At 38.5% G+C, this 72089-nt stretch overlaps 2 protein-coding genes and 1 long non-coding RNA gene across 9 annotated transcripts in view; 2 read left to right on the top strand and 1 right to left on the bottom strand.

Annotated features, from left to right (window-relative positions):
* The window catches only part of zc3h12b (zinc finger CCCH-type containing 12B), a 23425-nt gene extending 5912 nt beyond the window's left edge, over positions 1-17513 (top strand). For 2 of the 5 annotated variants that reach the window (XM_061897035.1, XM_061897036.1), the window contains exons 3-7: positions 6315-6454; positions 6637-6871; positions 6945-7013; positions 7203-7309; positions 7393-15350. In XM_061897035.1, the coding sequence (XP_061753019.1) occupies positions 6315-6454; positions 6637-6871; positions 6945-7013; positions 7203-7309; positions 7393-8819 (1978 nt within the window). In that variant the 3' untranslated portion in view covers positions 8820-15350. Of the gene's footprint in view, positions 1-6314; positions 6455-6636; positions 6872-6944; positions 7014-7202; positions 7310-7392; positions 15351-17122 lie in introns of those variants that run through there. The other 3 variants (XM_061897038.1, XM_061897039.1, XM_061897037.1) reach the window with 3 other exon arrangements.
* A 2864-nt stretch (positions 17514-20377) lies between these two features.
* Positions 20378-29706, bottom strand: LOC133550904 (uncharacterized). The gene is made up of 3 exons (XR_009806399.1): positions 28117-29706; positions 25495-25579; positions 20378-22224 (listed from the first exon to the last, which is right to left on the bottom strand). It is a non-coding gene; the product is annotated as an uncharacterized LOC133550904 (long non-coding RNA).
* On the top strand, positions 28882-68882 carry msna (moesin a). Of its 3 annotated transcripts, none has more exons than XM_061897032.1 (13): positions 28882-29233; positions 50316-50399; positions 50517-50612; positions 50706-50980; positions 51059-51142; positions 55224-55370; positions 55449-55545; positions 55617-55780; positions 59283-59413; positions 59485-59645; positions 59727-59819; positions 63062-63292; positions 67324-68882. In XM_061897032.1, exons 1-13 carry the CDS (start codon positions 29222-29224, stop codon positions 67486-67488), a joined length of 1740 nt encoding a protein of 579 aa, XP_061753016.1. In that variant the 5' UTR covers positions 28882-29221; the 3' UTR covers positions 67489-68882. The 3 variants fall into 3 exon arrangements, with proteins under 3 accessions (XP_061753016.1, XP_061753017.1, XP_061753018.1); XM_061897033.1 differs by lacking the exon at positions 28882-29233 and adding an exon at positions 30467-30490; XM_061897034.1 differs by lacking the exons at positions 28882-29233; positions 50517-50612; positions 50706-50980 and having other exon boundaries at positions 50341-50399.
* The last annotated feature ends 3207 nt before the right edge of the window (positions 68883-72089 follow it).

Genomic DNA, 72089 nt, shown 5'->3' with positions numbered 1-72089 from the left:
TAAACTCATAAACTTTATTTTTTTTGCAAATAATAATTAACTTAGAATTTCATGGCTGCAACACGTGCAAAAGTAGTTGGGAAAGGACGTGTTCACCACTATGTTACATCACCTTTTCTTTTAACAACACAATAAACGTTTGGGAACTGAGGAAACTAATTGTTGAAGCTTTGAAAGTGGAATTTTTTACCATTCTTGTTCTATGTAGAGCTTCAGTCGTTCAACAGTCCGGGGTCTCCGCTGTCGTATTTTACGCTTCATAATGCGCCACACATTTTCGATGGGAGACAGGTCTGGACTGAAGGCGGGCCAGGAAGGACCCGCACTCTTTTTTTACAAAACCACGCTTTTGTAACACTTGTCTTGCTGAAATAAGCAGGGCCGTCCATGATAACGTTGCTTGGATGATAACGTATGTTGCTCCAAAACCTGTGTGTACCTTTCAGCATTAATAGTGCCTTCACAGATGTTTAAGTTACCCATGTATTGGGCACTAATCCACCCCCAAACCATCACAGATGCTGGCTTTTGAATTTTGCGTCTATAACAATCCGAATGGTTATTTTCCTCTTTGTTATGGAGGACACCATGTCCTCTGTTTCCAAATATAATATGAACTGTGGACTCGTCAGACCACAGAACACCTTTCCACTTTGCATCAGTCCATCTTAGGTGAGCTCGGGCCCGGCCAAGCCGGCGGCGTTTCAGGATATTGTTGATAAATGGTTTTGGATTTGCATGGTAGAGTTTTAACTTGCAGTTACAGATGTAGTGACAAACTTTAGTTACTGACAGTGGTTTTATGAAGTGTTTCTGAGCCCATGTGGTGATATCCTTTACACGCAGAGGGCGGTTTTCGATGCAGTACCGCCTGAAGGATCAAAAGTCCGTAATATCATCGCTTATGTGCAGTGATTTCTCCAGATTCTCTGAACTTTTTGATGATTCTACGGACCGTAGATAGTAAAATCCTTAAATTCCTTGCAATAGCTCGTTGAGAAATGTTGTTCTAAAACTGTTCGACAATGTGCTTACAAAGTGGTGACCCTCACCCCATCCTTGTTTGTGAATGACTTAGCATTTCATGGAAGCTGCTTTTATACCAAATCATGGCACCCAACTTTTCCCAATTAGCCTGCACACCCGTGGGATGTTCCATATAAGTGTTTGATGAGCATTCCTAAACTTTATCAGTATTTATTGCCCTCTTTCCCAACTTCTTTGTCACGTGTTGCTGGCATCAAATTCTAAAGTTAATGATTATTTGCACTAAAAAAATGTTTATCAGTTTGAACATCAAATGTGTTGTCTTTGTAGCATATGCAACTGAATATGGGTTGAAAATGATTTGCAAATCATTGTATTCCATTTATATTTACATCTAACACAATTTCCCGACTCATATGGAAACAGGGTTTGTATATATATATAAAATACTTGTGTGTGTATATATGTATGTATGTATGTCTGTGTGTGTGTATGTATGTATGTATGTCTGTGTGTGTGTGTGTGTGTGTATGTATGTATGTATGTATATATATATATATATATATATATATGTATGTGTGTGTGTATATATATATATGTGTATGTATGTAACGGTACGTGTATTTGAATTGAACCGTTTTGGTACGGGGGTTTCGGTCCGGTTCGGAGGTGTATCGAACGAGTTTTTAAGCTAAAGTCTTAACAAGCTGCTCTGCTTTCTGCCTCTATCTGAGCACCCAGCATTGTCCCGCCCACACAACAATCTGAATGGTTACATACACAGCCAATCAGCAGTGCGTACTCAGAGCGATGTAACAGCCAATCAGCAGTGCGTATTCAGAACGCATGTCAGTGCTTCAGCGTCGAGCAGATATGTGTTTAGCAGCGGACATTGTACTCTCCCCAAATTATAAAAAACACTTCCCAGTCACAACTACTACTAGCATCACTATGAGCCCGTTGACCTTCTAGAAACTTAAACTGCAGCTCAGCTCGCTCGCAGTTCTGGCTTGAGGTGAAAGCTAATTAGCTTTTAGCGTAACGTCAGCTAATTATGCTGTGCGAGTGTGTGTGTGCGTGTGCGTGCGTGTGTTAGGGGCAGTAAAGCCCTGTCTGTCTGTTATTTCACAAGAACTAACATGAAGTCCATGGTGTTCAGGGATGAATAGTCTCTCCTATTGCTACTGTACTATTTTTCAGCTATAGTTATATTAATCATTAGTAATGTAGCAACTTAGTTTTCAATGGCAGGGTCCCTGCTATCACATGTTGACAAAAATATAACATTTACATAATAAAAGTCAACTACAGGCTTCCCAAATGCTGTAATAAATTAAGCATGATGAGTTGACTTACAACTGTTTAATGTTGCATTTTTTATATGTAGAAGAAAGGTTTTGTAATTTTATTTAATCAAAGCAACAACTTGAGGCAGTTTAATGTGGATTAACGTGGGCAAAATTATTATAGTGTTCCCAATGTTAAAAGGATAAAGCCATTTTTTACAAATTTGGTAAATAAATAACCAAAAAATGTTTATTTTTTTGTTTTCTTACTGTACCGTAAATGGGTGTGGGAAAAAATCAATTCGAATACGAATCGCGATTCTCACGTTGTGCGATTCAGAATCTATTCTCTTTTTTTTTTTTTAATCGATTTTTTTCTTTTTTTAATCAATCCAACAAACTAATACACAGCAATACCATAACAATGGAATCCAATTCCAAAACCAAACCTGACCCAGCAACACTCAGAACTGCAATAAACAGAGCAATTGAGGAGACACAAACACGACACAGAACAAACCAAAAGTAGTGAAACAAAAATCAATATTATCAACAACAGTATCAATATTAGTTATAATTTCAGCATAGCAGTAATTAAAAATCCCTCATTGACATTATCATTCGACATTTATAAAAAATAAAAAAAAAAGAACATTAGTGTCACAGTGGCTTACACTTGCATCGCATCTCATAAGCTTGACAACACACTGTGTCCAATGTTTTCACAAAGATAAGATTATTCATATTTTTGGTTCGTTTAATAGTTAAAACAAATTTACATTTTTGCAATAAGTTGATAAAACATTGTTCTTTGCAATTATAAAAGCTTTTTAAAAAAATCTACTACTCTGCAAGCATGTCAGCAGACTGGGGTGGATCCTGCTGAAATCATATGTATTGAATCAATAGAGAATCGTTTTGAATCGGAAACATATCGTTTTTGAATCGAGAATCGCGTTGAATCAAAAAAATCGATATATAATCGAATCGCGACCCCAAGAATCGATATCGAATCGAATCGTGGGACACCCAAAGATTTGCAGCCCTAATATATATATATATATATATATTTATATATATATATATATATATATATATATATACATATATATATACATATACTGTATTTATTAGGGGTGTAACGGTACACAAACATTTCGGTTCGGTATGTAACTCGGTTTAGAGGTCACGGTTCGGTTCATTTTCGGTACAGTAAGAAAACAACAAAATATTAATTTTTGGATTATTTAATTACCAAATTTGTAAACAATGGCTTTATCCTTTTAACATTGGGAACACTATAATAATTCTGCCCACGTTAATCCACATTAAACTGCCTCAACGTGTTGCTAAGATTAAATAAAATTGACAAAACTTTTCTTCTACATATAAAAAGTGCAACATTAAACACTTTCAAGTCAACTCCTCATGCTTAATTTATTACAGCATTTGGGAAGGCTGTAGTTGATTGTTATTATGTAAATGTTATATTTGTATCAACATGTGATAGCAGGGACTCTGCCATTCAAAACTAGGCTGCTACATTACTAATGATTAATGTAACTACGACTGAAAAAAATAGCACAATAGCAACAGGAGAGACTATTCATCCCTGAACACCATGGAGTTCATGTAGGCTTTTTGATGCACTTATATTATTATATCAACTATCAAAGACAGAAACTCTTGATTTAACATAAAGTCCTTTTTTGCTGCTTCAACACACCTCAATCAACACTGTCCGTAACACACACACACACCGCAAAATGAGCTAACGTTACGCTAAAAGCTAATTAGCCTTCACCTTAAGCCGGGACTGCGAGTGAGCTGAGCTGCAGTTTGTTTCTAGCGATCAGCTCTGTTTACTCGGAGGGAACATTTTGAAAACAAAGTTTGTATAGTCGCTGCCATTTTTTCTCGAGCCAGCAACTTTAGTGTGCATGCGCAGGTGCTGCAATGTTTCAGTTTTCAGGAAGCAAGCAGTGTTGCCTAAAATGCTTTAATAAATGAAATGTAAACGGTATTACTAACCGTTTGGATTTTTATCACGGTTTATCATTATACTGTTTACCGTTACATTCCTAGTGTGTATATACGTGTGTGCGCCCCTGGGCATATATGTATATATGTGTGTATATACTGTATATAGTGTATTTATGTAAAAGTATGTGTGCGTATACATATAGTTGTGTGTACATGTATGTGTGTACAAACTTCGTTTCCATATGAGTTGGGAAATTGTGTTAGATTGAAATATAAACGGAATACAATGATTTGCAAATCCTTTTCAACCCTTATTCAGTTGAATATGCTACAAAGACAAGATATTTGATGTTCAAACTCCATACATCCATTTTTTACCGCTTATTCCCTTTGGGGTCGCTGGTGCCTATCTCAGCTACAATCGGGCGGAAGGCGGCGTACACCCTGGACAAGTCGCCAACTCATTGCAGGTCATGTTCAAACTCATAAACTTTATTTTTTTTTGCAAATATTAATCAACTTAGAATTTCATGGCTGCAACACGTGCCAAAGTAGTTGGGAAAGGGCATGTTCACCACTGTGTTACATCACATTTTCTTTTAACAACACTCAGAAGTTTGGGAACTGAGGAAACTAATTGTTGAAGCTTTGAAAGTGGAATTCTTTACCATTCTTGCTTGATGTACAGCTTAAGTTGGTCAATAGTCCGGGGTCTTGTTGTCGTATTTTAAGCTTCATAATGCGCCACACATTTTCGATGGGAGACATGTCTGGACTGCAGGCGGGCCAGGAAAGTACCCACACTCTTACTACGAAGCCACGCTGTTGTAACACGTGGCTTGGCATTGTTTTGCTGAAATAAGCAGGGGCGTCCATGATAACATTGCTTGGATGACAACATATGTTGCTCCAAAACCTGTATGGACCATTCAGCATTATTGGTGCCTTCACAGATGTGTAAGTTACCCATGCCTTGGGCACTAATAAACCCCCATACCATCACAGATGCTGGATTTTGAACTTTGCGCCTATAACAATCCGGGTGGTTATTTTCCTGTTTGTTCCGGAGGACACCACGTCCACAGTTTCCAAATATAATTTGAAATGTGTACTCGTCAGACCCCAGGACACTTTTCCATTTTGCATCAGTCCATTTTAGATGAGCTTGGGCCCAGCGAAGCTGGCGGCGTTCCTGGGTGTTGTTGATAAATGGCTTTCGCTTTGCATAGTAGAGTTTTAACTTGCACTTACAGATGTAACAACCAACTGTAGTTACTGACAGTGGTTTTATGAAGTGTTCCTGAGCCCATGTAGTAATTTCCTTTACACACTGATGTCGATTTTTGATGCAGTACCGCCTGAGGGATCAAAAGTCCGTAATATCATCGCTTATGTGCAGTGATTTCTCCAGATTTCCCAAACCTTTTGATGATTTTACGGACCGTAGATGGTAAAATCCCTAAATTCCTTGCAATAGCTCGTTGAGAAATGTTGTTCTAAAACTGTTCAACAATTTGCTTACAAATTGGTGACCCTCGCCCCATCCTTGTTTGTGAATTACTTAGCATTTCATGGAAGCTGCTTGTATACCCAATCATGGCACCCACCTGTTCCCAATTAGCCTGCACACCTGTGGGATGTTCCAAATAAGTGTTTGATGAGCATTCCTCAACTTTATCAGTATTTATTGTCACCTTTACCAACTTCTTTGTCACGTGTTGCTGGCATCAAATTCTAAAGTTAATGATTATTTGCAAAAAAAATGTTTATCAGTTTGAACATCAAATATGTTGTCCTTGTAGCATATTCAACTGAATATGGGTTGAAAATGATTTGCAAATCATTTTATTCCGTTTATATTTACATCTAACACAGTTTCCCAACTCATATGGAAACGGGGTTTGTATGTATGTATGTATGTTTGTGTGTCTATGTATATATATATATATATATATATATATATATATATATATATATATATATATATATATATATATATATATATATATATGTATGTTCTGATTAGTAGGTTTAAGTGGATGTTGTTGTGTTTTTCAGCCATGGAAACAAAGAGGTTTTCTCTTGCCGTGGTATCCAACTTGCTGTTGAATGGTTCCTAGAAAAGGGGCACAAAGACATCACTGTGTTTGTCCCAGCCTGGAGAAAGGAGCAGTCAAGACCTGATGCCCCTATTACAGGTAGTAAAGCACCTTTTTCAACATTTACCGGCAGTTTTTATATTACTTAATTGTAGAGCAGTAAAGATGAATCAATGTTGAACTGACTACTGAAAAGTACCCCAAATCACTGTTTGGATGCCTTCACAGTCAACTAAATAAGTCAATGGTAGATAAACATCATGACTTGTTTTCCTTTACAGATCAAGAAATTTTACGCAAGCTAGAAAAAGAGAAGATCCTGGTTTTTACCCCATCTCGAAGGGTCCAAGGCAGAAGAGTGGTCTGCTATGATGATCGCTTCATAGTGAAGCTGGCTTATGATTCTGATGGAATTATCGTGTCAAATGACAATTACAGAGACTTGCAGAATGAAAAACCAGAGTGGAAGAAGTTCATCGAGGAACGACTCCTTATGTATTCATTCGTCAATGACAAGTAAGAAGCTAAAGTGCTTTATTTGGACTCTTTAGTATTTTGCCAATACTAAATCATATGAATTTGGTGGCAGGAACTACCAGAAAACCTCTCAGTACAAACCCATACAGTTGAGCTACACAACAAATTACAGACTCAAAAGGTACCATTAAATAAAGATAAATCACATCTCTCTGGTTTGATGAAACGGAAGACTGCAGCTTTCACAAGTATTTATCCTCATAAAAATAGGGAAACTAGTTTAAAAGTGTACAATCCTGGCACGGTTGGTGTAAATAAAATCACATTTAATTATATAAAAAAAAAATGTTTTTTTTTTTTTTTTTTTTAGATTCATGCCACCTGATGATCCACTGGGAAGACATGGTCCAAGCTTAGAAAACTTCCTTCGCAAGCGTCCTGTTGTTCCAGAGCATAAAAAACAACCTTGCCCATATGGTGAGTTTATTAGAAGTTGTTTTAAAATATTTTGTGTTGCATATGTTTTATGTTGTTAAATTAACCTATTCTTCTTTAACAAGGCAAAAAGTGCACATATGGACACAAGTGTAAATACTATCATCCGGAGCGTGTCAATCAGCCACTACGGTCAGTCGCCGATGAACTGCGGGCTTTTGCTAAACTGTCTGCTGTGAAGACAATGAGCGAGGGGGCCTTAGTTAAATGCGGCATTGGTCCGGCAGTTGTGAGCAGAGACAACACATCTGAAGTCAAACGCGTGGCGCCCAAACGGCAGTCCGACCCAAGTATCCGCTCAGTGGCCTGTGAGCTTTCAGAAACACTGTCCGTTGTCAGGAAGTCTGAAACAAATTCAGTGCCTTCCCTTGTGACTGCTCTCAGCGTGCCGACCATGCAGCCTGTTAAGAGCCACGCAGCTGGGGCTTTGAACACGCGATCCGCCAGCAGCCCTGTGCCAGGTTCTTTGCAGTTCTCGCACAGTTCACTGGAGCACATGTCTAGTGTACAGTACCCGCCCATTTTGGTAACTAACAGCCATGGCGCTTCTGTTACATACAGCGAGCAGTTCCCGAAATATGACTCCGTCAGCGACCATGGCTATTATTCACTGCATAGCGATTTTTCAAACATGAGCATGAGCAGTATGCACAACGTTGACAGTTTCTGTAGCATAGAGCACGAGCACAGTGTGTGCCAGAGAACTCGCAGCCACTGTCCTGAATCCTGCCTCAGCCACTCCAACAGCGACTCGTTCTCCTCATATGGCGACCTGTATCCGAGCTCTGTGGACGGTAGCCTGGAGGAGAGCCTGAAGGCGCAGCAGCAGCCCCCTGCCCCAGGGAGAATGCAGACTTTCTCCCATGGGTTTCGGCACGAAGCGTTGTCTAGGGTTCAGAGTTATGGACCAGAGGAGCCCAAGCAGGGTCTACGTAAGCAGCCTGGAGCACACCTAGCACCACACATCCAGCATGTTACAGTGGGGGCCAGGTCAAGCTGCCCTGGAGACTACCCCCTCACTCAGAATGTCCTCCCGCCGTTCTCCTCACAGGCGACGCGATCCCTCGGCATGACTCGCATGGACAGCATATCCGATTCCAGGCTGTACGATAGCAACCCAATGAGACAGAGGCGACCGCCACTGTGTCGAGAGCAGCATGCGAGCTGGGACCCTTTGCCTTTTGGAAACGAGTCTTATGGATATCACTCTTACCCACTGAGCAACAACTTGATGCCGTGTTGCGAGCGGGTGATGGTCCGCAGCATGCCCGACAAAATGGAGCAAATCTGGAACTCGCCGTGGGAGCCCCTACCTGCAGCTGAACACCAAGAACGGTATGTCATCCCAGACCACCAGTATCAAACCTATCGAAACCTTTGTAACATCTTCCCTGCATATGTGGTCCATTCAGTAATGGAGAAAAACCCTCATTTGACAGACCCCCAGCAACTCGCAGCCGTCATTGTTACAAATCTGAGGTCTTGTCACTGAGGAATCTTCCTTTAAAAATTATTCAAATTGAAGGCGATTAAGGAGATAGAGTATTTTGATTGCAAAAACAGGCACTTGATAAATGTTGACAAAAGCGCAACATTTGCCCTCAGGAGTTGTTTTTTTTTTTTTTTTTAATTAAATCAGCTGCAAATTCTGACAGTCTTACATTAGTAAGATGATATCAGTAAAACACTTTTTTTTTTTAGTATAATTATAGGATGGCTACCTTTTTATAAGAAGTGTGGTGCACTTATGGGTTGTGTCATAGCACATCCATTATACTTGAGCAGGAACTATATTTCCATTCAACTTATTGATTTGGAGTTAAGGCAAAATGTGAAATATACAGAAATTCCCTGCAATGTTGTCTGGAATGTTTTAGTTCAGCTAACTAGTTGACTATCTGAATATACGCTATCCCAAACTAAACCACAGCATCTTTAAATCAAGAATGTCAGTTTTTTAAGTAAGCACAAAGGTCCCATTCAAGTCACGTGGATGTGCTATGAAAGGCATCTTAAATATGTCTGAAACTATCAATAACTTTCTTCAGCTTTTCCTCCACTGTAAATAACTCTTGTGACTTTTTTCTGTGCATTTATTTCTAAAAGACAAGAGGGAGGTACACGCATACCTCCAAGCATGTACTATGACATTTAATGGCCTTATATCTGAATGACCTCACACTTTAGTCGTCTCGGCGGGTTTCAATGAACGTACATTAAGTTGAAGCCTCCTACTTTTTAAATGTAAAGCACTAGCTCAGTATCTAAAGATATCTATTTTCTCAGTCTCAATTACAAAGTTACTATTTTGATAGAAGTTGACAGTGCACAAAGCAAGCCAAAAAAGAGATTTGTCTTGTATACAGGTGCACATGTTAATCTATGTACATAAAAGCCATTATGTCATTTATAAGCTGCTAAATAATGCCAAAAAAGGTCATTATTCTGACGTCACATTACATTTAGCTTCATGTAATTGGACTTGTTAATCATTTTCTATTTCCAATGGTATAGTGTATATTTGGTTGTACTGAATATTTTTAAGTAAAAATAGTATTATATATACATTAGTAGCTCCTCTGAACTCCTTCAAGTTGTCAGTGGTCTATTCTTTTTGTATTAAAGACCACTTTTACATGCACTTAAATGGACTGATTTTAACTTTTGTCAACACCTTGCAGGGGGCTGACTTTTATTTCTTGTGAGTTTGGGCTTGAAGACTTGAGTATTTCCAAACCCACTCAGTGCAAATACATAAAAGGCTGCAAAGCAGCTTCCTAATGCATGTACAATAAATTAGATGAACATGTGGCACTGAGATAGCGGTAAATCCGAATGAATGTGCATTACCTGTGCATGGAATCTGGGACACCATTTCACTAATGTGATGTGTCTGAATGCAAAGGCAACAATGTTTACCATCACAGTTTTGCACACATATTTCTATAATTCCACTATTTCAGCTAGGCCCGCTAGGTTGTTAAAATGTGTACCACATTGGCTGAGTTTCAATAATTGTAAAAAAAAAAATAATAATTTAAGTAAATGCCAGACAGAAAACAAACTTTTATGTTTGGTTTTCACTGTAAAGGTGAACAGCTTAAAGAAAGACGGACTGAACATATGTTGATGCAGCCGTGAGGCGGTTTGGCTGTGCCTTGCTGCACATTGCTCTCAGGATGCTTGAACTTTTTCTCTTCACCGGCCAAAAACCAGTGGTTACTGCTGGCAAGAGTCTATTCTAATAGTGATATATTTTGTGACAAACTTGTACATGTAAATACTGTTAAAGCGTCACAAGTGCATTGCAAAACTTTGTATTTTTGTGTTTGTCTGAATTAGGCACCTTGAGAAGTTAGTTAATGGGTTTGTTGAGGGGGCTTTACATGATGCAGAAATATTTCATACTGTGACACATATTAAGCTTGTTACTGACACTCAAGTGTCACAACATAAGAGCGTTTCTTGTAAAGCCTGCCCAACTAAAAGGTGATGTTCCTAGTGTATTTAAAGGGAAATACCACTCAATTAAATATATGACATAGGAGCAAATTTTTTGGAAAAAAAAACTTTAGAAGTTGCCAAAGTCTACAGATGCGTCTAATTTGGAAAGAAACATTATGTGGTGTTACTCTTTAACAATGCATTTGTGCAAGTGTGATTTTTTTTCTCAATGGCGGTGCTTTAAAAATATAGATTTCTCTATAATTTTAGGTAAAACCGCAGTGTATAAACATTCATAAAGAAAATAATGAATGTGTCAAGCCCAAATGAATTTTGGGTTTTGCTGATAAGTTTTTTTCATGAAAAGAACAAGGCCACTTTAGGCCAGATGTCTGTTCATGAGAAGGTGAAAACAAACCTGCCTAAATGTTTCTACATGTGAAACAATCAGATTGCAAGGCTGCTGTCACGGTTGTTTCTGGCATTTGGCTCAACGTTTGCGTGCCGTCATCTGATTTATTTTTTTCCCCTTGAGGTTAATACACTGATTTGGTTGCAGATTACAAAAAACAAGTAAACACGATGAGTGTTGCTGTAATTTAATTGCATTGATGATCTCAATTCATAACGTAGGTCAGCAAAAATTAACGATGACTTTATTAATGTACTCTTGTTTTGCAAGAGAAGGTCAGATTTGTGGCAGCTGAGGTTTCAACTAAATTACTCTCATTTCCCCCGTTAGTGAGGTCTTAATGAGAGTTGCATAGTTGCATTTTAATAACTAGTAAATTGAAATAATAGTATTTGTAAAGGACGCTCAAAAAAACGATTCACATCCAAATTGCGATTATTATGACATCATTTTCTAAAAGATTCATTTTTTTTAAAGAAAATTTTAATTTTTTAAGACGGGTTTTTGTAACCTAGATTGAAAAGACGTTTTATTTATTAAAACATGGTTAATATACCAATAATATATTGTAAGAATCAGTGTAAATTGAGAATCGTGTTGAATCGGGAATCGAATCGGCACCACAAAAATCTTAATTGAATCGTGAATTGTAATATTCCCATCCATAGCATTCAGATCATTGTTTCTATAAATGATGATGCTTTAGTACAACTTGTATTATTGTATTTCGTTTAACACGCGCTGTTTGTCACTACCAGGCTTGTGCAAAAATCTGAGTTGAAATGACAACGTCTCAGAAATTGTAAAAATAAATAATTACAATATGAATTGAAATTCCAATTGAGAATTGTGGTGTATTCCAGCATCTCTCTTTACAGTTTAATCCATACATGACTTTTTCACATATTTCTTAAAATATTTGTATTTACCTAATGTCAGTACACAATACACTTATTTTAGGTACAAAATAATGCATATTCCGGACTACAGAGCGCACTGCGATGTAAGTCGCACCCACTAAATTTTAGAAGAAAAAACATTTTTTTCTGTATGTATTAGCCGCACTGGACTATAAGCCGCAGATATGAGTTCTTTACAAAGAAATATTCTTTAAATTTTTATATACGTACCTTAATTGTTTCCAAACGGTGTCTGTAACACGGCAGTAAGACAGCTGATCAATCAAAACAAAAGTCATTGTCATGAACCCTCTAGCTGCAGAAGCAAGCTCTCCATTCAGCTAAACAGACTCAAAAACTCCAGAGTGACGTCTTGGTGAGTTTACTGAGGAATTTGTGAGACTGAAACAATACAAAAAAAAACTCCCATTGTAAGTCAATATTACTAACAGACACTTATACACCTATATTGGCTAATGCTAACAGCGTCATTGTATTACGATAGCACGTAAAACTACAGACATCACACATGGGACGGTTTATTACGTATAAACAGTTTAGTTGTACTGTAAATTTTACAAACATTGTTTGGAGTGATGAATGTAAAATCCATATGAGTAGAAACGCTATCGACAGCTGGAAGACTGAACGGCACACCTATTGGAAGAGAAAAAAACTAATTACCATAAATGGAAGGACATTGCAGCACCTGCAGTGAGCGAATTCATCCAAAACTTGGCGCCACAGTACAAACAATAAAACACCCCAGGGTTTCTGATTGGTATTTTGAATAAAAATATTTGTAGTATTGCTGTCAGCAAAGAAATATCTATTAATTAGCTACTCAGTTTTAAAAGCCACAGGTTTCAAAGTGTAGGAAAAACATAGGGCTTATAGTCAGGAATTTACGGTATGTCTTTCATCGACAATTAAAAACATTCTATAAGACATAATTGTGTGAAATTAACAGTTAGCATGTTAACTGCACATGTTGTAGGTACATAAAGTACAACTAAATTGTGGATATTGTTACTTTCAAATAATGGAAAATGTTGGAAAAATACTTCAAAACAGAGGATATTTGTGTTTCATCTGTGCAGTGATTCTCAAACTGTTCTATGTGGGCTCCATCTTGTGGTACGCCAAAGAATCACTAAATTAAATATTTAAACAGTGTTACTGTTCAAAATGTGTGTAATGTTACAGTGGCCAAAAAGATTAAATATACCTGTTAAAAAAAACCTCTGCCCTGTTTTTCATGAATATTCAGGCCTATTACGTTACTGTATTTTAATGTTGGTCATTATGGTGGTACTTGGAGGGCCAAGTGTTTTCAGAGTTGGTACTAGTGTTTGTAAAGTTATTTTTAGTATTTAGGCCAAAACCTTCTGTTAAATGTTACAGATTCTTCAATTTACTGTGAATACATTTCCCGAATCGCAATTAATTGAATTTCACTTCCTGTAATTGTTATTCAATATCCTGTGGGTTTGAACCAATTCAATTCCAATCCTTCAAATTTGGACCTTTGCAAAAGCCTGGTCCCTACACAACTCGTTTTTGTTTACAATCCCTTATGCTGATAAGGTCGTCTTTTTAGATGTTTAACAGAAAATGCTCATAAAACTCTACTTCAGTTTTACAGATGCTGTTCGGCAGGTGGTGTGTGTTGTCATCCACATGGTGGCATTAGTCATATTAAAAAAAAAATACAGCCACGAACAGATTGTATTTATTAAATGTGGACAAAGGAACACTGTTACAGCAGAGGGCACTATTTGAGGAACTCGTTTATCTAAGGAGAGTTTATTTTCTATTCAATACATTTGTACAATCATTATCAATGCAAATTCACATTTAATCTGCGTCTTAAACTCTTTTCACAAACATCTATAAATAGAAAAAATCAGATTTTATCAGGATGCGATTCAAACATTTTTAGAAATGTTGACATATGATAGTCATCTCACTCCCCAGGTCACTTTTTTCCCATTTTTAACTAAAGTCATCACTTTCGCAAAGAACAATCTAATGGAGGTTCAATAATAGTAATTGCCTGTAACCCCTCCCCCTTCTTTTGTATGTGCCGCAAACAACCAAGCCACAAATGTCTAGAATTGACTTTTGCTTGTTGATACAAATTGTATCTCTACCTTGAATGTAAACTAAATATCAAATGTATAATATGAATATAGTTTAATTTAAATAAAGGGGAAAAATAATGCCTAATTTGTGTGACACTGTGTGTCACTGGGCCCATTGGTATGTACTAACTCTTATTAGGTACAGTAGTTACTCGTGTGGCACTAAGCATCATGCCCTCACTGTACATAGCCATGTGTTTATCAATGTTGTAATTTGTGCATATATTTTGTTGAAAAATGTCTGCTATTTTAATGGAATATTTCAATATCTTGGAGGATGTTTTGCTTTGTATTAAATATTTGCATTTGGGGGCGGGGTGTTTTCTTTTTACACAGATTGCCACACCAAACTAATATAAACTTTGTAAACTAGGATTACTAAACACAATGCCAGTTTTCTATGAATCTGTTTGATGTTTAATGTTCTTTTAAGATCTATAGTTCTCTACAAACTGGAATTTATCGGAATGTTTGGCAGGTGGTCGAATGAGTAACTTGTGTTGACATGTATTGTTATTTCTACAACCACTGAACTATCGTATTGAAGTGTAAAATGATAATTTTGCTGTCAGTGGCCAGTTTAATGTGTGTAGGGTTTTGGCTGGCCATCAATGAAATTGCATTTGTGCTATTTTGAAAATGGTAAAACTGCTGTGGTATGTTAAAAATAGCATGTCAATAGATACGATCACGACCAAAGTTTTACGTTTATTTAAAAAATTATACACATGTACTTGTGACCAGTGGATCAAACACACATTGACACTTAAGTGTACCATGATGCCAGCATATGTCTATAATATACAGTATGTACCTGGATTAACAGAATCAGTGACTGAACATACAGTATTTAAAGTGTAATACTCAGGTTAAACCCCCACCTAAAATTCAGAATCAAATAACAGCATGTTGCACTGGTGACTTTTCTATGGTGGTGTGAGCGTAATAAAAAAGTGTAACACTGAAGCAAGCTGTTTGTGCTGTGCTAGTTTGCAGTATTGTATTCCACACCGCTTTTTGTAAACCAGCGTAGAATATTTGAGTCTGTGGGCTCAAACAAAATGTAAGTCTTAATGACAAAATGTGTTTCTCACCCTTAATAAAGGTATACAATGATGTTCAAACTGGTCTCTGTCCTCCTAATTGCACAAATCCTGCAGGAAGAATCCCAATAATTATTCTGCACATACACACTATATTGAGCAGTGGTACCCAAACTAAGGCCCCGCGGGGGCCAGATCCGTTTGAGATCTGGCCCGCGGGAAGTCCCAAATAAATAAATAAATAAAAAAAAAATATATATATATATATATATATATTTTTTTTTAATCTGTCCTTTCTAATACATTTTCTACCGCTTGTTACTCTCAAAGTCTCTTTGCCGCTCAGGCAAATCACATTGTGAAGTGAAGTGAATTATATTTATATAGCGCTTTTCTCTAGTGACTCAAAGCGCTTTACATAGTGAAACCCAATATCTAAGTTACATTTTAAACCAGTGTGGGTGGCACTGGGAGCAGGTGGGTAAAGTGTCTTGCCCAAGGACACAACGGCAGTGACTAGGATGGCAGAAGCGGGAATCGAACCTGCAACCCTCAAGTTACTGGCATGGCCACTCTACCAACCGAGCTATGCCGCCCCATGGTCTAAAAATGCATTTTCCAATCATTTACGTGATATCGTGTATATATACCGGCCAAATTATTTTAACCCAACGCAGCCCCCGGGTAAAAAAATTTTGGGGACCCCTGATATTGAGTATATACAGTACTGTGACAAAGGTCAAGACAGAAACATACTTAACTGTATTAAAATGTAAATTCTCCATCATACACAGTAGTACTGTGTTACTGGTTTAGTGGTATGCCAAAGAAACACGATTAGAGTACAGTGTTTTATTTTGATATATTCAGTGTTACTGTTCAAACTATGTGCAATGTTAACAGTAGCCAAAAATATTAAATATACTAAACGATATGCCTTTTTTAATGAATACTTACGCGTACTTCGCCACTGTATTATAATGTTGGTCATTATAATACAGTGATAATGACCACGTTTTTTTCTGAGCTGGTACTCTGATAAACGTTTGAGAACCACTGAGAGCAGAAGCCCATCCATCCATCCATTTCCTACCACTTGTCCCTTTTTGGGTCGCAGGGCCAACCATATAGACCAGTGGCTCTCAAATGGGGGTACGCGTACCCCTGGGGATACTTGAAGGTATGCCAAGGGGTACGGGAGACTTTTTAAAAATATTCTAAAAATAGCAACAATTCAAAAATCCTTTATAAATATATTTACTGAATAATACTTTAACAAAATGTGAATGTAAGTTCATAAACTGTGAAATGAAATTCAACAATGCAATATTCAGTGTTGACAGCTAGATTTTTTGTGGCCATGTTCCATACATATTGATGTTAAAGATTTATTTTTTTTGTGAAAAAATGTTTAGAATCCAGATGGATCTCTATTACAATCCCCAAAGAGGGCACTTTAAGTTCATGATTACTTCTATGTGTAGAAATATTTATTTATAATTGAATCACTTGTTTATTTTCCAACAAGTTTTTAGTTATTTTTGTATCTTTTTTTCCAAATAGCTCAAGAAAGACCACTACATATGAACAATATTTTGCATTGTTATACAATTTAATAAATCAGAAACTGATGACATAGGGCTGTATTTTACTTCTTTAGCTCTTTTTTTCAACCAAAAATGATTTGCTCTGATTAGGGTGTACTTGAATTAAAAACATGTTCACAGGGGGTACATCACTGAAAAAAGGTTGAGATCCACTGATATAGACAGACAACATTCACACTCACATTCACACACTAGGGCCAAGTTAGTGTTGCCAATCAAATTATCCCCAGGTGCATGTCTTTGTAGGTGGTAGGAAGCCGGAGTAACCGGAGGGGACCCACGCAGTCACGGGGAGGACATGCACACTCCACACAGAAAGATCCCGAGCCCGGGATTGAACCCAGGACTGCTCAGCAGAAGCCACACAAACAAATCAAGGTTCCAGTTGAGTAATACATGATTTTGTTTTGAGCGACCTCTGCTGGACAAAATTATGCTCTACAATCTACACAGTTTCCAACACTATAAGTGTTGGCTCTAGGTCAGTGGTTCTTAACCTGGGTTCGATCGAACCTTAGGGGTTCGGCAGAGGTCAAGACACACCTGACTCATCGTGTATATAAAAACTTTTCCCTACGGCAACAGCAGAAATCCCACTGATTTGCAGGTGTGTAATTTTTTGTGAGTTCATGCACTGTGTTGGTTGTGTTCTTTGAACAAGGTGAGTTCAGTTCATTTTGTGCACCAGTAAAAAAAAAAAACGTGTAACTTTGTCTTGAATTTTTTTTTTCCCGCTAAAAAAGGGTTTGGTGAATATGAAACTGGTGGGGGGCCCTGCGATGAGGTGGCGACTTGTCCAGGGTGTACCCCGCCTTCCGCCCGATTGTAGCTGAGATAGGCGCCAGCGCCCCCCCGCGACCCCAAACGGGAATAAGCGGTAGAAAATGGATGGATGGATGGAAACTGGTGGGGTTCGGTACCTCCAACAAGGTTAAGAACCACTGCCCTAGGTGTACTCTGCCTTCCGCTTGAATGCAGCTGAGATAGGCTCCAGCGACCCCAAAAGGGATAAGCGGTAGAAAGTGAATGGATAGATACTTTGTACAATGAAAAATAGATTGTGGCGCAATCTCTTCAATAAATCATAAACGACCTGACTTAATACTTGTAGACAAAAAAAGTACCCACTTTCTTTTGGCTTACTGTGGATGTTAAAGAACTCAAATGTGTGATTCTTCTTCAGTGCAATTCATGATGCCACAGGAGGTCATCATACCCCAGGCAGGGAGTGTAGCTGTGAGTCAACTCAAAGGTATTTGACTTACTTTTGAAGGCTAAAACTTCAAGGCTGATACAACCTTACCTTGGGCATTGTTTCAAACATCACTGAGTTTTAAGAGTTATTCATCTTTGATTTTTCAAATTGATCTGTAGTGCATGGGTTGTGACTGTTACGTTGGACTGGAGCCCATTCCAGCTGTCATTTGGCAATAGGTAGGACAGGGCCTGTCAATCACAGAGCTGACATTAAAACAGAAGTTGACAACTGTAAATGCTCCAATCAACGCCTTTATTCAATAACCGCAGTCTCCACTAGTGGGCAGTTACAAAAGCAAATGACCGCCAAGGTAGCGAATTATACTGAACAAAAATGTACGTAAACACATTTTTCATGAACTCATAAGATCTAGATCGGTAGGTTGTGCGTTCAAACCCCGGCCAAGTCATACCAAAGACTATAAAAATGGGACCCATTACCTCCTTGCTTGGCACTCAGCCTCAAGGGTTGAATTTGTGTGTTAAATCACCAAAAATGGTTCCCGGGCGTGGCCACCGCTGCTGCCCACTGCTCCCCTCACCTCCAAAGGGATGATCAAATCGAGAGAATAATTTCGCCACATTTACATCCAACACAATTTTCAAACTCATATGGAAACGGGGTTTGTACATCTCACCTCACAGTTGTGGCATATCGAGATGCTGATTAAACATGATTATTGCGCTGGTGCGCAATAAAAAGCCACTCTGAATTGTGCAGTTTTGCTTTAATGGGGATCTGGGGGTGTCAGAAAAGCAGTCAGTATCTGGTTTGACCATCATTTGCCTCACGCAAAGACTTGATCAGGTTGTTGATTGTGGCCTGAGGAATGTTGATCCACCACTCTTCAATGGCTGTGCGAAGTTGCTGGATACTGGCAGGAACTGGAACATGCTGTCGTATGCTCAATGGGTGACATGTCCGGTGAATATGTTGGTCATGTAAGAACTGGGATGTTTTCAGTTTCCACAAATTGTGTAAAGATCCTGGCAACATGGGGCCGTGAATTGTCATGCTGCAACATGAGGTGATGGTCTCGGTGAATGGCACAACAATGGGCCTCAGAATCTTATCAGTGTCTCTGTACATTCCAAATTCCATCAATAAAATGCACTTGCGTCCGTTGTCCATAACATACGCCTCCCCATACAATAACCCCACACCCACCATGCGCCACTCAATTCACAACATTGACATCAGCAAACCGCTCCCCCACATGACACCACACACGCTGTCTACAATCTGGCCTAAACAGTGAAAACCGGGATTCATCCATGAAGAGAACACCTCTCCAACGTGCCAGACCCCACCGAATGTTGAGTATTTGCCCACACAAGTCACTTACGACGACACACTGCAGTCAGGTCGAGACCATGATGAAGAGAATGCAGATGAGCTCCCCTGAGACATTTTCTCACAGTTTGTGCAGAAATTATTTGGTCATACAAACAAATTGTTGCAGCAAACAATCATGGAGATGCACCTGCTGGATGTGGCGGTCCTGGGCTGGTGTGTTTACATGTGGTCTGCAGTTGTGAGGCTGGTGGGATGTACTGCGAAATTCTCTGAAACACCTTTGGAGACGACTTATGGTAGAGAAATGAACATTCATGGGTAACATTCATGAAAACTGACCGTGCAATCTGTGGCACATTTCAGCGTGGCGTTTTAGTGTGGGCAGCCTTAGGCATAAGTGTGCAATAATTATTCTGTTTAATCAGCATCTGATATGCCACACGTTTGAGGTGGGATAGATTAATTTGGCAAAGAAGAAATGCTCACTAACATTGATTTATAAGATTAGTGAACAATATTTGAGAGGAATAGGCCTTTTGAGTATACCGATATATGGTAAAAGTTTTAGATCTTTGAGTTCAACTCATGAAAAATGGAAGCAAAAACAAAAGTGTTTGTTCAGTGTAATAAAAAATATCTAAAACTGTTGTGAATCTATGGAATATAAAAAAAGTCTTATACTAAAACAAACTACAAAATGCAATTTCGGAAGAAATTATGTCTAAATGCTTAAAAGGGGAACTGCAAAATTTTGGGAAATGTTGTCTATTATTCACAATTTGTATGTAAAACAGGCACACGTGTTTTCTTTTTTAATGCATTCCAACCCGTAAATGAATGTTGGCAAAAGTTTGGTAAAAATAGTCAATGAGCGTTGTACTATCCTGCCTTTACAGCACTCCAAAAAACATTCACCTCCATCATCGTTTTGTATACACACTGTAAAGTATACTGTATATGTAATGTAGTAAAAGGCACACTCATAATAACATGTAATATTTAATAAGATAGCTATAAAAATTTACGTGCTGTTTGTTGCTAGCATTTACCTAACTTTAGCGAGGAGCATTTTGAGTTTGGAACGGTTCAAATCGGTTGAGAAATGTGGAAATAAAAACACTTCATAGAGAATAAGCCTTACGGAAATGTGGGAATTCCAGGAAAACTGGGAATTTGTCGGGTATGCAAATATACATAGGCCAATTGTCTTTGGTAATTGGAATGTATTCAAACAGATAAAACAATCACACAATCACAGTTAATCTGTATAGCCCTTAATCACAAATTCCCCTAATCTGAGTTTGAGTTTATTTCGAACATGCAAGCATACAACATGATACATCACAATTTCCAGTTTCTGAACTTGCATCCGGGCAAAGAAAAACCCCAATAGCTCGAGATGGGAAGAAGAAGAAACTTTGGGAAGGAGCTGCAGACTTGGGGACCCACCTCTTGGGTGACCGAGTACCCCAGGAAGAATAGTCTCCACTGCAGTGTAGACTAATGGGTATCCTTAATAAACTAAACTAAACTAAACTAAACTAAACTACAATGGATGCCTCGTGGGTACACTAACTGAATTGTGACATTCATGATAATGTGAGAGTCCAGTCCATCAGGAAGCCAGCAGAGGGTCGTAAGGGTTTTTTTTTTTTTACCATGTAGACAAGTCAACAACGCAGGGACGTTACCTACTAATGCATAAAAGAGCCGTCCAATCTTGGAAAACAGAGAGCTTCTTAAACACTGCTACCTCTCCAGATATTATCATTGGTTCCCGTTTAACCTCTCCATTCAGAAGAGAGTATATCTAAAAGCTGGTTATATATAAATGAGTTTTAAGGTGGGACTTAAATGCTTCTACTGGGGTAGCATTTCTAACAGTTGCCAGAAGGGGATTCCAGAGTACTGGAGCCCAAAGAGAAAACGCTGTAGCGCACGCAGACTATTTTTGGGTTTTGATGGTGGAATGGTTCAAATCGGTTGAAGAATGTGTGAGAAGTAGTCAAAAGAAAATGTGGTAATTCCAGGTCAAAAGTGAATTTTTGGAACCCAAAAAATTGTCAGTTTGAATGTTCAGGACGAGTGGAATAATGTGTTGATGGTGTAATGGTATGAATCGGTGAGGAAATATCAAAGTTTGAAAAATTGCCCATTCATTTTCAATGGGAACATTTTCAGCATTCACAGATTTAACTTTTCACAATTCCTTGGGTATCTAATTTTTTTATGAATCTGTTTTCCCCCATGATTGTTAATTTGGGTACTAAGTCATTTTTTTCTTTGGTATAAACTATTCAATGATTTATTTTAGGATTTAGTTGCGACACCGACTCAACAGCACCTCTGCTCGTTGCAGCGAAGGAGTGCACTGCCGTTTGCCTGAAATGACTGAAGCCATTTGTTCAATAGGCTGAAAGTAACTGCTTCTTGTAGCTAAAAACTGTTGATGAATATTGAAGAAGAGATCAGAAAGTGCAGTGACTCAATCTGAGCTGCATGTTAACATGTGAGAACAAAGACATCATCGAGCACGCCGAGCTCTGAGGAAATGGTGTCATGAATCGTCCCTCTATATCCCCCCAAAAGAATGTCAAAAAGCCAGAAGTGCCGTGTCACACTATGAGGCAGACTTTGGAACATATTTTGACAGTTTTGCCCCTCTAAAGCTTTCTTGCCAGATTGTGGCCCAGATGAACATTTGCGATGTGGTGTCTGCTGGAGTACTTTCCGTCATTCCAGTAGCGTTGCTAACATGTGGGGAGAGGCGAATAACTCTTCTTTTTTCCATCTCCTGCAATAACATGAAAAAGTAACTACTTATTACTCAGTGTTATTTCAGTTTCATGTGGCTCTGCTCATGGGACACATCTTTAGACACGTGCAGCTGAGTCACATTCATGCAATGCAAATATAGCAGGAGGTGGCGACTTGTCCAGGGTGTACTCCGCCTTCTGCCTGATTGTAGCTGAGATAGGCACCAGCGCCCCCCGCGACCCCAAAGGGAATAAGCGGTAGTAAATGGATGGATGGATGGCAAATATAGCAGAAGAAGTTAATGTGTGTTGCGTCTGAGAACGATCTCATCCAAGCAGATCATATTGTCATCACATCTGTGAAATGCTTCTGAACAGTCAAGCTGGAATCGATTTAAAGTTGTGAAAATATACAGTATAGTGATGTATTTTGTAATATTTTGATTTGGTTAGAACAGGGTAGGCAAACTTTTTGACTCTCGCCTTGTGCTGTCCAAACGTTTCTAGAATCAAATCTTTTTTCTGTTAGTGTACATTTTTGGAATAAGAACATTACACAAATGTTATTCATAATATAACTCCAATATAATGACAATTATATTGATACTGTGCTTTTATACATTTTTGGTTTTTGAATTTGTATGTCTTCTATCTTAACGGTTGTAAAATTTTGATTGGGTTGGAGTTGATATATTTTATTTTGTTAGATTGATTAACACTTTGTGATTTTTGTAAAAAACATTTTTTAATACATGTTTGGCCAACACTTAGTGTTTAAGTCGTACGTCAGCAGCCAAGAGGAGCTTTTGTAACCAGTAACTGGTTTCATTTAGGGCTGTCAAATGATTAATTATTTAATCGCAATTAATCGCAGTTTGTTTATAGTTAACTCAATATTAAATGCGATTAATAGCACATAGATATATTTTAATCTTTAGTAAGTGTACCCTAGACATGACCTTTTACCTGTTAGCATGACTTGGCAATTAGTTTACTTTATTGAAATGTTTTTTTAAACGTAATACTTTTTTTTACACCGCTTAACACAAGATGACAATAATGAAATGAATAAATTACCAGCAGTGCGTTAGTGTCTTGCCAGATTTTGTAGGAATACAGAATGTGTATTCCTGCTAGAGAAACAATTGCATTAAGAAGAGAAGCTTTGCCATCTTTTGATACCAGTTTCACACATTAACAACACCAAATGTGGATTGTTACGAATGATTGTCAGAGATGTTTGGTGATATAATCTGTGATATTGCTACTGGGGCAACGTGGTGCAGATGGTAGTGTGTCCGTGCCAGCAGTTTTAGGGTTCCAGGTTTGATCCCAGCTACAGCTATCCTTATCACGGCTGTTGTGTCTTTGGGAAAGACACTGCATTCTGCTCCCGTCTTCATCACTGTCAGTGCGTGAATAGGTGTGTGAATAGGTGAAAGTGATGTATAATGTAAAGTGCTTTGGGTATCATTCCGGGTATAGGAAATCACTATATAAATACAGACCATTTACCTGAATAAATGCTTCTGATATTCTGTACATTACATGTTGTAAATTGTATATTTTAACCTGCTCTATTTATTAAATTTGTATTATTCTAAGCAGTCTGTTTTTACAGGATATCAGGGTTATAAAATAATATAAATTTTATGTGTATAGATATTTGTCAGAAAACATTTATTTAGGTAGAAATATCACAGATTACATGACAAAACATCTCTGACAAAGCATTATCTTAATGTAAGAGGATTTTTCATTTTCTTATGTTAGTTAGACCAAAATCTTAGCATATTTTGCAAGAAATTTGTGTATTGTACATGTTCATCACGACAGGACGTATGGACATCATCAAAGACAACGCTGTAAAAAAAATCTGTAGATCATATGGTAAAAAAATTGGTGGATCAGTCGCTGGAATGCTGAGACAAAAATAACAGTTGGTAGATAACAGTTTTTCAATTTCTAGTAATGCCCTGTGAAAACGACTGTAGAATTCACGGGAAAATGGCAACTCAGTCGCCAGAATTTTACTGTAAAAAAAGCTGTGGTACCGTTTTTCAATTTACAGTTTTAGGATTTCGTTGTACGAGTATAGTTGCGCTTAGCATCCAAAGGATTGTCTATGGTCACCAGTATCGAGAGCAGTGGTTCTCAACCTTTTTTCAGTGATGTACCCCCTGTGAACATTTTTTTAATTCAAATACCCCCTAATCAGAGCAAAGCATTTTTGGTTGAAAAAAAGAGATAAAGAAGTAAAATACAGCACTATGTCATCAGTTTCTTATTTATTAAATTGTATAGCAGTGCAAAATATTGCTCATTTGTAGTGGTCTTTCTTGAACTATTTGGGGAAAAAAAGATATAAAAATAACTAAAAACTTGTTGAAAAATAAACAAGTGATTCAATCATAAATAAAGATTTCTAAACATAGAAGTAATCATCCACTTAAAGTGCCCTCTTTGGGGATTGTAATAGAGATCCATCTGGATTCATGAACTTAATTCTGAATATTTCTTTACAAAAAAAGAAATCTTTAACATCAATATTTATGGAACATGTCCACAAAATATCTAGCTGTCAACACTGAATATTGCATTGTTGTATTTTTTTTCACAGTTTATGAACTTACATTCATATTTTGTTGAAGTATTATTCAATAAATATATTTATAAAGGATTTTTTAATTGTGGCTGTTTTTAGACTATTTTTTTAAAATCCCACTTACCCCCATTTGAGAACCACTGGTCTAGAGAATCGAATACAATGTCCCGACAACGACAGTATAGGGAAAAGAATCAACTTAAATAGTCTTGATTGCAAACAGAAAACAGGTGAGGGGAAATTTTTCGGGACAGAAGTGAAGCAGCCAGGGGAAAACACCAACAAAACCGGATGAGTTGCCAAATTAAAAGCACAGGACAGGAACTAACACAAAACAGAAGAACACTAACAAAACGCAACATTAAGGCACGGCCTGGTGTAACCAGACGTGACAGCCGCCTCAATATTTGAGAAGCTTTATATACATTATGAGTGTGAATGTTGTCTGTCTATCTGTGTTGGTCTTGCGACGAGGTGGCGACTTGTCCGGGATGTACCCCGCCTACCGCCTGAATGCAGCTGAGATAGGCTCCAGCGACCCCCCGCGACCCCGAAAGGGATAAGCGGCAGAAAATGGATGGATGTTCGCCGACACCTACCTGAAGGTTTGTGTATCATTCAAGCATTTATAAATATGCTAATACTTTAAGTACCCCTGGCTCTCACAGCCCCTCTGAATGAATATGAAATGTATTTAACTGACCTGTAATCAACTGGGACAAATCCAAGGTGTACAATTGCCTCTTGACCCGAAGTCAGCTGGAATAAGCTGGAGCTCACCCGTGATTCTAATGAGGACAAGCATATAGAAAATAGATTAATTAATGGATTTACTGGATAGATCCTCATCTAATAATAAGAATATATAGGAACTAGGGTTTCGAATCTTTGGGTGTCCCACGATTCGTTCAATATCGATTCTTGGGGTCGCGAATCGATAATATAGCGATTTTTTCGATTCAACGCAATTCTCGATTCAAAAACGGTATTTTTACGATTCAAAACGATTCTGTATTCATTCAATACATAGGATTTCAGCAGGATCCACCCCAGTCTGCTGACATGCTAGCAAAGTAGTAGATTTAAAAAAAAAGCTTTTATAATTGTAAAGTACAATGATTTATCAATTTGTGGACTTGGAGAAGGCATTCGACCGTGTCCCTCGGGAAGTCCTGTGGGGAGTGCTCAGAGAGTATGGGGTATCGGACTGTCTTATTGTGGCGGTCCGCTCCCTGTACGATCAGTGCCAGAGCTTGGTCCGCATTGCCGGCAGTAAGTCGAACACATTTCCAGTGAGGGTTGGACTCCGCCAAGGCTGTCCTTTGTCACCGATTCTGTTCATAACTTTTATGGACAGAATTTCTAGGCGCAGTCAAGGCATTGAGGGGTTCCGGTTTGGTAACCGCAGGATTAGGTCTCTGCTTTTTGCAGATGATGTGGTCCTGATGGCTTCATCTGACCGGGATCTTCAGCTCTCGCTGAATCGGTTCGCAGCCGAGTGTGAAGCGACCGGAATGAGAATCAGCACCTCCAAGTCCGAGTCCATGGTTCTCGCCCGGAAAAGGGTGGAGTGCCATCTCCGGGTTGGGGAGGAGACCCTGCCCCAGGTGGAGGAGTTCAAGTACCTAGGAGTCTTGTTCACGAGTGAGGGAAGAGTGGATCGTGAGATCAACAGGCGGATCGGTGCGGCGTCTTCAGTAATGCGGACGTTGTACCGGTCCGTTGTGGTGAAGAAGGAGCTGAGCCGGAAGGCAAAGCTCTCAATTTACCGGTCGATCTACGTTCCCATCCTCACCTATGGTCATGAGCTTTGGGTCATGACCGAAAGGATAAGATCACGGGTACAAGCGGCCGAAATGAGTTTCCTCCGCCGTGTGGCGGGACTCTCCCTTAGAGATAGGGTGAGAAGCTCTGCCATCCGGGAGGAACTCAAAGTAAAGCCGCTGCTCCTTCACATCGAGAGGAGCCAGATGAGGTGGTTCGGGCATCTGGTCAGGATGCCACCCGAACGCCTCCCTAGGGAGGTGTTTAGGGCACGTCCAACCGGTAGGAGGCCACGGGGAAGACCCAGGACACGTTGGGAAGACTATGTCTCCCGGCTGGCCTGGGAACGCCTCGGGATCCCCCGGGAAGAGCTAGACGAAGTGGCTGGGGAGAGGGAAGTCTGGGTTTCCCTGCTTAGGCTGTTGCCCCCGCGACCCGACCTCGGATAAGCGGAAGATGATGGATGGATGGATGGATTTATCAACTGATTGCAATAATGTAAATTTGTTTTAACTATTAAACAAACCAAAAATCTGACTTATTTTATCTTTGTGAAAACATTGGACATTGGCTTGTTGTCAAGCTTATGAGATGCGATGCAAGTGTAAGCCACTGTGACACTATTGTTCTTTTTTATTTTTTATAAATGTCTAATGATAATGTCAATGAGGGATTTTTAGTCATTGCTATGCTGAAATTATAACTAATATTGATACTGTTGTTGATAATATTCACTTTTGTTTCACTACTTTTGGTTTGTTCTGTGTCGTGTTTGTGTCTCTCAATTGCTCTGTGTATTGCAGTTCTGAGTGTTGCTGGGTCAGGTTTGGTTTTGGAATTGGATTGCATTGTTATGGTATTGCTGTGTATTGGTTTGTTGGATTGAATAAAAAAAATTAATCGATTTAAAAAAAAGAAAGGGAATCGTTTCTGAATCGCACAACGTGAGTATCGCAATTCGTATTCAAATCGATTTTTTCCCACACCCCTAATAGGATCACTTAAACTCCTGAGGGAACTCTCCTGAAGGAATCAATAAAGTACTACCTATCTTAAAGGCCTACTGAAACCCACTACTACCCACCGAGCAGTCTGATAGTTTATACATCAATGATGAAATATTAACATCGCAACACATGCCAATACGGCCTTTTTAGTTTACTAAATTACAATTAAAAATTTCCCGGGATTTCGTCTTCGAAACGTCGTGTAATGATGACGTGTACGCAAGACGTCACGGGGTTTTAGGAAGTATGAGCGCTGCGCGCACACACAGTTAAATGTCGTCTGCTTTAACGGCATAATTACACAGTATTTTGGAGATCTGTGTTGCTGAATCTTTTGCAATTTGTTTAATTGATATTGGAGAAGTCACAGTAGAAAGATGGAGTTGGGAAGCTTTAGCCTTTAGCCACACAAACACACGGTGATTCCTTGTTTAAAATTCCTGGAGGTGAAACTTTTCTATGGATCACAGCACGGTCAAGCAAACATGAATCACGACGGAATGTCAACCAGCAGGTTTCGGTGAGAAAATTATGGTTAAAAAGTCAGTTCTTACCGGAGAAAAGCTGAGCTTGTGCCGTCCATAGCTGCCGTCGACTCCCCTGAGACACTGCACGTCAAGACACCCTTCCGACTATCAGGTACTGTTAAACTCACTAATACACTAGCAACACAATAGAAAGATAAGGGATTTCCCAGAAATTAAACAAGTAAATGTGTCTAAAAACATCGGAATCTGTTCCAATGCAATCGCGTTTTTTTTTCCTCGTCCGTCGCTATCAATATCCTCAAACACAAATCTTTCATCCTTGCTCAAATTAATGGGGAAATTGTCGTTTTCTCAGTCCGAATGTGACTTTTTGTTGGAGGCTCCCATTAAAAACAATGTGAGTATGTGAAGACCCATCAAACAAGTGACGTCATCGTCTGCGACTTCCGGTAGAGGCAGGGCATTTCTCTTCGCACCGAAAGTTGCAAACTTTATCGTCGATGTTCTCTACTAAATCCTTTCAGCAAAAATATGGCAATATCGCGAAATGGTGACGTATGACACATAGAATGGACCTGCTATCCCCGTTTAAATAAGAAAATCTAATTTCAGTAGGCCTTAAAAAACAGTAGGACGCAACACTCCAAAACACCCACGAGTGCTAATTTATGAACCTAAGGTGGAATTTCTCTAAATATCGTGTTCAAAATGCACACGGCTTTGATCGGAGAGCTCTGGAAGGGAGTGGAAGTTCCTGGCCGGAGGATGTGTGGATTGTGTGCGGCCATGATGATGATGCGGAGGCAGCAGGCGGAGTCTGCGGGCTGCAAGCTTCTTTCTGTCTGGCTGCTGTCCTGTCATCGGCCTGGGTGTGGTTTAAGAGTCCGGGTACCGTTAGCAGGAAACCGAGCTTTTGAGCCCATTTTCACTTCGAAGGCGACACAAAAGACAAATATTTCTCACGGAAAGCGGGTTTTCCTTTCTTTCTTCCAGCTAACACAAATACGGTTGGATTCGTTTTAGACCGGAAGCCATTTGACTGGCGCCGTTGTTCTGATGGGAAAAAGTTTTCTGCTCTTTTCGCCTACTGCTCGTCTGTTTTATTAGCGTTTTTCTTGTGTTGTTTTTTTCCCCTACTTTTTGAACCCCAAGCGGACGACTAACAGCAACGATGCCGAAAACGGTAAGCCTCAGAAGCTATTTTTATGACGTAAAATCTGTCTTTGTTGTCCGTATTTTACTCGAATCCCACCGTGATTAGATTTTTTGAAACATCGCATTCAAACAACGCGGATAGTTGCGTCCATTTAGTTAAAATTGTAAATATTTTCAAACTAAAACGCGACGACCCAAGACTTTCCGTTAGGCGAATGCGCGTGCGCGCTCCCGCCTGTGTGCCTGTTAAAATGAGCGCCTTAAATCACGTCGTTCATTGAAGCCTTCAGGCTACTTTTTTTTTATCTCAAGCCTACGTTACTCGTCTCCCGACGGAGGGCATGGCAGGGGTTTTTGTCTTTGAGTGTCTTTGTCTGGGGAGGCGACCCCCACCATCCCAGGGTAGCCATGGAGCTTGTGCTTCCGGAAGCCTCCCCTACAGCCTGGCTGGCTTGTAGCTCGAAGCCGTGATTGGATATGTCATCAACTAGCTGTGTGAGCTCCAGGGGTTCCCGCCAAAAACATTTTCTTATCAGCTCGATATGAACTTTTAGCAACCTCTTAACTGGCATACATGCAAACAATGAAGAGAACCCCTCCTTTTCATTATTGGGGGGTGCACACGCATGCGCACACACTCACACACACCCTCTTTGTTTAATTCACATTGCATCATGTTGGTTCTAAGCATGTTTCACTTATAGTGAATGTGAGTTAAAAGCCTACTGAAACCCACTACTACCCACCACGCAGTCTGATAGTTTATATATCAATGATGAAATATTAACATTGCAACACATGCCAATAGGCCTTTTTACAATTTTAAATTTCGTGGGAGTATGATGACATGTACGCAAGATGTCACAGGTTTTAAGGAAATATGAGCGCTGCACACACACACAGCTAAAAGTCGTCTGCTTTAATGGCATAATTACACAGTATTTTGGAGATCTGTGTTGCTGAATCTTTTGCAATTTGTTCAATTGATATTGGACAAGTCACAGTAGAAAGATGGAGTTGGGAAGCTTTAGCTTTTAGCCACACAAACACACGGCGATTCCTTGTTTAAAATTCCTGGAGGTGAAACTTTTCTATGGATCACAGCACGGTCAAGCAAACATGAATCACGACGGAATGTCAACAAGCAGTTTTGGGTGAGAAAATTGTGGTAAAAAGTCGCTTCTTACCGGGGAAAAGCTGAGCTTGTGCCGTCCATAAAGCTGCCGTCGACTCCCTTGAGACATTGGCGTCAAGACACCCGTGGACGTACACCTCTGACTATCAGGTACTATTTAACTCACTAAAATACTAGCAACACAATAGAAAGATAAGGGATTTCCCAGAATTATCCTTGTAAATGTCTCTAAAACATCGGAATCCGTCCCAATGCAATCGCGTTTTTTTTTAACTTGTTTTTTTTAATCTTTTTTTTTTTCTAGTCCGTCGCTATCAATATCCTCAAACGCAAATCTTTCATCCTCGCTCAAATTAATGGGGAAATTTTCGTTTTCTCGGTCCGAGTAGCACTTGTTGTTGGAGGCTCCCATTAAAATCAATGTGAATATGTGAGGAGCCCCCACACGTGTGACGTCATCGTCTGCGACTTCTGGTAGAGGCAGGGCATTTCTCTTAATACCGAAAGTTGCAAACTTTATCGTGGATGTGCTCTACTAAATCCTTTCAGCAAAAATAGAATGATCAAGTATGACACATAGAATGGACCTGCTATCCCCGTTTAAATAAGAAAATCTAATTTCAGTAGGCCTTTAAACTGTTTCTGGTTGATACAAAACAAAGTGCACTCAATTGTGGTCTGTAGTTGTGTCGTTTACTGACACAGTTGGACAATATAAGAAATGTGACCCTAAGTCACACATGACGAGTGATGCTATTGGTACTTCATGCACTTCCATAAACCCTAATATTTACACCTGCTCAGTAGCCTAGTGGTTAAGAGTGTCCGCCCTGTGATTTGTAGGTCATGATTTCCAACCCCGGCCGAGTCATACCAAAGACTATAAAAATGTGACATATTACCTCCCTGCTTGGCACTCAGCATCAAGGGTTGGAATTGGGGGTTAAATCACCAAAAATGATTCCCGGGCGCGGCCAGTGCTGCTCACTGCTCCCCTCCCAGGGGGTAAGGGTGATGGGTCATATACAGAGGATGCATGTGTGACAACTTTTTAACTTTATTCTAAAACTGCTTTGATGAACGCAGAAATACAATACCATACGAGTGTGTGTTATTAGCTGATTTCCATAAACGTAAACCTACGCAAAGGTACAAGCGGTAGAAAATGGATGGATAAACCTACACATTCTTACAGCATAGAATGGTTGTAAACCATCTAATGGTGCGTTCCATTTACCTCGGAAGTTGGAAGTCAGAGCTGAGAATGTCAAAGCCGAGTTGTGAGCGTTGGAGTTGCAAGGTCGAAAGGAACTCAAAATGGCCACATCCACGAAGTTATTTTTGTGCTTGCCTGAATGTAAACATCCATCCATTGTCTACCGCTTGGACCTCTCAATGTTGCGGCGGCTGCTGGAGCCTATCCCAGCTGCACCTGGGAACATTTTTGCAATTTTCATATACGGTGGAAGAAGAGGAAACCCAGACGCTATTGCTAGCAACGTAGAACTTATAAAACACATGAAATAAATTTAGTTTACGCTACAGTAACGTTACCATATATAAACATTAAACAACACATCGTACATGGCTGATGTAGCGTGACAAAAAAAAATCAGAAGTGCTAAGAACGGATATTATGGAAGCGTATAACATTGTTTGCATCCAAGGCAGCCGTTTTTTAAACTAACTCAAGGGGCGTTCCAGTTAAAATTCCGACTAGGAACTCAGAAGATCCAAGTTCCCAGTACAAATGGAACACACCATAACAATGCTCCTTTATAATTTTCTTGCTTACAAATGCAATCACATTTTTTTTTTCTTTGTGGGAGGTCCAATAAGGCTAGTTGTCAGGGGTCTTTTTTTTTTTTTTTTTTTTGTTTTTTTTTACAAATGACTTAAAATAATTCACAAAGTCAACTGCACGCTCATTGCCTTGCATATAATGAAGCCATGTCAATTAATGAATGCGATCACTCCTACCACGAGGTGGTGATAGCCAATTCGTACTGATCAGTGAGGCTCGCTGTATGGCTGGTGAGATTGCATGCGCTTGTAAATCCATATCAGGGCTGCAAGAATGAATTGTTTAGAAAAAAACTTTTATTCATATTTTATTGTTTTGATTAATGGTTTATTGAGTGTATCTAATAAAAATTGATCAAATAGAGTATAGAGAGTCTAGAACTTTGACTACGCGAACAAAGTTTCTGCACGGCTGCTGCAGTTATGCGCACAGTGGAACCCTAAGTGTCTGGAGGCCGTGATCTATGTAGTGGTGGAAAGCAGTTTTTTTTTTTTTTTTTTTTTTTTTTTTTTTAAAGCACTCAGGTTACAAGTGCAATTTTAATGTTGATGATGTGCATTTATTAGAAAAAGTAATTAAACTTATGACAAGCACAAAACTTGTATTTCAACTATTTCCCTAAAATACGTATTGAGGCTTTAAAGTGTGTTTTATCAGATTACTTGAACAAACTAATTGATAGCTGCTGCTCAATTTTTTTATGATTTTTCCGTGCCGCCCCAACTAACACACAAATTAAAGGAAAAATTCAATCGTAGTATCATCTTTTAAAAAGTACACTGTGAGTCAGGATAATATTAGTTTCTAATACAGATAGCTGTTTTTTTCAAGTTTGGATTCTATAAGTGAGGATTTCCAATTAGGTATTATAAATGAATCTGTTATTTTATTGATGAAACATAAAACTACACAGGGGCATACAGGCTACTACCTACAAATAAAATAAATAATACTTTAAGGAGAATGTTAAACCATTATGAGATGTTGTATTTTATTTCATAAAGTCATAATACGAGAAATGCACAATTTATTGAGAACATTTTTAATATGAAGTTGTTCTAAGGCTAAATGTGCATCATAATTAAAAACGTCATATTTTGTTGTAATTCATGACAATTAAACATCAATAAAATAATTCACTTAACACAATGATTAGTATGAACATTTGAATGTAATTGTTTCTTGTAAGTTAAACAAAATGAAATTGACAAGCCGTAAAAAGGGAGACGGCTTTGTTGTCGCATTTGTTTCTGCGATAGGGGTAGGATGCTACATCAATTTATTAGATTATTTTGGTGTGCAAAGCGTGCCGAGTTTCCACACTGTGAACATGAAGTGGACAGGAAGTGTGCAGACTTTGTAAACAGATTCAGTGCAGCCTCTGGCTAGCAGTAGTCATGGCTAACCATAGTGCTAATAGGAAGCCAAAGCCTGGAAAGCCTCTTCCTTTGTTTAAGTGTTCTGTTTGGAAAAACTTGTTCTTCCTGGCAAAGGAGGTAAACACAAAAGTACAAGTGAATAGGACAGAAAGGAGAAATGCATGCGAGAAGTTAGCATTTTTTGATCAAAGTCAATAACACTGTTTGCACATAAGCCAACCAGTCCTTTTACTATACAGAAAATTATTTAAACTGGTCTTTAAAACTGAAGTATCTTCCAAACTGTTGTTATGGTGTGCCGTAAGAACACAGTTGTATGAACATTTACAGAATTTTGCTTAAAAAGTAAAATCTTGTTAAAGTAATAACTTCTTGTGTAGTCTAGAAAACAGCAAAATAAGGTGTGCCTTTAGACATATGAGATAACAATCAGTATATATCCATGCACTAAATTAGTCAGATTCCTCAAATAGTTCGGCTCTAATTAAGCATTATACAACCCATGGAAACAACTTACTCCGATTGTGTTTGGTTTTTGAAAAGTAAGACTAACACATCTGGATTATGTGTTACTTTCCTCAAGGAATCAATAAAGTACCGGTACTATCTATATACGCGATTGAAAACCAGATCTCTCGAGTGGGTGTGTGTAAGAGGGAACACTTGGCATGTGCCAGTCTCATTGCGCGAGATATAACCCGCAAGCAGATCCTGTTTTCAAGCAAAAAATAAGCAAAATTTGTAATAAAGAAGAGATTGATTATTTGCTCCACAAACTAAAAGAACACAACATTTGAGATTGCATAGATGGGAGAAAAAAAGAAACTTGAGATTTATTTAAGAAGGTAGCTTCGTAAAATGCCGTCTTAAGTCAGACTCCCGAACAAAATATGAATGAAATGAAAGAGAATGAAGCAGGTATATTAAAGGCAAATAATAGAGCGTACACAAACCTCTTCACGCTGCATTTGTGCACTCTAAATTGATGAACAATACCCCTTTATTCTACACAACTGGCATTATAGTCCAGAACTTTCATTTGGAACAGTATTGGTTGACTCTTTCCATCAATCCACAGAGCCTTATGAATGAACTCAAACTTTTTTGAAAGTTTTTTTTTTTCCATGATTGTCCGCCTGACAATTCCTTTGAAAAAAGTCTCCTGCCTTTATTTACTTCCGACCTGCATCCGCTCCGATACATTCTTGTTTGTAGTGTCATGTTCGTAATAAGATCATTTTTTGATGCTATCTTCTATTAAACATCAGGATAGCCATTAAAGATCATTTGTAATATGTGCCAATATTACAGCAGACATCGGGTACAACAAAGCTACGCTGTTGACTTAAAGGGAGCTGCAGATGCCTGGTGTGATGTCATAGGTCAACCAGAAAAGCAATAATTTTTTTTGCGCTAAAAGGGAATAAACGCCCCTCAGTGTACGAGAGGCACACGGCGTATGGCCAATTGCTCAGTAGCTAGTGTATACAAAAACAAACTATTTGAGAAATTAGACTAATTTAGAGCATGGAAACGTGTAATTTAGTGCATGGAAACGTAGTCTTTGACCTGTGTTGGTTCAAATGTTGAATTTGGCAAAGTAAATTCTATCATTATGTCCAGTATGTTCTACTTGTAAAATGCATGTTTTGAAGTAAAAGCGGAAAAAATTGTAAGGGTCTTCAGTGTGGGTGTTCACTAGATTCTTTTCAAATTCTGTATGTAGGTGACTGTCTTTGTGCCAACAGTCAACACCAAGTGCAGCTAGGATACTTTTAGCCTTCACAACATCGTCTGTTTGGTAAAGTATTCACAGGCTCAAAAAGAGCTTTTACAATCCGTTAACAAGCAATAAGCAACGACATTGTGCTATGCCGCTATATTGTTTGGTTCTTGTTGGAAAAGAGGAAACTCTAAAGGGACAATGAGTGGTCAAGAGGAAGGTCATTGGCCTTAATAATGACAGGAATAATTGAAGAACAATACTTAGGGCTAAAATGTTTTCCCTTTGCAGTGTAATGTGACTGTGTCCTTCTAAAAGATTGCTTATAAGTTTCTGGCAAAACTAAGCAAGCAAATCATATAAAAGAAAGAAGCTGGATAAACCTATTCAGCAACAAAGTTCCCTCTTTGCCCAGTGAAAGTTGTCTTGTGAATATGTGGCCACATCCTCAGTGGGATTGGCTCACAGTTTAACTTTATTGTTTAGTATATATTTGTTCTTTTAGTCAACCCTATCAACCTCCACAGCTATCAAAAGTGACAATTATTCCAAAAGTGGTGCGCATGGTGCTGCTGTCCTGCTGGCAAGTGCTCGAGTTTCTCAAGGAAGCCACGGTGTGACTCAAATGTTCTGCTCTTACATCAGTTCCTTTCTGGTAATTTCCTCGCCTGTAGCCTTATATGGACTTTCACATCATGGTCTAGCTGGTCTCCTCCCTGCTTCCCCCTGCCTACTCCTCACATGCAGTGCACCACTCCAGATTGCACTAAAGCAGTTTATCAGCCTTTAAAGTGCCATTTTATCACTGTGTGGCTATATTTTCGTTGAAACTGTCCCTCTGATTTGTTTTTATAACACTCCACAGAACGAAATAGGATCTTGAACCACAAACTATAGTTATGAAAAAATAGTTGTCTATTATACCATTTTTGCATTACTATCAAAAAGCTTGTTTACTTGGTATCAATGTTACAATTACGCACATCCACTATCGTATGCATTTTTTTTTTTTTTTTTAAAGCTGTAGCGTAACTTACCATTTGAGTCGCAAGACATTGGTGGTTTGCTTGTTAGAAGGACAAATATTGAATAAGTGTGGCTATGGTGATTCGGTGAATGGAAAGACGTGGAGGTATGCTAGCAGGGGATTTAAGGAGGCTGTAGTGCACATAGCACAGCAGATTAGCAGTTTGTCGCAGTAGACGTGCTGGAAAAAGTGATGGATTTATTTTTTTTACACATATTTCTGATATTTTTTGTCTTTGATTCTCTTTGGATTTCGCAAGACGTTTAAACTTTGGAATGTGAGTACCTTTATATTCATTTTTGACATTTGGGCGCGTCCAATTCTTCACTTTTAAGTTACAATCAAACTGAGGCTGTTTTAAAGATAAGAGCAAGTCTTGAGTTTTTGCCAAATGTTTGTACAGTGAATTATGCACTTGATCTATTGACTCTCCTCACACAAGTATTAGTGAACGTGCTTTCAGTAGTTGAATGAGACTAGGAGACGTGTTGGAGTACAAGCTCTGATGTAGGCTGCGAAAGTGTGACAAATTTTAACCTTCCAACAAAAACAGGACTTGTCTCTTGTCTGGCACTATGTAGTGTACGTCTGAGTATGTATGTGCGCATGTACTGTATGTTATTTAAAGAACAATGGTCATGGGAAAGACCCTTCCTGGCTTTGTAAGAAAGTTCATCCTCCCTTTCATCCCTCTCTCTTCCTGTCTGCCAGTTTGCACTCTTCAACTGAAGGGTTTCTTTAAACGTAATGCTCGGATGCATATAGCACTCAGCTGTAAACACATCTGGACGGCAGACACCCAACAGTACACAGCCACAGGGCGTTTTTGTTTTGGTAACTCCTTAACTTGCTAAATGTAGGTTCAACACAAACCTATTGAAATCATACAAACAATGTTGTGTATTGATCACATACCTTTTGTTACACATTAGGGTTTGTTAGTTTTAGGCCCACATAACAAAACACTTTATAGAGGGGTAGCACATTTACCACGAAGAAACCCATAATATTTTGTTAAGGATTTAGTTAAGGTTAAGTTGTGGAAAATATTTACTTTCACTTATGACTGTTTTGAGTTATGTCCCAGAATTACAAATTAGAGCTGGGTATGTCTATCGGTTCATTGATGATTATTAATGTCTTTGAGTAATATTGTCTTTAAGCAACTGAAGCAAAATAGACTACACTTTTAGGCTGTAACCAGGAAAGGTGCTGTTGATTCAATCCCACAAACTTCGACCAACAGTATTCTGCTCACTAACAATGTAAATTAAACAGGAGTTAAGGGAGTTAGATAGCAGTGTTTCTCATATATAGATAGAATGTCCCCTTACATTAATATCTTCTTTATTTCTTTGCTGTTAAAGTCACCCTGTTACCAGTCCCGCACTAGCATAATAAATTATATGTTGCCTTTGCGTTAGCCAGTATTATCAATTACGCATCATTTGATTTATCTGTACTGTTTCTGTAATTTTCTAAAAGCCTTAATCTGATTTTCATGACATTCTACTCATTGAATATTGTAAGGTAATTTAGTATGCATAGTGAACCAAGAAATGTAGTTATGTGTTATTTACATTCTTAAAGCACTTCAATAGATTTTAGCTTCCTGTATTTGATCTTAGTTTTCTTCTTTAGTTTCTCGGATGCTAGAGGTTTTGTTGAACTATTTTTTGCGTCACAGATTACTTTAGATTTTAATCTTCCGATATGCCTAGGGATTAGACCATGGCATGATTGCATTGCATTATTTTAAGTAAAATAAAATATGAGATTTCCACCACAATTGTTGAGGGTAGGGATGGGCAATATGGCGTAAAATCTATTTTGTGATATATATTGCAGCCTTCTATGATTACGAGTAATATCATGATTCATTATTTGGCATATGAATGATATGAGGATCGTTTCAAAACCGGTTACAAAGGCTCCTAATTTAGCTGCCGACATAAAATTCCAGTTGTATTATTTTCTCAAAACTATTATTAATCTGCTTGTTAATTTCTGTTGATCCATCTAAACTTCTCTTTAAATGTACTAAGCACTTATTCTTAGTAGGCCTGGGGGGTACATGGCCTATAAATAAAATCTCAAATTTTATATTCAAAAGTTCACATTAAATAAAAACATAGCAATAATTGGAATAAAGACGAGACTGTATATTTACTTCACAAATTAAAAGAACATAACATTTTGAAGTGCATCTATGGGAGAAAACCAAACAGATTTATTTAAAAAGGTAGTGAAGAAAGTCTACAATACCGGCTTCATTCAAACTCCCGACGAGTGAGACGTAAGATAATGAAGCAGGAATTTTACAAGGCAAAAAAGAAAGCGTACACGAACCTTTGCATGCTGCATTTGTGTACTTCAAATTGGTTAGCAATAACTCTAGATTCCACACAACTGGCAAGCTTGTACACAAGAAATTGCAAGTTATTTTGGGCAATCTCCATCTGAAGCAGTCACGAACAGTCTTCTTCTAACCTAAAACTCCTATCAATCCACAAAGCTTATTGAATAAACTTCGAGACATTCCAAAGTTTTCTTTCCATTCTCCGTTCAAAAATTCCTTCAAAACAACTCAAAGTCTCTCCTAACAGTCTTTGCTTCGGACCCGTTCCCTCCAATCCAATAACTCCGAGACCTTCTTGGTAGTAGTGTCATGTTCGTAGCGCAATCTAAGATAATTATTTGATGCAATCTGCTATTTTTAACATTAGCGTAGCCACTAGAGACGTAATATTTGTGCCAATATTACAGCGGACAACAAGCACAGCAAGAACTGGGCTTTAGTGGTAAAGATATCTTAATTTGGTGGGACGTCATAGGTTAACTGGAAAAGCAATACATTTATTCGCGCTGAAAGGAATCAAGCGCTCCCCAGTGTACGGAGGGACATGGTGTATGACCATTAGTCGCATAGGAAAGAGTGCATGGACACTGGGACATCACATTTTGTTGTGAAAATACAGAAAACCGAACTGTATTTGACAAATTAGACTAATTTAATGCATATAAATGTAGTGACTGCATACACTGGTAATGTTGTTGTTTTTCGACCAGATATAATCATTTTCAAAAAGCTAAATTAGGAGCTTTTTCTGCGAGGCATTACTTCTGTCTTGAATCAAATACTTCAGAAAACAAAAATTTAGAATTGCACATTGCATGCAAATAAATAATCAAATAAAAATAGTGCGGACAAATTAAAATAATGTTTCCGGTTGACCTATGGCGTCACCCTAGCCATTTGCAGAACCTTACAACTTGTTTTAACTGGTGTCCGCTGTAATATTGGCACCGATTGCAAATATTATGTCTCTAATGGCTATGTTACCGTTAAATAGCATACTACTTCAAAAAAGTATCTTAAATTGCGCTTCGAATGAAAGACCGAAAGTTTTTTCTAAGGAATTTTGCGACAAAAATCATGGAAACAAAACTTTCAAAATTTTCAAAGTTCATCCTAAAGGCTCTGTGGATCGATGGAAGGAGTTTTAAATCTGAAGGAAAAGACCGTTTGTGCCCCGACTGATATCCAGAGAAATGTAGCTATTGTTCTGGACTATTTTGCCAGTTGTGCGAAAATTTAATCAGTGGACTTGCAGTAATGCAAATAAAATAGGTTTGTGTACAGTTTATAATTTGCCTTTAATATACCTGCTTCATTCTGTTACATCTCATTCTTATTATGTTCGGGAGTCAGAATTCCGCAGAATTGTACATTCCCTTAGCTTCCTTCTTAAATACATCTTTGTTTCTTTTTTTGTACCATAAATACACTTCAAAATGTTGTGTTCTTTTAATTTGTGAAGCAAATAAACAGTGTCCTCTTCATTGCGATTATTGCTATGTATTTATTGAATGGTGTCTGCTTCAGGGGTGTTTCCCGCGCCTTGAGACGGGCCCATGCGCAATATTAATAAGTAAGGGTCCTTTCCTGCCGTACACCCCTTCTCGATAGATCTGGTTTCCAATCCCATAATCTATGTGTGTCAGTCCGACTTTTCAAAAACCGAACACGATTGGATTAAGGTGTTTCTAATGGCTATAGGAGGCTTATTTAGAGCTAAACTATTTGAGAATTTGGACTGATTTATTGCATGGACATATACTGAGTGATCACTCTGTGCATTTCTTTTCTCATCATACATGGTACCTTGTGTAAATGATTCCAATACAGTAAACTACTTTTTAGCTGGAGTTTGTTTTTTGCTATGTTCTTGTTCGCCTCGTAAAAAGTTGTATTTTCCCCACATGTCTCAATGCGTTGTTTTCAGATACTGGAATAAGTTTGTTGTGCTGCTGCCTTTTTTAAACAAACTTTGCGGCGTGCAGTCATTTGTTCCATACCTGTTGCCGCAAATCTTAACCACTGACAACACTTTTCTTTAGAACAAACACCTTGCTCTAGTTGGCGTTAGCATTAGCCAAGTTTTGCTAGGTGTGTGAATCTCCGCTAAGGAAATAAGGGAGAGGGCGGAAGCTAATGAGGGCAAAAAATAAACAGGAGCAAGAGGAGAAAAAAACATAGATTTTTAGTTTTTTAAAATCTTCTGCATTAAAAAGACTTGAATTTATCGATTAACTCGATTTATCGCCCAGGCGTAATTCTTAGTTTTAAATGATACCGCAAATTTGTTCATACTTGACATTTTAGGATCATTAAATAATGCCATTTTTTGATCACCACTGTAATCCCAACAAAACACAGGATAACAGCCCAACAATATTTCTTAATATTAAATTATTTCCTCATTCCTTTTTATTATATACAAAATGCATAATAAAGTCAACAGTACAAAATAACTAAACCAAAGCAGAAACTACAAGGGGCTCCTATTTTACGAGTTCATAAATGACAAAAGTGACAAAAAAAATGTATATATGATGATAAAGAATATCGGCTTAATTACTGTAATATCGACCATATACAGTATTAATAGTACTCTTGGTATTGTTGATGTCTGTATTGTCCCGCCTCCCCTGTTTACATTTAAGAGCTCCTGCTTAGTGCTTTTTTGTAACCTCCCATGATGCGTAGTGTAGCATGTTTAACTATTCCTTGTCCTCCAGCTGTAAAAAAACTGTTTTTTTGTCGCCTTAGAGGTGATGTTAACTTGCGAGCAAGTATGCTACATTGAGGATGCATTTGTGTGCTTGGCATTTGTAGGACACAGCTGGAACGTGTCATCTACATGCATTACTGCGATAGTATTGAAATCTCTATCTTTGGCTAAATGTATGGTATATCTTCGATTGCACGCAACACTAGTTGAGGGCAATGTTCCCTCTAATTTTTAATGTGTGTGAGCAAACGCAAAAACTTGAGCACTCAGTGGAGCACATGTGAGCAATGGCACACCAGCAGCCCACCTGTCTCAAACCTGACTAAATAACAGGTTACACTTCTTATTATTATAAATAAAATGACAGCAGTCATTTCCATGAGATTATTTTCTAAAACAAGTGTTTTGGCCTACTTACAAAGACAATAACAACAAATATTGTTTTTTATGAACTGTGTACTAGTATTGTATGTCTGGTGGGGGTCCTGCTTTGGAAATAATTTGTACCCCTTTCAGATATCGCATTTAGTTCCTATAAAACATTCATATGTTGCACAATGAGATGTAAGCATGGAATCATGTGCACATACATTCCTGTAACTTTGTTTGTAAAATATATATTTATTAGTTTTTCTTTAATATAATAACTTAATTTCATGATTAATATTTAAAAATGAAGATTATCAATCAATTACGGTAGAATAAGCACACATTTGATTGGTAGATAATTGTGGAATTACACATTTTGTGTGATGTTGGAGTTGTCCGACTTTTTGTGTGGCTGTAAACGCGTCACGGGCTAAGTGCCTTATGTGCATGTGTTGGCGCAAGTGAGCGAGCGACTGCTGTTGATATGACAAAGTTGGTTTTAAATCTGAAGGAAAAGACCGTTTGTGCCCCTACTCATATCCAGAGGAATGTAGCTATTGTTCTGGAATATTTTGCCAGTTGTGCAAAAAGTGAATCAGTGGGCTTGCAGAAATGCAAATAAAATAGGTTTGTGTACAGTTTATAATTTGCCTTTAACATACCTGCTTCATTCGGTTACATCTCATTCGTATTTTGTTCGGGAGTCAGAATTACGCCAGAATTGTACAATCCCTTATCTTCCTTCTTAAACAAATCTTTTTTTCTTGTTGGTTTTAATTTGATTTTTACGGCAAAAAATGACCAGTATTGCTAAATAGAAACTTTTTTTTTACCAATGTTTTGGTCATGTGTTTCTGGCCAACTATAAAGAATTTTGCTCAATAAAGTGATCGATGGAGTTCATGTCCTCCTTAAAACGTCTTGACAGACATTACAATAATTGAACAATGATGACAAAAACTGTTGTATGTGTTCTATCTGTTGTGGCCGCGTTTCATCAGTTACTTTGAAAATTGTTATGCGCTTATTTTTATTTTTTTAAATTTTGTGCGTGGCACAGATTTGCCGTGCACAGAGGACGCGTGTGCTATGTTGGACTTGTGAATGACGCAGATGACATAATTTACACACTAAATCAGGGGTGTCCAAACTACGGCCCGCCAAAGTCGTCAGTGCAGCCGGCAAGATATAAGTTTAACAAAAAGGTTGGCCCGCGGTGTATTTTTGCCAAAATTTTTACTCCTACGAATTACCTTGGTAGGCTATTGGAAACATTTTGCTGTCCTCGCGTGGAGGTCAATGGAAACATTAGCTAACGACCACAAGTTTTATTTTCAAGTGGAAAGAGCACAGCATCACCTCATATCAGAGGTGAGACCAAGTCATTGTTTTGCAAGTCACAAGTAAATCTCAAGTCTTTGTTCTCGAGTCTCAAGTCAAGTCCCAGGTCAAGACAGGCAAGTCGAAAGTCAAGACTGGAACGTCTCAAGTCAAGTCCAAAGTCCTGCATTTTGAGTTTCGAGTCATTTCAAGTCCTTTTAACCACAGATTAATATATTTACACAGATTGTGTATGCTTTTAAAACGCTGTATGTATTTATTCTAAAAAAAATAGTGCTGACATTGCACTTCCTAATAGCACTATTAACCAGTTATTTTCAACATTTAACTCATTCCTTTACATAATAAACACATTTGAAAAAACAAGTGCAACTGTACTTATTTGCACAAAGGTGTTAACATTGTATTTCCATGGCATATTGCATTGTAACTAGTTCCACAGCAGTTTCAATCCTGTTCTTACCTTATCTCATTGATCTCATCTCATACTGTATGTGTGTTGATGTGTGCGTACACATGAAAAACATAACAAATACATGAACATAACAATGAACAGAGTTGTACTTTTTAGATTTCACGGCCTCATGGAATATGTACACATATTCTTAATATAGTATACATTTTAACTGACCTTTATTTGACTATGTTTGTCTTTTTGTTGGTGGCTACATTACGCAGTGCTGCTGACCACTGTCTAACGTTACGTTACTGTGTGTGATACATTGACTAACGTAACATGTGTAGGTACCTCATGCAACCCTGCTTAAAAAAAAATCACTTGACAAAAAGTATGAATAAGGTAACAAACTGCAGTGGACGCAACAGATTGTCTATTTTGCAATGACGTTATAACCATAGACATCTTATAAGTAGATGCAGCATTGGCTGCTGTGACGCAAGCAATTTGGCCGCCATCTCGAAGTGGTGATGAGGAGCTGGCGAGCAGCCTAAACAGACAGTTGACAGGTAGAAAACAAAGATTCTGGGCTGGTGTTCAAACTCTCTGCTGCTGCAGCAACAGAGATACAGTTTATAGGTCCATAATATATATAGGTACCTAATGTATTCATACATTGTTTATGTAGGATTTACGCATGTATATACAGCATAACCTAATCATATTTTTTCTTCAACTTAAAAATAGCTGACTGTTTTTTTCCCCTTTTTGGGATTATTATTCCCAGTTTTGATCTTGGACATCTGGTCACTTATAGCATATAAAAATATTCTATTACTGTTAAGCAAACTATGAACACGCCAAAAAATGTGTCCTTTATCATAGTTCCACGTATGACAAAAAAGCACGTGAATATCATTGGTATTCAGGGAGGTAAAATGAATAAAATGCGCTGACAGTTCATTGCTCCTGCCAAATGAATTGCACTGAGCGGAGCGGATCACCACTCCAAGATGGGGGCCCCGCGTCTCGTCTTGTCAGCGGCAGTAGGCAGTAGCGCTCGATGCTGCGTACCCTTATAAGATGTCAATGGTTATAACGTTAGCAGTGAGTTTACAGCCTCACTTATTTAACTATACAGCAAATAAAAATTACGTTACTCAGCCAATAAACGTTAACTTACATTCAAAACTTACTCTTCTTTGTGCATCTTCAAATGTCGAGCGAAGTCGGAATTTGTTGCGTCTCTGTCTGTAATTTTCGAACCGCATGCTTTGCAAGTTTGCATATTGTAATTCGTTTTCTGTTGACCAAGTCGTAGTTTTAATACCCGAACAAAACTATTTTTGGCATAATTTTTCCTCACTGGCGTGTTGTTTGAGAGCTCTTTTTCGTTGGATTTACTGCAATTTGATTGGCTGAATGCTGTGTGACGAAAATAACGTGAATGTAATTTGAATGGCTGTTGTACTGACAGGTAGCGCACACACTCTCATCGCACACACGCTGACAGACACGGACAGATACAGAGCGCTCCTGAATAACTTTTTAATCATTGGGTTTTGGGGAAAGTAGCAAGTCATGTCAAGTCAAAAGGCTCAAGTCCAAGTCAAGTCACAAGTCATTGATGTTAAAGTCTAAGTCAAGTTGCAAGTCTTTTTACATTTTGTGAAGTCGAGTCTAAAGTCATACAATTTATGACTCGAGTCCAAGTCATGTGACTCGAGTCCACACATCTGCCTCATATAAACCAATGCAAACAACTTTTCCCACTCATTCTATAAATTAACTATAATTAAAAAATAAAGTCAACACACGGTTGCACATAACACACTTCCTGATGAACATTATAACATATGTATATATATATATATATATATATATATATATATATATATAAAATCAAAAATTACACATTTATAAATCCATTATCAATCAATCAATCAATGTTTACTTATATAGCCCTAAATCTCTAGTGTCTCAAAGGGCATTATAGTGCACACTTTCTCATGTTTGGCGCATTTTAGCTGATTGATATTTCTGATTGATCACAAAACAATAACAATGTCATCAGGGAAGTAAACAAAGTAATAGTCAAACTTTTACATACTCTAAATAATCAATGGTTTATCGTTCATACGTCAATTTGCATTGTCGTCAGGGTCTTAAGTGTAGGTGGGGTTGTTAAAGTTGAAGTAGTTAAAGTTATGTGTTTGGTCTGTTATAGCTTGCTTTAATCAATGCAAACTCAAGTGCTATTTTGGTACAAATGATTGTTGTAGCACGGTGGAGCAGGGGTTGGTGCGTGTGCCTCACAATATGAAGGTTCAATCCTGGGCTCGGGATCCTTCTGTGTGGAGTTTGCATGTTCTGCCCGTGACTGCGTGGCTTCCCTCCGGAAACTCCGGTTTCCTCCCACTTCCAAAAGACATGCACCTGGGGATAGGTTGATTGGAAACACTAAATTGGCCCTAGTGTGTGAGTGTGAATGTTGTCTGTGTATCTGTGTTGGCCCAGGGTGTACCCCACCCTGCCTTCCGCCTAAATGCAGCTGAGATAAACTCCAGCATCCTCCGCAACACCGAAAGGGACAAGCAGTAGAAAATGGATGCATGGATGGATTGTTGTTTCGTCACAATCAACGCTCTGCTGTGTGGCAAAAAAAAAGCATCTTAATGTGTGTTTGTGTTGGTGTTTGCTGGCATCCATGGTAATTACCCTGGAAAATTTGGGTTTATCGCAGTAGGTACTGTATTTTTACGTTTGTCAAATTTCCCTCTTTAATTTAGTATGAAAATAATATGCTGACTTGAAAACATTGCCATTCCAGAACATTCGGTAACATTCAAAGAACTTAATATGTAACGTTGTAGGAACCGGAAAAATGCTTGCCAATTGCACCACCATGGAACCAAAAAGCCAACCAGACCCTTTAGGTAACTTTGATTGCCTTCAACATTCTAGAAACCAAAAGTTATTAGCTAGGTTGGGTGTAAAAACATCTATGGGATTTCCATATCAAAATTTTTTTGATTGATTGATTGAAACTTTTATTAGTAGATTGCACAGTTAAGTACATATTCCGTACAATTGACCACTAAATGGTAAAACCCGAATAAGTTTTTTAACTTGTTTAAGTCGGGGTCCACGTTAATCAATTCATGGTAGATTTATTTACATGCTTATTTAATTACTTATATCTGTAAGTACACTTATGTCAGATTTTTATATATATATATATATATATATATATATATATATATATATATACATACATATATACTGTCTATAGTATATACGTTGTTTGTGTGTATGTATCATATGTTTATAGTATATTTAATATATGTACACAAAATATATGTATAGGGGCTAGGCTGTATATATTTGTGCATATATATATTCGGGGATCAGAAAAGTTCTATATTAATCTATTGTTGAATTTCTTTAGCCCAATCCGGCCTTCGAGTCGAAAAGTTTGGACACCCCTGCTCAAAATGATCTAATCTGTGACAGCATCCATATTTAGATAATAGATACATACATTTTTGAACCAGAATGAGGCTGCTGGGGACAACCTTTAAACATTGTAAATGTATCGTGTCTCATCTTAAGAGCATATGATTTTGTATTAGTATTCCGACGGTAACCATATTTTCTCAAAATATCAGTTGTGCATTTTAACGTTTTGGTAGGCTTTTGTTTTTAGTGTTAGAAAGTTATTATTTGGTATGACATCAAAAGGAATATTAGAGTGCCATGTGATTATTTGTGCATCAACCTAAAGCCATGGTTAAAGTAATATAAAGCAAATGTCGCCTTGAAAAAGTACAAAGTAAAGGCAGTAAGTGGAAATTTATCATTGTCAAAGTATATGACAACAAGTATTTGTTAAAAGTAAGTCACCGGCATGGTATATATACATATATATATATGGTAAAAAAATGTAGACAGCTTCCAGTGTAGAGTTGGCATGAGTAAAATGATGAGGACGAAAGCATGGAAACATGGCACGTGGGCTGAGAAGGGCGGGGGTGAGTGTGCACTAAGAATAGTGTGGGCGACACACCCTAACACAAGCACAAAATGTAGCCGCGTGCTTCCTTTTTCATGCATCATTGGCCAATGAATCGGCTGAAGGCTAGCCAGAGTCATAGTGATCTGAAATTACTTTTTTAATTGTTTCTTGTTGACATATTAGTCTTTTGATGATGCTGTAGTAGGCCTTTCTGTAGACCCTCAGTGTTGACCGAGATTTCCCAGCAACCTAACTCCTGGCGATGACAGGAAGTGACAGAGGGGCAAGTGTCCTCAGCTGTAAATGGGGTTCTGCTGACATGAACGGGAAAGAACGCAACGCTTGTCAGCCCCTACCACCAGGAAATAATGCGTACCATTGTTGTTCAGGGCAGGCGTGGGCCTCAGCCTGCAGTTATTTCCCAGTAGGCATGTGTGATGCTGTTTTCATCAACTCTAAGAAGACAGTTTGAAACAAACAGCCACACAATCAGTTTTTTTTTGACTCCCAAGTAGATATAATATTTGTGTGACCTCAGAGACAGGCAGGCATGGTTGACTAAATGCAGGCTTCTACAGTACAATTTAAAAATCCCTTCCCTTCTTTCTCAAAATCCGGAAATATTTATATGCATTATATTCCTGTGATGTATGATATGAGCTCAGTGCATTCTTGACTTGAACAGGAAGTTCCTCAGTGGTTACAAAGCAACTACAAATAGGTGTATTAGTGTTTTCTTGGCAGAGTGCATAGCATTGAACTGAATGCTTGATACATGGCAGGAAGTAGGCCACTCTCCTGAGGGTGAAGCAGAAAAGGCCTCACAAGGCTTCAACACCAGAGGATGTGGTTACTTCCTTTAGATAAGTTCCATGCTGGGGTTGGACCAAACGGGCACATTAATTGTTTCACACACATGGTCTTTCATGGAATCTACTTGGAGGAAAAATATAATTTTTCACTTATAAACTGTGATGATCACTGTGTGAAAATAGTTTTAGATACGCACACATGCACACTGTTGAATAATCTACATTTTAATACTTAAATATTCAGTCCAGATTGTATGCTTAAAGTTTATAATAAATGTAGTGACTGGCCTTTCAAGAATGCTGTGCACTTTCCCTAGGCTAACATACATGATAGTGTTTCCCATACATTCATTTATTTGTTGAGGCTTGGCACTAGGGTTGCACGATATAGATGATATACAATAAAAATTATAAAAGTTTCAGCTTTAAATACTATTGTGGTAATGCATGTTAAAGACACATTGTAACTGTGTCCTGAAAATTTTACAGCGTCAAGCGAACAAATTTATAATGTTGTTTTGTCATGGTTTGAGAGTTTTTTCTGGTACATTTTGGCAAACTCCAGGCGGACTGCCATATGCTTTTTTTTTTTTTTACCAAGGAATGGCTTCTGTCTGGCCACTCTACCATCCTGGAGGCCTGATTGGTTGATTCTTGCAGAAATTGTTGTCCTTCTGTAAGAGGATGCTGTAGGTCTGACCGAGTGATCATCTGGTTTTTAGTCACCTGCCTGACTCGGTTCCTTCTCCCCCGATCTCTCAGTTTAGATAGCCAGCCAGGAAGAGTCCTGGTGGTTCCAAACCTCTTCCGTTTACGATGATGGAGGCCACTGTGCTCATTGGGACCTTCAAGGCTGCAAATATTTTTCGAAACTCTTCCCCAGATTTGTGCATCGAGACAGCCCTGTCTCTGAGGTCTACAAACAATTCCTTCCACTGTCCAGTATGAGACCTTAAACATAGACAGGTGTGCCTTTCCAAATCATGTCCAACCAACCATTTACCACTGCAATTAAGCTGTAGGACTATCTCAAAGATTATCAGTTGGAACAGGATGCACCAGATTTCACTTTTGAGCTTCATGTCAAAGGCTGTACATGTAATTTCTTGTATTTTTATGTTTATAAAATTTGTAAAAATCTCTCTAAAAAAAAAAAGTATTCACTTTGTCATTATGTTGCATTGTGTGTACTGTGAAAAAAGTGAAACCCTATGAATACTTTCCTGATACACTGTACTTTAGTAGCCAAATTTGGAACTTTTGTAATTCTGTTGTCATTTATGTACCAAATAATGTATTGTGATTTATATCATTATTACAGGAGGTTGCAATATAGATTTTAGTTCACATCGCCTGTCCCTACTCAGCAGTCGGCACAAATAAATTTGGCGCTACCTGTTCACCCTAGCTCATAAACAAATTATATTTGCACTGTCTGTGGCGCTAACGTGTCGTTAGAATTCCGTACAGGTAAAGGCATCTTAACTCTGCTTGTTAACACACCTCATGTGCACTTGGTCTGCTAGAGATCGCTTTTGCCAGCTTTATTTAGCGGGTATTCAGATTAGGCCTACAATTTAAGATTATTTTGATGTTTGTTAGATTAGTTATTAGTAGATTATTTTACCAATGAAATAATTATTGCTTATGGTCTGCCCTATCCATTGAGTTTGATGTTGAGTCTGCAACTTGATTTTTACTCAATTAAAAAAAAAAACTATTAAAATAAATTCAATTGCAAACAAATGGTTTTACTCTGGAGGAAACCCAGCACCGCTCATCACCAGACTCCAACAGGAAAGCACATACTGCTTTTCTCAACTGCTTTTCTCAACGAGCACCGGGTGCTGCTTTCAAAATAATAGGTTTTATAATGAAAGTCTCTGTATAAACAAGGATAGTTCCCAAAAGGTAGCACCAAATCTACTCATGGCGGCCCAAATGATTCTATAGCGAGCAGCCACAAATAAATGAACACTGAAAAATAATAAGGTAAAGTCATTTTAATTTGTTCTATTTTGTGTCTGCTTCAGATTAGTGTACGAGTCACCACGATGGATGCAGAACTGGAGTTTGCCATTCAGCCCACAACAACAGGAAAGCAACTGTTTGACCAGGTAGGAAAACTGAATATCATTTGTAATTGTTCCCAAACGGCAAACAAGTAAGTTAGTGGTGCTCTTGGTAATGCAGTGTTAGAGATTGCATGCATTGATTTTTCCTTATGTTTTCAGGTGGTGAAGACCATCGGGCTGAGGGAGGTTTGGTACTTTGGACTCCAGTACCAGGATACCAAGGGTTTGTCTACTTGGCTCAAGCTCAATAAGAAGGTGAGCTCTTCATTGATTTGCCTCAAAGGAAACATCATTAAAATGTCAGTATGCTTTGTTGCTATTTCACCTATAATTGAATTTTCATTTCAGGTCACTGCCCAAGATGTGAGGAAGGAGAGTCCGCTGCTGTTTAAGTTCCGTGCCAAGTTCTTTCCTGAGGATGTGTCCGAGGAGTTAATCCAGGATGCCACCCAGCGGCTGTTCTTCCTGCAGGTGAAGGAGGGAATCCTAAATGATGATATCTACTGCCCCCCAGAGACAGCCGTTCTCTTGGCCTCCTATGCGGTGCAAGCGAAGTATGCAGACTACAACAAGGAAGTCCACACGGCAGGTTATCTGTCTAATGAACATCTGCTCCCTCAGAGGTAACTCCTACCACACAGCACACAAGTCACACCAAGATGTATGTACCAGTTTGTTTATGGTTATCCACTTGTCATCAGAGTACTGGACCAGCACAAACTCAGCAAAGAACAGTGGGAGGAGAGGATTCAAGTGTGGCATGAAGAGCACAAGGGAATGATGAGGTAATCACTGTTCCTCGTTCTTCTCAGCTGATTATAATGATAACTAGAACTATTTGTACTCCACTATGCAAGTACTGTGTGTGCTCTGCATTCTCTCTTTTGCCAGCCCCCTTTAGTAAGAAGCGTTGTCCAAGGCTCCAGAGTTCATAATATAATTTTATTGGTATTTGAAATATAAGTTATGGTGTCATAATACGACTGAATAAATATGTTAACAATACCTTTAAAAATTCTGTATTGATAAATCTTGTCTTTCTTAATGATACCCAATATACCAATACTGACTTCATGTGTGATGTATGCAGCAGCCTCTCCCTCAAACGAATTTCAAGTCATATGTCATGACGTGAATGAACACATTATGCTTCTTTTACTGCAACGCCACTGGATGCATTTCACAATAATATACTTCAATTTGTGAAATAAGTGCCTTATTTATTTGAAATAGTTTTTCTCAACAAAATTGTCTTTAAAAAAAATCATGACCATTATAAGTAACATTATCTCCTACTATCAACAAGGGTCAGTGTATGTTTTGGTTATTGAATTTTTGTTTCATGAAAGGGAAATTAATTTTGATTGACAAAAAATTAAATTAAATTCAAAATAAAGCATTCGGTTTTTTGTGTTGAAAATAACTATATCTAAAATGTGTGTTTGTGTGTGTGTGTATGTATATATATATATATATCTATCTATCTATCCATTTTCTACCGCTTATTCCCTTTGGGGTCGCGGGGGGCGCTGGTGCCGATCTCAGGTACATATATATATATATGAATGTGTGTGTTTGTATATATATATATGTATATATATATATATATATATGCATGCGTGTGTGTATATATCCTGCACTCGTTACCTGTATTAATGGAACTTGTTTGAACTTGTTATCTGTATAAAAGATACCTGTCCACAGCCTCAAACAGTCAGACTCCAAACTCCACTTTGGCCAAGACCAAAGAGTTGTCGAAGGACACCAGGAAAAGAATTGTAGACCTGCACAAGACTGGGAAGAGTGAATGTACAATAGACAAGCAGCTTGGTGTGAAAAAATCAACTTTGGGAGCAATTGTGAGAAAATGGAAGACATACAAGACCACTGATAATCTCCCTCGATCTGGGGCTCCACGCAAGATCTCATCCCGTGGGGTCAAAATGATCATGAGAACGGTGAGCAAAAATCCCAGAACCACACGGAGGGACCTATTGAATGACCTGCAGAGAGCTGGGACCAAAGTAACAAAGGTACCATCAGTAACTTACTACGCCGACAGGGAATCATATCCTGCAGTGCCAGACGTGTCCCCTGCTTAAGCCAGTGCATGTCCGGGCCCGTCTGAAGTTTGCCAGAGAGCACATGGATGATACAGCAGAGGATTGGGAGAATGTCATGTGGTCAGATGAAACCAAAATATAACTTTTTGGTATAAACTCAACTGGTCGTGTTGAATACTGAGTTGCATCCCAAGAACACCATACCTACTGTGAAACATGGGGGTGGAAACATAATGCTTTGGGGCTGTTTTTCTGCTAAGGGGACAGAACGATTGATCCGTGTTAAGGAAAGATTGAATGGGGCCATGTATCGTGATATTTTGAGCCAAAACCTCCTTCTATCAGTCAGAGATTTGAAGATGAAACGTGGCATGACAATGATCCCAAACACGCCGCCCGGGCAACAAAGGAGTGGGTCCGTAAGAAGCATTTGAAAGTCCTGGAGTGGCCTAGCCAGCCTCCAGACCTCAACCCCATAGAAAATCTGTGGAGGGAGTTGAAAGTCTGTGTTGCTCGGCGACAGCCCCAAAATATCAATGCTTTTGAGAAGATCTGCATGGAGGAATGTGCCAAAATACCATCTACTGTGTGTGCAAACCTGGTAAAGACCTATAGTAATCGTTTTAACTCTGTTATTGCCAACAAAGGTTATATTACAAAGTATTGAGTTGAATTTTTGTTATTGACCAAATACTTATTTTCCACCATAATTTACAAATAAATTCTTTAAAATTCCTACAATGTGAATTCCTTGATTTTTTTTTTTTTCACATTCTGTCTCTCACAGTTGAAATGAACCTACAATGAAAATTACAGACCTCTGTCATCATTTTAAGTGGGAGAACTTGCACAATCGGTGGCTGACTAAATACCTTTTTGTCCCACTGTATATTTTTTTCTTTTTTCTTCATAACAAGTATGTAACAAAAATCAAAAATCACCAGTGCAGGCCAGTCCGCGGTCTAATCTCTGAGTAGCAAGTTCCAGTTCCAGTGTCGGAATATTAAAACATCTGTTTTTCGTCTTTTTTTATTTATTTCTACTGACTGGTGATTTTAATTTTTGGTATATAAAATGAAAATTAAACCGATTTAGATGTACTTATTGCTTTTCGACATAAAAAAACAACATTTTGTTTTTGAATTTTATTTTGTATTTCAAAATGAAGTTTAAGTACAAATTATTTTTGTTTTTTAAATTGCCATTTATGAAAATAAATTGGATTACCAAAACATACAATGACCAACAAGTAAGACTGGTCATGAATAAATATCAATTTAGATAAAGCTGACAACCATACTAACAATTTGGATTGATTGATTGATTGATTGATACTTTTATTAGTAGATTGCACAGTACAGTACATATTCCGTACAATTGAACACTAAATGGTAACACCCGAATAACTTTTTCAACTTGTTTAAGTCGGAGTCCACGTTAATCAATTCATGGAGAGCTGCCTATTTTTATGGGACACACACAGTAAATTGCAAATTATGAAACGCAAAGGTTTTTTTCCGTACTGCTGGTCGGGGTTTTGCTTCATAAACACTGCATGTGACTCTGAGTGAGTATTTCTGAAATGTGATATCAGAATCAGCTTTATTGGCCAAGCATGTTTAACACACAATGAATTTGACTTGGTATTAGATTAGAAGTATTGACAGGTGTACCTCCTCCTCACATAACCAGCGCTTTACAGCCATTGCAAACTGCATATTCACAATTTGCAAGGCAAACGGTTTGTTTTCTTAGTTTTACTGTAACTTCATTGGGGAGACTATCAATAAACATAGTTATTTTCTCATCTATAATTTGGCAAACTAAATTCCAACATTCAGGTAGAGCAGAATAATGTGTCAATGAACCAGGGGTGTACAAAGTGCAGCAGGTGTTATGTTGTAGTAATATAAAATAAGCAGCAACAATTAAAAAATAGACCCAAACAATATATTAGAAAAAATGTATGTTTATACGAATGATTAATAACACATATTGTAATATATGTTTAACATTTTACTGCCTTTTTAAAGCAAATATGTGTATCATCACAGATTATGCAAATATTATGCTGACACCCCCGCAGGTTCATTTGCAATCTGTGAGAAACACTGTCTGGTACCTCCTGTTTATGCCAATATTGGATCATTTTAGTCGATATTATCATCTCAAATATTAGACGGTCCCAATGTATCCCAAAACATCTTCCAATTTAAACAATACTGTAGATTTAAATGAATAATTCAATACAAAGGTTCATATGTTGGCTGAATCTTTATTGAAATATGTCATGTTGACATTTCCAATCATGTTGCAGATAAGTGTTTTGGAGGTATTTTAAATAAAATGGTGACCTCTGTACTAAGAACAAAAAAGAACACCAGCTGAATGTTATCCATCTCGTTCCCACATTCCCCAGATGCGACACACACGCGCGCGCACACACTCTTTCAGTGGCATTGTCATAGTCAAAATAAACCAAAGCTGACACTGGCATGAGGGAGGGAACGCCCTGGATAGTTAACCATACTGTCACACTGTGGACACATTTACAAAACATTTTTTTGCTGGCCAGAATTTACCAGCCAGTGTGAACCCTGCATGATGTGATTATTTATCTTTATGAGACCCTCCTTTCATTAAAATACATATAATCAGATCAGTTATAAAACGAAGGTAAGCAAAACTAATGAAGAGGAGAGGACGTAGAAAAGATCATTGGAGCACAGGCAGTGGTTTTGCTGTAACATTTGGATGTCTAAAATAAAATTATTGACATAAAACACATATTTTGTGTTTGCAGAGAGGAATCCATGATGGAGTACCTGAAGATTGCCCAAGACCTGGAGATGTATGGAGTCAATTACTTCAACATTAAGAATAAGAAAGGAACAGAGTTGTGGCTTGGAGTGGATGCTTTGGGACTCAACATTTATGAACAGAATGATAAGTAAGTGAAGACACACACATTCAATGTAGCTTTGACATCTATTTCCCATACTGAAAAGTATATACATGTGTTCAACAGAATGACACCCAAAATTGGGTTTCCTTGGAGTGAAATCAGGAATATTTCCTTCAACGACAAGAAATTTGTCATCAAACCAATTGACAAGAAAGCACCAGTATGTTAAGTTTTTAAATAAAAGGCTTGTTACGTATGAAAGCTGTTACAAATATTAATTTGCATTTACAGGACTTTGTATTTTACGCTCCGAGGCTGCGCATCAACAAGCGCATTTTGTCTCTGTGCATGGGAAATCACGAGCTGTACATGCGCCGCCGTAAACCCGACACCATCGAAGTGCAGCAGATGAAGGCTCAGGCCCGGGAGGAGAAGAATCTCAAGAAGATGGAACGGTAATCATCATCACACACCCACTCTCTGAAAAGACTTTTGACTAAAAACATTATATCATTAAGGTGTGACATGCAGTCAGTCCTTATTTAGCTGGGATGACCCGCAACATTGCTGCATATTACATCATTTCTATTTAGACACAGAAACCTTGGATGTGATAAATGGTCTAATCTTACTAACCCTAACTTTATAGAGTTGTTGCAGTGTTTCCCATACACATCACCACAAATACATCTAAAATGTGAATGTAACTTATCATTACAACTCTGTACAGTAGATGGCACCATAACTCTGTTTTTAAGCACCTCACACACACACCTGGTCTGCCAGAGATTAAGAAGACAAAGGACTCGTAATATAGTTGCTATGTTGAATACGCATTCAGACACCTAGATTGTTTTGTAGTTGTTTTTCTTTGTTTCTTCCATCGAACAAAGAGCACCGTCTACCGAGTCAAATTTCTCTTGTGTTAAACATATTTGGTCAACAGATCTTGTTCTAATTCAATAAAGCGACTCGCGACAAATCTAGCAACTTTTTCTGGTATTAACAGACACTTTCAGAGCGTGTGAGGCTATTCTCGACGAGCAGGGTTTAATGTGCACATTAAATTATTGAACACTTTATTTCCCATTAGTTTGAATCAATACCAAACATCAAATTAAATTCAAGTTAATAGTAATGAATAAAGTGTGAACATTTTTTGCAATGGGATTGGCAGGTCCTCTAAACAAAATTCTGCTTAGGGTCCAATTTAGCCATGGAAAGTGCATGTAAAAGCACAGGGCGGTTTTGCCTTGCTTGTGAAATACATCAACACAAAAAGAAGCGACAGAAAAAAAGTTAGTATTTCTGAACACATTTTTTTTGCTTTACATGTTTTTTTTTTTGGTCATTAGATATCCAGAAAAATATCATGCTTTGTTGGCGGTTATGCAAATCTGTGGCGCAACCCCCTGCCACAAATAGATTGCAGTTCTGTTGGAAACCCTAGTATTGTTATGTGATGACTGCGTTGTCATCACATTAAGATAGTCGCACTAATCATCCATCCATCCATCCATCATCTTCCGCTTATCCGAGGTCGGGTCGCGGGGGCAGCAGCCTAAGCAGGGAAGCCCAGACTTCCCTATCTCCAGCCACTTCGTCTAGCTCTTCCCGGGGGATCCCGAGGCGTTCCCAGGCCAGCCGGGAGACATAGTCTTCCCAACGTGTCCTGGGTCTTCCCCGTGGCCTCCTACCAGCTGGACGTGCCCTAAACACCTCCCTAGGGAGGCGTTCGGGTGGCATCCTGACCAGATGCCCGAACCACCTCATCTGGCTCCTCTCGATGTGAAGGAGCAGCGGCTTTACTTTGAGTTCCTCCCGGATGGCAGAGCTTCTCACCCTATCTCTAAGGGAGAGCCCCGCCACCCGGCGGAGGAAACTCATTTCGGCCGCTTGTACCCGTGATCTTATCCTTTCGGTCATGACCCAAAGCTCATGACCATAGGTGAGGATGGGAACGTAGATCGACCGGTAAATTGAGAGCTTTGCCTTCCGGCTCAGCTCCTTCTTCACCACAACGGATCGATACAACGTCCGCATTACTGAAGACGCCGCACCGATCCGCCTGTCGATCTCACGATCCACTCTTCCCCCACTCGTGAACAAGACTCCTAGGTACTTGAACTCCTCCACTTGGGGCAGGGTCTCCTCCCCAACCCGGAGATGGCACTCCACCCTTTTCCGGGCGAGAACCATGGACTCGGACTTGGAGGTGCTGATTCTCATTCCGGTCGCTTCACACTCGGCTGCGAACCGATCCAGTGAGAGCTGAAGATCCCGGTCAGATGAAGCCATCAGGACTACATCATCTGCAAAAAGCAGAGACCTAATCCCGTGGCCACCAAACCGGATCCCCTCAACGCCTTGGCTGCGCCTAGAAATTCTGTCCATAAAAGTTATGAACAGAATCGGTGACAAAGGACAGCCTTGGCGGAGTCCAACCCTCACTGGAAATGTGTCCGACTTACTGCCAGCAATGCGGACCAAGCTCTGACACTGATCGTACAGGGAGCGGACTGCCACAATAAGACAGTCCGGTACCCCATACTCTCTGAGCACTCCCCACAGGACTCCCCGAGGGACACGGTCGAATGCCTTCTCCAAGTCCACAAAGCACATGTAGACTGGTTGGGCAAACTCCCATGCACCCTCAAGAACCCTGCCGAGAGTATAGAGCTGGTCCACAGTTCCACGACCAGGACGAAAACCACACTGTTCCTCCTGAATCCGAGGTTCGACTATCCGGCGAAGCCTCCTCTCCAGTACACCTGAATAAACCTTACCGGGAAGGCTGAGGAGTGTGATCCCACGATAGTTGGAACACACCCTCCGGTCCCCCTTCTTAAAGAGAGGGACCACCACCCCGGGCTGCCAATCCAGAGGTACCGCCCCCGATGTCCACGCGATGCTGCAGAGTCTTGTCAACCAAGACAGCCCCACAGCATCCAGAGCCTTAAGGAACTCCGGGCGGATCTCATCCACCCCCGGGGCCTTGCCGCCGAGGAGCTTTTTAACTACCTCAGCGACCTCAGCCCCAGAAATAGGAGAGTCCACTGCAGCTTCCCCAGGCACCGCTTCCTCAAAGGAAGACGTGTTGGTGGGATTGAGGAGGTCTTCGAAGTATTCCCTCCACCGATCCACAACATCCACAGTCGAAGTCAGCAGAACACCATCCGCACCATACACGGTGTTGATAGTGCACTGCTTCCCCTTCCTGAGGCGGCGTATGGTGGTCCAGAATCGCTTCGAAGCCGTCCGGAAGTCGTTTTCCATGGCTTCCCCGAACTCTTCCCATGTCCGAGTTTTTGCCTCCGCGACCGCTAAAGCTGCACACCGCTTGGCCCGTCGGTACCTGTCCACTGCCTCCGGAGTCCTATGAGCCAAAAGAACCCGATAGGACTCCTTCAGCTTGACGGCATCCCTCACTGCTGGTGTCCACCAACGGGTTCTGGGATTACCGCCACGACAGGCACCAACAACCTTGCGGCCACAGCTCCAATCAGCCGCCTCGACAATAGAGGTTCGGAACATGGTCCACTCGGACTCAATGTCCCGCACCTCCCTCGTGACATGTTCAAAGTTCTCCCGGAGGTGTGAATTGAAACTCTCTCTGACAGGAGCCTCTGCCAGACGTTCCCAGCAGACCCTCACAATGCGTTTGGGCCTGCTAGGTCTGTCCGGCATCCTCCCCCACCATCGCAGCCAACTCACCACCAGGTGGTGATCGGTAGAAAGCTCCGCCCCTCTCTTCACCCGAGTGTCCAAAACATGAGGCCGCAAATCCGATGACACAACTACAAAGTCGATCAAGGAACTGCGGCCTAGGGTGTCCTGGTGCCAAGTGCACATATGGACACCCTTATGTTTGAACATGGTGTTTGTTATGGACAAACTGTGACGAGCACAAAAGTCCACTAATCAGTGGTGTAAAAATATGTTATCTCTTTGCGATAGGGCTCTGTTGGACAATGAAAAGAGGAAAAGGGAAACTGCAGAAAAGGAAAAGGAGAAGATCGAAAAGGAAAAAGAAGAATTAATGAACCGGTTAAGGCAGATTGAGGAGCAGACTAAACGGGCCCAACAAGGTGTGTGGTCTGTATGTTGGAGAACATTGTTCTGCTGCAGCAAGGCTTACTTTGAATCGCTTTGTGCGCAGAGCTGGAGGAGCAAACAATGAGAGCTCTCGAGTTGGAGCAGGAGAGAAAGCGAGCTCAGGTGGAGGCTGAGCGCTTGGAGGCTGATCTGAAGGGTGCAGAAGACGCCAAGATGGCGCTCCTGCAGCAGTCAGAGAACCAGATGAAGAACCAAGAGCACCTGGTCAGTTATAGAAGTGCAGGAATTATTGTTTTGCTGCTTTAAATGAAAAAAAAAAAACTTCGAATGGATTTGTGTTTTTAGGCCACTGAGTTAGCTGAGCTGACATCTAAGATTTCCCTTCTGGAGGATTCCAAGAAGAAGAAGGAAGAGGAGGCAGTGCTCTGGCAACAAAAGGTGTGCTTTTTTCAATTCATCGTATTTTACAGACCATAGAGTGCACCGGATTATAAGGCGCACTGCTGATGACTGGGTTCGGTCTATTCAGGTCTATTTTCATACGAGAGGCGTAACCGATTTTAAGGCCCATTAAAGGGGTCATGTTATGATTTTTTTTATAAATTTAAAACATTTCCTTGTTGTCTACATAACATGTAATGGTGATTCTTTGGTCAAAATGTTGCATAGATTATGTTTTACAGACCATCCTCAAGTCGCTTTTTGACATTCGCTTCAGGATGCGCAGTTTTGTGGGCGGTCATTATTTACGTGGCTCACCTTCGGCAGCGTCTTCTCCCCGTCATCTTTGTTGTGGTGGTGTAGCATGCAAGGACGGGAGTTGAAGAAGTGTCAAAAGATGGAGCTCACTGTTTTAATGATATTCAGACTTTACTTATATAAACAATGGAGCAGTAGCTCCTCATCCGTGGCTCTTAAGTTGAATAACAAAGTGTGTCCTGTGAAAAACCATCTGACCGGAACTCTCTAATAAATAAAGTTCCGTGGGTGAATTACGTAAACTCACTACAGTGTTAGTTTTTAGCGCTTTCATAGCGAGTCTACTGACAGATATAAGTTAGAACTTTAAGCTACTTTATATTACAAATGGCAACAGCAGAGGATAAATTCCCCATAACAAGAAGATAGAGAAAAATCGCCATAAATGATTCCTGAGCGCGGCAACGCTGCTGCCCACTGCTCCCCTCACTTCCCAGGGTGTGATCAAGAGGATGGGTTAAATGCAGAGGACAAATTTCACCACACCTAGTGTGTGTGTGACAATCATTGGTACTTTAACTTTAACTTTTAAAAAGAAGAAACTTATCAACTACGTTGTCGCCACAAACTACAATGACGGACGCGAGCAAATTTTCAGCACTTATGCAAATTCCAGACAAACATCAGCAAGTACCAAGAAGTAAGAATAGTTGGTTTTGCATAATTTTGCAAAACAAAAAGCCAGATAATATGTCTGCTAATGGGTGCCATTTTGTGATCCTTATACTCACACCAAAAATAATACTCTTATATCTGACTATGGTGGCCGTAATGCACCGACAATCCATCAAGCGGTGTGGCTTCAAAGTTGTACTAAAACATTTTTGACGGATTTATGAGTGCTGTGTGTAATGTTCTATATTCTCAATTGAACATATAAAGTTTTGGTCTTGCGTCATAGTGCAGTCTGTACATATCTCTTATATGTGACTGCCATCTACTGGTCACTTGTATCATTACACTTTGTACCAAATAAAATTGCTCCAAGGTTGGTAAGCACAACGAGAATTATTCCGTACATTAAGCGCCCCGGGTTATAAGGCGCACTATCGATATTTTTGAAAAATTAAAGGATTTTAAGTGCACCTTATAGTCCGAAAAATACGGTATGCCGAAATGGCAGATTTAAAATGCATTTAATAATTTAGCTGTTACAGTAATTAGCTTTGTAACCAATAACACTCAACTTTGCTTAGATAGTTTAGCCTATATCTGGTTTAGTTTTAGCAACTTGAATGCAATTTACTAGGATCTAAATACCTCGCACTATAGAGCGTGTGCAGTTTATAAGATTGTGTTTACTATTAGTAGGCCTTTTTGCGTGTGATCTACTAAGACTGCGTGTGCCATTGAAAAGTGGCACACACTGCCCTTTTTAAATGAGAATTTTGCGTGTAGCTGTGTACTTTACAGGACATCATCACAGAGACACTCTCATTTGCTGCCATTCATGTTTGCTATGTTTTCAAACAAGTAGGAGACATCTACCACTTTTTACAGGCATTTTAGAAGCAATCGCGCAGTGCACTTTTTGTTTATTTATTTTTTTCTTTAGCCGCTCATGCCAAAAAATTGATATTTCAACAAGTTTTTATTATATAGGACAGTGATTCTCGACCTTTTTTCAGTGATGTGCCCCTGTGAACATTTTTTTTAATTCAAGTACCCCCTAATCAGAGCAAAGCATTTTTGGTTGAAAAAAAAAAGATAAAGAAGTAAAATACAGCACTAAGTCATCAGTTTCTGATTTATTAAATTGTATAACAGTGCAAAATATTGCTCATTCGTAGTGGTCTTTCTTGAACTATTTGGATAAAATTATATAAAAATAACTAAAAACTTGTTGAAAAAATAAACATTTGAGTCAATTATAAATAAAAATTTCTGAACAGAAGTAATCATCAACTTAAAGTGCCCTCTTTGAGGATTGTAATAGAGATCCATCTGGATTCATGAACTTAATTCTAAACATTTCTTCACAAAAAAAGGAATCTTTAACATCAATATTTATGGAACATGTCCACAAATAACCTAGCTGAAGAAATTGCATTGCTGCATTTCTTTTCACAGTTTATGAACTTACATTCATTTTTTGTTGAAGTATTATTCAATAAATATATTTAAATAGGATTTTTGAATTGTTGCTATTTTTAGAATATTTAAAAAAAATCTCACGTAGCCCTTGGCATACCTTTAAGTACCCCCAGGGGTACGCGTACCCCCATTTGAGAACCACTGATATAGGATATATGTTAGTAAGATTATATGTAAAAAAAACAATTCTTACAAAAGAATATTAAATCGCACCAAAATGCAAAAAAAACATTTTTTTTTTTATCAGCCCCTGAAGTCATCCAGCAGCTATGAAATTAATAGGATGTTATACGTTTCTGAGTTCATCGTGAGTCTTTGCAGCGCGAGCATTCCTTTTTCACAGCCGCGTGTAGAACTGTCAGTTTGCACGTCCTTTTCAGACACAAAATAGTGCTCCCAAAACAGTGCTGAGTGTTGATGAATCACATTGTGTGTGCTGTTTAACGTATCTGAATTTTCTCCTCCCAGTATTGTGGTCATTTTGATAATCAGCATATGTTATGCATATTAATGAGTAAGAAAAATGACGCAAAATGGACTGCACGCCTAATTCTGCCACTTTGTACACATTTAGTTGATCAGCTTTGCGTGTGCTAACAAGTTTTGCACGTGTTTTGGTACATGCACACTTTTAATAAATCTGGCCCATACTATGTCTTATCGTCTTTTTAAAGGCAGTCCTGCCAGAGCTATGTCATTAGAATGGCTGAACACCTTTTTAACGTGACCAAAATACAGACATAAATACAGTACATTAGTTATAGTTTATAGAGCCCGCCTTTTAGCCCTGATTGATTGACCAAGTGATTATTTTTTCCTTCCCGCAGGCCACCGAGGTGCAGGAGGACTTGGAGAAAACCAAAGAGGAGCTCAAAAACAAAGTGACGGCGGTCCATGTTCAGGAGCCCATCAACACTGAGAATGAACATGATGAGAACGACGAAAGCAGTGCAGAGGCCAGTGCCGAATTCACATCTGCGGCCGCGTACATGGATCGCAGCGAGGAAGAGCGCATGACAGAGGCGGAGAAGAATGAGCGTTTGCAGAAACATCTACTCGTAAGTCGGACATCTTGTATTTTAGTACACAGTTAACATTGTTTGATAAAGCATCCAGTAGAATCAAGCTAGATAACTTATTTTACACACATTATAAACTAGGAACACTTGCAAAAGTACTACTATACGGCCACACGATGGCAGCAAAAAGCCATGAAATTATCTCTTAGAGACAGAGGTGATCATGTTCTACTTATTATCAATTCTTGCAGTCAGTACAGAGTTGTGCATCATGTAAGTCAGGGGTGTCCACACTTTTTCCACTGAGGGCCGCACACTGAAAAATCAAAGCACGTGGGGGCCATCTTGATATTTTTTCACTTTCAAAACCAATACAATATACTTTTGGGGGGGGGCGGGGGGGCTCCCTCAAGTTAGGTCCTAGGGACCCAGAAGGGTTTCACTCTTAAAAAAGGTTCAAAATAAGTCAGATTATTTTTTTCATAAAACCCTTGAATCTCTAATTTTACTTCATTATTTTTATTACATTTTACGAGCTTTTTGTCGAAACCCTATTTTTTGGGTCAAAAAAACTAAATATACAATATTTTGATTTTCAAAGTGGATGTGAAGTAATTGGATCCCTAAATTGGGCAATAATTCATAGAAAAAATGATTTGAATGTATTATTATTTTTATTATTTTGTATTATTGAAGACAGTTATTAAATTCCACTAAAATTCTTGGGGATCCAAAAGTGCCCCACTCATTAAAAGGTCATGCTTTTGACATTTTTTTTTTTTTTCATTTAACACTTAAATCTCTATGATATATATATATATAAATGATAAATGGGTTGTACTTGTATAGCGCTTTTCTACCTTCAAGGTACTCAAAGCGCTTTGACACTACTTCCACATTTACCCATTCACACACATATTCACACACTGATGGAGGGAGCTGCCATGCAAGGCGCCAACCAGCACCCATCAGGAGCAAGGGTGAAGTGTCTTGCTCAGGACACAACGGACGTGACGAGGTTGGTACTAGGTGGGATTTGAACCAGGGGCCCTCGGGTTGCGCACGGCCACTCTTCCACTGCGCCACGCCGTCCCAATATATATATATATATATATATATACATTATATAAAGATTGTAAATATTTTAATATATTATAACAATCAATAGAATAAATAGTATAATTAATATTAGTATATAATTAGAATGTATTTTTTTTAAAATAATTTTCATATTTTTCAAGGTTTTATGTTTGTTGTATCTATGTCCTTTTTGTCCTTAAATTAATCAATACCTTATAGCAACATTGATTTTTATTCACTCTTATTTTTTGAGAAATTATGAAAAAAATTGTGTTATTAGAGTCAACAATGCAACTTTTTCTTGTTGCATTTCACCTGTTTGCTCTTATTCAACTTTTTAATGTTAAAAAAAATGTTTTAGTATTTTTAGAATGATGTGTTGCGGGGCAGTAAAACATTAGCTGCGGGCTGCAAATGGCCCCCGGACCACACTTTGGACACCCCTGATGTAAGTGTATATGCTTGCTCCACTGAACTACAAACGTGTAGCTGTGGTGCAGGGGTTTACTAGGGCTGTCTGCAAATACTCCAATTGTGGACGATTAGGAGGGTGATATACAACAAGAACAGAACACCATACATTATGTTATCATTAGTGGTTTAATAGAACATATATATATATTCTGATGTCTATATTTTTCACAATTACTGTATTTACTACAGAGCGCACCGGTATTAAAGGCCGAATTTGAGAAGAAAAATGTTTTTTGTACTATTAGCCGCACCAGATTACAAGCCGCAGATATATACCGGTACGAAATATTTTACAAATGTTTACTTACTTACTTAATTGTTTTCCAAAAGGTGCCTGTCACACTGCAGTAAAACAACTGATCAAACAAAACAGAAGTCAGCGTCATGGACAAACTAGCTGCGGAAGCTTGTTTTCCAATAAGTTAATTAGAATCAATGATTACACGGTGACATCTTGGTGAATTTACAAAGCTGAAGCAATACAAAAATAATGCCATTGTTAATAATACCAACACAGATACTTGTAAACATGTTAGCACATTTGCCAATGCTAACAACGCTAGCTTGATTACATTACGATAGCCTGTACAAATATGCATGAAAACACTCTCACAGACATCACACGTGTTGGTTTGGCAAGTATGAATTGTTTGTTATTTTATAAAAATGACAAACGGCAAACAGAAACGCTTTGGATGGTTTTACATCCAGTTCAAGGCATGAAACCTGCACCACCTGCAGTGACCAAAATCGTCCAAAAAAAATGGCGCCTTAGCAAAAAAAATAACACACTTTTTCTGTGTCTCTGTCGGTGTTATATGAAAACTATTTGTTGAATACAAAAGGTAGTGGCAGTTAGAAAAGAACAAAATAATAAATTAGCTGCACCGTTTTATAAGCCGTAGGCAAAGCATGGGGAAAAAGTAGAGGATTATAGTCCAGTAAATACAGTACTAATGATAGTGAATAAAAATTGCTTGTCAGTCAAGGAAGCATACACAAAAACAGTCCCAGAGAAGCAACCAATGATTCGCAATCAATCATAACTAACTAACTAGTAGCCAAACTTTGCCAAATCCCTATCATTAGCTAACAACACACAAACCTAATGCATGTGTGTATACGGACCTAGATTACGTAATTTATTGCCACTCTTTCTTGGAACTCATGCACGCCTGCATTTGCACAGCATGAGTCCAAGGAAAGCGGAAATGTAATTACCATTAAAGGACTTTTTTGACAATCATTCTAAATAACACTATGTTTTTTTATTCTTTATGCATCCGTCCCACAATTGATAAGATGTTTGATTTATTGAGTCATGGAGGTCTTTTTTTTCTGGTTAACTGAAAGCACTTCCAGCACTTGGATTTTTTTTTTAACATCTTCACATGACCAGTCAGTACACAGCACTACATAGTGCTGGGCGATATGGCTGAAAACTGTATATGAAACTGATACAAGTTTTTTATATTGGTTGATATCGATAAATATTTATATTTTTTATGATCTGTGGAAAATATGGAGCAGGACAAAAATATATTAGATATTAAATATAATTTTCCTCTGATTATAATCTCCTCAGGGCAGAAAGGAAAGGTAATGTCAACACAATTATGGAAAACAAATAAAGTAAACAAAATTATTTAATCGCAATAAACACTTAACAATAAAATTAAAATTAAGGTGCAAAAACTAATATTTTTTTTAAGTTTATTAAAGTGTAACAAAATATTGCGTGTGAAAATGTAAACATAAGGAAACCTGAGAAAAACAATTTTTTGCAGGTTTACTGCCAGGAAGTTATGTGGTCTGTGTAACATTTAATTTGGTCTGTTGTTATTATTTATTATGTAAATTAATTTATGTTTTGCAGTAATTAATATTTAGATATAATTGGACCAAATTATAATTTTATTTATATTTTATTTATTTTATTGCTACAGTCTGCACTTAAGTTCCTACCTATTGTTAAATCTGAATAGGGAATAGACGAGGGTTAAAAAAAAAGATGAGCCCTAATGTCGAGGTGACTTTTCCTGTTTTATCTACAATTTCTTTGCTCTCTGCAGCACTCACTTTTATTTTGTCCTCTCACTCCGTGCAGAGAATCAACAGCGAGACAGCAAGATAGCGCAACCAAATGTGATAGTTGATACTGTTGCACAATTGGCTATTCAGCTTGTACCTCCCATTACTGACTTATATGGTTTTATCGGCCCAGCTGTGGTACGATATACTGTATGATCCCAATGTGTTTATTTATCTTTAAAACACCAACACAGATTCCACTAATTGTCTACTATGGGTAGGATTCTAAATATTTTACTCATTAAAAATGTGTGCTTTTACAAAAGGAAGTGGAACACTTTGGGGAAAATGGTGCACACACCAAAATCCTAATAAATGTTATAAATTGTTGGAATTCTGGAGACATGGATGAAGCGGTCTGGCTAAGACCTTCACACAGTACTGGACTTCTTCAAATGTGTGCCTTTCTTTGGCTGTAATTCCAGGCTTTGAGCTCAGAGCTGGCCAACGCTCGGGACGAGACCAAGAAGACGGTCAACGACATGATCCACGCCGAGAACATGCGAGCGGGGCGAGACAAGTACAAGACCCTCAGACAGATCCGGTCAGGGAACACCAAGCAGCGCATTGATGAGTTTGAATGTATGTGATGTGTGGTCGTCGTCAGGCTCAGTCCACCAGACTGCAGCTGTGCATCACTCAAGCGCTTTGTCTCCTACAAATTCAATCAGCTCCAAATCAGCACAATGTACAAATATGGAAGGAAATTGCTCTTTTTTTAAAACTCTGCAAGTCACTGGTGGATAAGGGACATACTGTATTTTATAAGTGCATTCGTCACGAGGGAGGTTTTGTAGCTTATCTATAATAAAAACAACTATTTGTCATGTTGTATCTCAAAAATAAAGAGCTGAAGGCCCAGCCTAACTCTGTGCCTGTTACACAAACATTTCTGTTGTGCATGTGCAAACTACATTTTTCAGATTTTTTTTAATAAATGAAATCATACAAATTAGAACGCTAAAATCTCAATAAACCTAAAGAGCTCTTTTATGCATCAGACCTAACATCGTACATTTAAAGCTCAGAGTTTAGTTGTTATTCAAATAGTTTTGTTATTGCCAATGAATGCACTGTAGATCTTTTCAATGCAGCGTCCTGCATACAGTATGTCTTCTGTAAAGTGGAATAAAAGAACAATCTGACCTTACCTAAAATGCCTTTTTGCATATAATCATTTTCTTTAACATGCACTGGAACATAGCAATTTGCAATATTAACCAAAACAATAACCAGGAGCTCCAAATCATGCATTTTTTTCCTAATATACTGTATGTATTTAATGAATAACTTTTGTATTTTTGTGATTTGGATTTTTTTCTGATGTGATAGAATCATATACGGTGTCATTATAAAAGAAGATTGAAAAAGAAAACACCGCTGAGGATATTTTTGTATGACAGAAAATCATCAATACTGAAGAAAGTATTAGTTGTAAAGTAATGAGGCTAGTTGAAGGAACAAGCAACACCCTGAGCACCAATAAAAATAAATTTTACTTCACAACTTCAACCGTGAATCTGCAAATTAATGTCATGTGCCAAAATGGAGGGTTTTGCTTGTTCATACGTTTTTAGACAATCTTTGAGAGATGTATTTACATTATTTTGCAAGGTCAAAATAAAAGTATTATAGCAGTAGGTGTTTCTATTTACTCTATTTTCATGCGTCCAGCTTGTTACACAGACATAGTATTTTTTGGTCCGTTCTTCCTCAAAGTACCAAGAATACACTTTGCTCTTTTGGATACATTTTGACAATAACTTATTTAAATGATGCTGTACTTAATATTGGAGATGAACAAGCATATTACCATGTACGTCTGTAGCTCTTATGTGAAAGAGGTGGACTCCGTGATGTTTGAAATATGAAGGATTATGAATAACTACCGGTTAGCGTGTATTGCCAAAGTTGCTCATCAGAACCTTTTTGCTTCCTTTTCACCAGTGAATAAAAAAACACAAAAAGTGCTTTATTTCTTGGATATCGCCCATTTTGTTTTTGAATGTATTTTTAATTTGTAATTTTAAGAGGGGATGACTCAAATATTTTTTTTTATTGAGGGCCACATCGTGTTTATGGCCGCCCTCAGAGGGCCAACTAACGGTGAGTTTACATGAATTTTATCAACATAAAAGCCTCATTACCCAATTGCCTATGCATTACATTATACTCTTTTTAACAGATTAAGGATAAGTTGTTTTGAAATCATAAATCAAGGTGACAATCAGATGTTTAATATGTTGTTGCATGATCAAATGGTATTAAAGTAAAAATAAGAAAATGCATGCAGTACATTGTTTCTGTCAAAATAAGAAAAAAATACTTTGCCAGAAATGTGTTTTGTTAACTTATATTATTTACAGGCTTATTTAAAGGTAACTACACAAGAATATAATGTTGCATATATTTATTTTTAATAAAACTAACTAGATGCGTGCATGGCAATTTCTCAGTGAATTAAAATTTAAGAAATCATAGTATAAAGACATGTAATTTGATAAAGGATTACATTAGAAATGATAGTTTTAAGAAGAAAAGCTAAAGTTTTTATATATATGATTAGTAATTTATGTTGCATTTACCTGATATCTTAATATTAGCCATTTGCATACATGACACTTTCTCAGTGAAATACACTTTAACTGTGTAATATATATAGAGAGAAAGACAGAGAGAGCATTTTGATATAAAAAAGGAGAGTCAAAGTGTTCATTGATTTATTTTATTATGTTGTAGGTTACTAGATGACCAATGAGCCTTAGCTCTCCCAAGCTGCACACTGACTACTCTAAAGTATAACCAAATCCATGTCTCAATTAGACGATGTTAATAACTATACACTGTTAAGCGTTAACAAAACTTAAGTACTTATTGAATTAATTATTTATGAAGCATATTTCCAACATAAATACTGACTAGTATGCAGTTGGTAAGCACAGTTACAAATGTTTCAGAAATAGTACAGACTGATTTCATCATTATTAAAGCATATTTCCAACATGAATACTCATTAGTATACAGTTTATAAAAACAGTTATACATGTATATGTGTGCATATATAAATATATATTATATATGCAGTATATACATATATATATATATACATACATATATTTATATATATACTGTACATACTGAATTTGGAATTGCTGACTCAGTTTTATAAATATAACTATTACGTATTTTATAGATAAGCCTGTATATTTGAGTAAATCATTCACAACTGTGTTTGTAAACTGACAAATGAATACCCATGTCATAAATATGCTTTTTTAAAATCACGAATTCAATATTCCCCAATGCTGTATTAATGTTGAATAGTGTGTATTTATTATAAAGTTTTACCGTTTTTAAAAAAAACTATTTCCTGCAGTATTAAATCAACAGCGTTTCCAATGGAACTTGTGTATTGGATTGTACACAACATCCATCCATCCATTTTTTACTGCTTGTCCCTTTCGGGATCATGGGGGATACTGGAGCCTATCTCAGCTGCATCCGGGCGGAAGGCGGGGTACACCCTGAACAAGTCACCACCTCACCGCAGGGCCAACACAGATAGACAGACAACATTCACACTCACATTCACACACTAGGGCCCATTTAGTGTTGCCAATCAACCTATTCCCAGGTGCATGTCTTTGGAAGTGGGAGGAAGCCGGAGTACAATCATGTTTTAAAGGAGTGGGGTTAAATAAACTCTACTTCTCCCTACTCCTTGTGGGACATGTTGATGTGTTTCACGGTTAACTTCATGAAGTCTGCAACATGACTACACCTGATCTGAAGCTGCAGTACTGCAATGCGCCACATGATGGCGTATTTCCCTCATGAGCTAAATTAAACGTACAGTTTATAATTATCCACAAAAACATTTTGGTTAAATATGAGATGACATTTATTCAAAACGTATATTTGGTATTATATTTACAACATATATTTGGTATTAAACTATAAATTTAGGGCAGCATGGTTGAGGAGGGGTTAGTGCATCTGCCTCACAATACGAAGGTCCTGAGTTCAATCCCGGGCTCGGGATCTTTCTGTGCGGAGTTTGCATGTTCTCCCCGTGACTGCATTGGTCCCCTCCGGGTACTCCGGCTTCCTCACACCTCCAAAGACATGCACCTGGGGATAGGTTGATTGGCAACACTAAATTGGCCCTAGTGTGTGAATGTGAATGTTGTCTGTCAATCTGCGTTGGCCCTGTGATGAGGTGGCGACTAGTCCAGGGTGTAACCCGCCTTCCGCCCGAGTGCAGCTGATATCGGCAGAAGAGCACACAGTGACCACAAAAGGAATAAGCGGTAGGAAATGGGTGGATGGATGGACTATAAATCTATGCTCACCCGTGCACTTTTCAAAAGAAAAGCATGGCTCATATTTCCTTTGGCACAACAAACGCCACATATTTATTTTCTTTTTGAAGCCAGTTGTCACTGAAAGCCTCCAACTTTGGAGAGCAGGCGACCGACTGAAAAGTGAGCAAATAAGCATTTTCTCAGTTGAATATGAGTCCCCTGGCAGGAAAAGAAAGAGCAGCAGCAAATTGCCGCAGTCACCAGTTCCTGTCAGCAGAGCCCCACAACAGTTTGGTGTTGATGTAGTCCTTCAATAAGAAACTGAACTGTGGCCTCTTTCTTCACTGGGAAATTCAGTTATAATTATTGGGGAACAACTTGATGAAAGTCTCTTTCTCAAGAGCGTCTTCTCACCTCCAACTTCCTCTAAATGTGTGTAAGCGCTCACTCTGGTACTCACGGAAGATTTAGAAGTGTCTACGTTGTTGGGCCTTAATCCCAACTGGACACAAAATAGCGTTTGACGGGACTTTGCCACACACTGCTGTGGGACGGCAAAACATCTTTCAACACAACAGGGTGGGAGGGAATAGTCCTCTAACTTTGTTTACCCACCAATTTCAAAGTGAATTGTCATGAGAACAGAAGAGTTGTAGATTTCATATCAGGATAAGGGATCATTTCAGACACTGTGGTCAGACAACACACTTGATGACCTACAGTTGAGGTTTGCGTGGACCATTTACCTACCCAGGATGGAACATTTATGAATACCCCAAGAAATGAGCTGGACAAACTTTTTATGATCAAGCAAAGTGTCCTGCACCTTGATCTTATTACATATTTAAAAAAGATGAATTCTGGCTTCCTTGAATACCAACATTTAT

Source organism: Nerophis ophidion, linkage group LG04 (assembly GCF_033978795.1).
Source record: "Nerophis ophidion isolate RoL-2023_Sa linkage group LG04, RoL_Noph_v1.0, whole genome shotgun sequence".
Taxonomy (NCBI): domain Eukaryota; kingdom Metazoa; phylum Chordata; class Actinopteri; order Syngnathiformes; family Syngnathidae; genus Nerophis; species Nerophis ophidion.
This window is presented reverse-complemented; position numbering and strand designations above follow the sequence as displayed.

Coding starts and splice junctions, on each gene's coding strand:
- msna (XM_061897032.1), top strand. Junction 50,981..51,058: donor GAACATCTGCTCCCTCAGAG/GTAACTCCTACC, acceptor ACTTGTCATCAG/AGTACTGGACCAGCACAAAC. Junction 55,371..55,448: donor ATTTATGAACAGAATGATAA/GTAAGTGAAGAC, acceptor TGTGTTCAACAG/AATGACACCCAAAATTGGGT.